We start from the raw sequence: 72,089 nt of genomic DNA on the forward strand, positions 1-72,089 counted from the left end.
GGGTGTGGTTGGTCATCTCAAACTCATTGGTACCTGAATCCTTTGTTCTTGCCCACACAGGTCAGGCCCTGGTGTCCCTGTAAACCTCCAGCAAGACAAATGTTATTCTCTGTTCTGTTTTAGCTCTACATGAATGGAAAAACATTATACCCATAAAGGTCAGAGCCTTGAAAATGGGCTGTCCTGTATGTTTCAGGCTGTAGGCAGCATTTTTTTTACAAAAGGTGCAGAACCAGCAGGACTAAGCCCCGGAAACAGAGCACAGGGTTAGAGCCAAAGGAACAGATCTAATATGGAGTCAGGTCTGTTCTTCCCTATTACATCTGGGCCTTAAATGCAACCACCTTCCAGTATCTTTCCTACCTTTTCTGCTTCTTTTAAGTTTCCTACATTTCTTTACCACCAAGAGCTATCAATTTGCTCGTGTCATATGAACCTGACCGCTGGTGGAAATCTAAAAGAGAGAGAAAGCTTTTCTGATTTCCACGGCTCAAGGTCACAATCCTTGCACTCTCGTACGTTAAAAAAAATGGGGAGGAGAATTTCAACATGATTTTGCTTGTATTTCCTCACTGAAAAAGCTGAGAAACGAAAGAATCTTATGTGGCTTTTCTTCTTTCATGGTTGTTTTATTGATCAAAGTTTAGCTCCTATTCCACTAAAAATAAAGTCAACTGTCCCAAAATCTTTATCACTCGCAGGTTCTGCAAGTGACCCACAGTGAACTAGTTAGTAAGTACAGATGGGAACTGGAAGAGGAGGAGTGTGGGTTTATAAGAGTGTCTCTTGGACTTTAATAGCCTCAGGCTGCAATAAAATGTTAATGGAAATGCATTAGAAGAAACAGGACAATAATAACTAACCACATGAAGCAAGACTGAATTATTTAAAACCATGCCCACCCTTCCTCCATCATTACACCTGCACAGGGAGAAGAAGTCAGATGGAAAAAAGATCTCAAAGCATCACCTGAAGGTCAAGGTCCTAGGTCAAACCACAGAGGGCAGAGAATTCCTGAGGACAGGATGGAACATCTGCCTGAGGTCAGATTTGGGGAGGTTACAGGAACATATCCCACTGGTTCCTGCCTTCAAATCCATGTTCAGATCCCTCCCGAACAAGAAATGTTTTGAGGATGGCTGGAGCAATGCAGCTTCTGCTGAAGATGTAGAGGATCTACTTGTTAGTAAACTTCACCAAAATAATAGGAGTCAGGGGACAATTCTTCTTTTCCCTGTAAACACGCATTTCTGTGTTTATTCTCTACCCACCACCATACTGAACACAATATGAATTTGTCATATGTTGAGAAATGGATTTTTGAAATAGTCTCCTTTGAAATGAAGGAATGAAATGAAGTGAAATGTGTCTGTAGTGCAGAGGAGAAGAGTCAGAAGCTCTTTCGAAGGCACTCACGCCCTGGCCTGTCACTTTCACGGGCTTTCAACCCCACAGAACTCTTCCCACAACAGCGGAACTTGTTTTCCTAAAGATGAGAAATGGTCCCCAAGGACGCAATGTACCGGTAAAACAACATGGCTACGTGCATCATGCAAAAAAACAAAACAAAACAAAAACAGGTTAAATTTAATGATGGATGAACATCAAACGATTTCTAGCTCTATTTCAATTTAGATACTCAAAGCATGTCGAAATGATATAAACGTCGTGAGCCTACATAATTGAGCTAAAATTTTTTTTTCCTTGAGCAGTGTTTCCTCACAGCGTTCTCTCTCTGCCTCTCTCTCTCCTTCTCCTTTTCTTGTCTTTCTTTGCTTCTCTGTACATAATCTGGAATGCAAACCTCAAGGACTACACAAATATGAAAACAAACATTACAAAGTTTACAAATAAGGTTCTGTTTGTTAGGCTAAAGTGGGATTCAGTTTTCATTCAGCCACTTTTTCCTCATATTAAACCCGTCTCTCCTCATGCCATACGATGGGGAACCAACATGCCGGAAAAGCCCCGATTGTCTGCCAAGGATATTTAGTAGATGTTGAGGATACATGTCACCATCTCTGACTTAATACCTTTCTTTCAAATTTTGCAAATTCTGATTTGTTTATTTTTTTCTGATTCTACAATAACATATGTAAAAATACATATTTGTGTTCCCCGCTAAGAGTAACGCAAAGGACAGAAGGTGTGGAATCAGTAGGTCTCCCTGAATCCCAGATTCCCACTTCATCTCTTTAGAGCAGAGTGTTCCCTTCAGGAGCTTTGGAAGAATATTAACCATCTGATGCCCTTGAAGATAAGGAAGTAGAAATAGTCACACCTGAAAGTTCTAAAGAACGCTGTCATGCCAACTTCAAATGTGACGAGAAGGAAGAGCAGGTCTCAAGGATTTGCTCTAGAATAACAGTCCCTGGAAGCCCTGGACAAAAGCCTCCAAACTTTTGAAGTTCTGATTCTGTGCTTTCACTCGATGCCTGCTGCCGATATTCTGAAATGGGTTGCATGAAAAAGTTACTCCATATACTTCACTTACCAGAAAATCTGCCTCTCAAGAACAGAATCAGAACCAGAAGGAAGGCAAGGAAAGGAAAACCAAAACCCAAGTTTCTAAACAATTTGAAACCACGAATCTAATCTCATGCTCATTTCTTAAAAGAGAACCCCTTACGATTTCTTTAAGACTATTTACTCTTACTTTACTCAGAAGTCTAACAATATTAATAATACGGAATAAACTAGAAAAGAAAAAGGGAACTGCTAGACACAAGACGTTCACTGTTGGATGCATGTTATTGACGGCTGGGGCAAAACCGAGGCTCAGGTATGCCTCATATGAATTTAGGTGATGTCATCACTGGTATCCAACAGAATTCCAAGATTTTAATTGTGCAAAAATATTTCACGGAGAACAGGGCTCTGTACATAATCTCCAATTATGTACAGCCACATGAGACAGAACGAGAGGGATGGCCACAGGATTCAAGTTGCTTGGGACCCTGGCATGATAAAAATCACCATTATTTTAAAAGGAGGTTTAGAAACAGGACACAATGTGTCGATAAGAAGCAGTTGTTCTGGGGTGGAGCACGGGGGCTGCACCTAACTCCTCCCACTCCGTTCCTGAAAGGTTATACGTTCAGGAGACCTAACAGCTCTGCTATAGGAACACCAAGGCAGATGCTAGTCAAAGAAAGTTAAGAGCCTGGAGATGCAGAGGTCCACGGACCTGCAAGGTGCTTATAGCAGTAGCAGCAGAGAGAGCACCCCAAGGAGATTTATATTGCTTATTGTCTGTCTCCCCTGACTTGAATACTCCGGGAGAGCAGGGATTTTTTTTCTGTTTTATTTACTGATCAAGCCCGCGTCTATAGAAGAGTACCTGGCAAATAGTAGGTGTTTAATAAATGAATGAATCGATCAACAGACCTATGGAGAAAGCACTGGCAATGAGTAGATCCACAGCAGACAGTCACTGGAAGAGACAGTGAGCAGCTTGTGCAGAGGGATGAGAAGCTGGGAGGGGTGTGAATGATGTGTAAGGCAACCCCCCCACCCCTTGAGGGAAAGAGCTGACATCCTGTCACTTGACAAGTGGGGGCTATGGCTTCAGCAGACTTGGCATATATGGTTAAGATGATCTTATTTAAGATTCACTAACTTGTGGGACCTGGGGTGCTTTCTGGTTATGAGTGTAAACAGCCTATGCATATAAAAAGTTCTTGAGGCCATTACTTCATAAAAATGGAATTAAAAAAAAAGTTCTTGATACTACCTTGAGGTATATAAAAAAATGTATTGTGTTCATTTTGCTTTGGAAAATCCATGATCAGTTTTGGAACAATTTTCATCAAAAGTATCTAAAATGTAAAGATAATGAGGCTAGGTGTCTGTTATCTGGGAAACTATCTTCTGTAATTATCTCAACTGTGGACAATGGAGCAACTACAGAATCAGTTTTCTGCCTCATTCACGTTGGGGATGGTGCCTCTTGATTCAGGATGAACAGGGGTCCAGCACCAGACCTGAGCATCAGACCACAATTAAGCATATTCAGGCCAGAGAGACCTAGAATGAAGTTCCCAGGGGTAAAAAAAAAAAAGAAAAAACATGCTTAACAATCAGAATCAGTGGATCCAGGAATGATGAGAGGAAGAGAAAAGAACAGTCAACTTAAAATATTGTCAGGAAACTCTGATAGTAAAGACAAAAAGAAACTGTATATAAAAAAAATTGTATTCTAGGAGCTCCCCGTGGCCAAAGCTAGAACAATCTGAGCAACAGATGGTATTGGTTAATAAGCCAGATACCCATTAAGCCCATACTGATATAAATGAGGGAGTGTTTCGATAAATAAAAGGAGACAAATATTTGTTAAAGAAGAATTCAAAATAATAGTGTAAAAGGAATGAGAGAAAGAGAAAACCACCATTAGAACACCACCGTGTGCTGCAGGCAAGATCCAAGGATGAATGCTAAAATTAGTGGGTGAAACTTTTAGGAAAAACAGGATGCTTGAATCGCCTCAATGTCACTCCCCCAAACTATGTATTAATTACTGTGGTGGTTTTAACATATGTCCACAAATTCTTTGATACTCCTCTCTCCAGATGTGAAGCTTAATTTCTCTCCCCTTGAGTGTGGGCTGAACTTAGCGACTTGTTTCCAAAGAATACAGTATGGAAAGGGGAGAGGGGGGAATAGAAACTTCACAGTGGAGAAAATTGGCAGATGTAATTTTCCCGATGCGTAGACGAGGTGAACTTCCCCGGTGACGCGCCACGTTGTTCTCATGCACCCCCTGCTGTGGGAAGGGCGCTTCATCCCTGGTATTCTTCCCCAAAATGCATTACCCAGTCTGATCATGAGAAAACATCGGTCAGATCCAAACTGACGGATTTTTTAAAATTTACAGAATATTTATTTATAGAATATTCTTCAAAAGTGTCAAAGTCATAAAAAGCAAGCAAAGACTGAGCAATTGACACAGATTAGAAGAGATAAGGGAGGCATGAATAGTAAGGGCGATGTGATATCCTGGTTGGATCCCAGAACAGAAAGAGGACATTAGTGGAAAAACTGGTGAAATCCCAATAAAGTCGAAGGTTTAGTGAATAGTTTAATACCAATGTTAGTTTTTCAGTTTTGATACGTGGATCATGGTTACATAAGATGTTGACTTTAGAGGAAGCCAGGTAGAGGATATATAAGAACTCTTTCTACTATTTACACCTTTCCTTAAACCTAAAAGTATTCCAAAATTAAATGTGTGTATGCATAATACCAAAAAAGAATAAGAATAAATGCCATGAGCCAGGATAAAAAATAAAAATCATTCACTTAGAAAAAAGTAAGTTAAACAGACTCAACTCTAACATTGGAGAACTGAGGTTGAGAAAGCAAGATGGATTCAAGGCTTCTTGCTGCCAAATAGTTGATCACCGCTTTGCACAAAGGCTAGGACAGGTTAGGGAGTGCGTCATGAGCCTACTAAATCCTTATTATATGCGAAATCAACCTCTAGTTGATCTAAAACTAGAATATTCTCTTACTTAGCTCATTTGTCATTCAAAAGAACGGCAAAGTGAAAAAATCACATGATTTAGAAATAGAAAAATTGGGCTCAGATCCTAACTCTCAGCAAACTAGTTAGTTAAGTCAGTAGCCTCACGGAAGTGTAGTTTCTTCATCTGCAAAACGTAGATAACAGTAATATCCAACTTATCCACTTCTCAAGGTTTGGGGAGACTTAAAAGAGATCAGGTGAGTCAAAGGACTTGGCAAAATACACCAAATGTGGTCCTACAGGGCTTTCTGCATTCTCTAAAAAAGATGAAATTATAAGCTGCATACTTTTAATATTTAACATATTCCAATGACTGGCATACTATGGGATATGGGAAACTTTCTCGTAATAAAGGTATTTAATTAACTACAAAGTCTTCCTCCTCCATGACGCCTGAAAACAGAGCTTTCTACAGTGGATTTTAAGTAGACTAGAAGAACACACAGTTACAAGTAAATTCACTTTCTTTCCTGGGACTTCATTATTTCAAGATGTAACAGGCAAAATGGTGAACACTCTTCGCTTCCTTGCCTGTAAAATGTAGAGACTGGGAGGTGATCGCCAAAAATCTTTCCAGTTCTAAAGTTTTTAGGATGCCTATATTCTTCCAAAGCAGCGATAATTCAAGGCAACGCTTTCCAGGATGGCCGCTGAGAGAGAGGAAAAGAAATCTATACCATCTGTAAGCTTACTGTAGTTTTCAACACGTTACATGAAAAAAAAAAGTCTTTGTAGTGGACATCCTAACAATGAACACACCCTGAGGAGACCCTGAGCCCAACAATCTTCTCATAAATTGCAGTTTCCTGCTCAGATTCTTTGGGATCTATCGTCCACAACGGTCAAACACCAACTGTCAATCATCTAACCAACCAATGAGCCATCGTAAAAAAAATGTCACTGCGTTTGTTCCTGTCTCAGATAATTGTAACTGAACTCAGAAAGTTCAAAATTTCCGTTCATGTAATTGAGTGGGTGGGGGTGTTTTCTTCATATTGTGGCCTCTGAATTAAGGTGAAAATAAAACTCATTAATTGTTTTCAGGCATATAAAATTGCCTAACTTACTCCAAATAGGCAAAATCAAAGCAATCAACTCGTTTTTTTCCCCCAACTTTGATCACTTCATAGGAAAGGAACTTATAAATCTAGTCCAAACAAATCTGTTACACATCAGTCCAGAATAATTACCCAAGCCCAGCTCAAACCCAGTTCAACTGACTAATTCTTTTATCTCTGTGATGTTTACATAAATCTTATCACAATCATCACTTGGGGTTTGGCTTGAAGGCTGCCAAAGGGGTAATTTTATTTCTAAAGGTAAAAACTTCATGTTAGACGCCACCTTCACCAGCCCTCGAGTGCTAAAAAGAACCTTCAGGTTACATTACTAGATGTTGCCTCCTACGTTGTGAATTAAGAACCATTTAACACGTGAGTCTTCCTATTCTCTGCTCAGACCGCTTCAGAGGTGTGTTTCCCTGGAAATAGCCATAGCTACTGCCTTATTTTGACATGATAAAAATAAAAGCACCTGGTGTGGCATCGCTGATTCACCAACCCTTATGAGCATTATTTTTCTTTCTCTGTCTTTTTTTTAACTGAAGTATAGTCAATCTACAATGTTGTGCTAGTTTCTGCTGTACAGCATAGTGATTCAGTTATATATGTGTATATACATATATATATATGTATACATACACTCTTTTTCATATCATTTTGCATTATAGGCTATTACAAGATATTGAATATAGTTCCCTGTGCTATACAGTAGGATCTTGTTGTCTATTTTATACATAGTAGTTAGTATCTGCAAATCCGAAACTTCCCATTTACCCCTCCCCACCCTCCTCTTCCCCCTGGTAACCATAAGTTTGTTTCTAATGAGCCTTTTAATTCACACAAATTCACAAGTTTGGGCATATTCCTAATGTAAGCCAGATCTACTTTGGGATTCGTAATTTCCAGATTCTGGGAAGGTAATAAGGCTCATAGACTGCATACAGGGAAGCATCCCCAGGGAAGTCTGAGGAAAGAGCCAATTAGTCATATGATTACGACTTCAGGGAAGCATGAATACTCACACTCAGTAGAATACATAAAGATTATTAATAACTTCACATCAATTCAGGACAAGTTTTGTCCTCAAATGAATTATAAAAACAAAAACTCACTTTCAAGAACATTTTGGATTTGGAAACTGAGGCTAATGAACTGTGGACCTATGGTGGAACTGGTATTTGAGTGTGAGAAGGGAACAGGGAAAGAAAATTCATGTCATTTGAATGCCTTCCTGTCTCGAAAAGAGATGGTTTCTCCATTTTCAATAGTTAAAAGATGCTTCTGAGGGCTGATCCTCCCTAATTGAGACCTCAGCGTCCCACCTTCAAAAGCGTCCTTGCAAGCAGATAGTACGTGTATGTGCTTCCAATAGACTCTACCGCCATTTACTGCTCCCACACTCCATCCGGCTTCCTTGGTGATGTTCACACAAGCCTGAAGGAGCACCCACCTGGCTCCATTTATCCCCCTTTCATGTTAAGGACAACGTAACCCAAAACCTTTATCTTCAATCTTTACAGATTTCACACAGGCCATTTGGGAAATTTATTGTCATCTTAAAGAGACTTGTCTTTTTCATTCAGCGTACCCCACTACAAAAACCAGCTCCGTACCTGTCGGCCATCTGGTCTCCGTGCATACACCAGGCCAAAAGTTCCAGATTTCCTCCTTTGAGTTTGCTCTGTAGAAGACAAATCCGATTAGGTGAAAAATAATGCTGGAAGAGTTACAAGCCATTATTCTGAGCACAAATGACACTTTCTTTAATAAGTGTTCCCAGTCTAAAGAAGCTTTGAACTTCAGCTCTGCCTGGGTGCTGGGGTTTGCTTGCAACAGTCATGTAGCCAACATGACGACACCTTTGGCTGAGACCCAGATATTTTTAATCAGCAAAACTGTAGTGTATGAAACAGATTCAAATGGCCCTTCCTTTCCCATGTCAGAAATTTCCGGGAAACTAACCTAGTGATTCTAGCACAAACAAAATTAAACCAAGCTTTATTGTGGCTTAACAGCCAGTGTCTACTAGTAATTTGAAATCTAACAGGATCTCGTAACAATAAATAGAGAAACATTTATTTTTTGAGACTATATAGGATTGGATGACAGTGACAGGATACGATGGTGATAGTTCAGGGTTCTGAGCAAGCCACGTTAGTATTTTACTAACGATTAGCCTTTCCTCCAGCTCTGTTTCTCAACCCTCTCAGCACATTAGAATCATCCAAGAAGCTCTTTAAAACTACCAATGTCCACCCCACCATAGCAGGAATTAAAGCAGAAATTCTAGGTGTCAGTTTCAGATGTTTTATGTTTCAAAGTTTTCTAGGAGATTCAAACATACAGCCAGGTTTGATAAGAGCTTCTCTGAGCCATGCATGCTTTCAGTTATTCAAGGAGCATACACTGAGTACCAGCTGTGTTCTGGGACTATGTTAGGCAGTGGGGATTCAGAGAAAAATTGTCCAGAGTGGCTGGAGAGGTGACAGTCAGCAGAGGTCACAGCTGATGTTGGACAGAGTGCAATAGTCTGGCCACATAGAACCTTGAAGGACTTCGGATTTTATTTCAGGAGCAATGGAAAGCCAATGGGTGGGAGGGGAGGGGGTTAAACAGAGGAGTGACATGATCTGATTTCTATTTTTAAAAGAACATTTTGGCTGCCCTTTGGAGAATATCATTAAAATGAAATCAAGTTCAAGGACAGAGCAAACCACAAGATTTGGGGATCAAGACAATGGAAACTACTGGACACTTGCTTTTATTATTGCCTTTGTCTCAGACCAACAGAGTGGTACACCTGCTGTTTCAGAGTCATCATTCCTCCGGGCGATGCTTGGATGAATTACTACGGCACCAGCCTACTTAGTGAGCTTCCAGTGTTCAGGGGAGACGGCGTGTGACTTCCTCAGCTACCAGACAGGACTCACTTTCAGGGCCCAGGGCTTATTTCTCAGCTAGATGGTGCATGGATTACTGCTTCCCAGCCTAGGCAGTCACTTAGTAATCAGAGGATTAAAAAAAAAATCTAAGCGAGGACTCTTCCCAGCTGAGACACGCATGCACCTTGTGTAAATCCTAACTCCGCTATTGGCTGTCAAAACAGCGCTGGTATTCACAACCAGCCATGGTCTCTAACTAAGGTCCTATTTGGGTGCTATGTCTTTCTCCCTGAAGTGTGGGTTCATGAGTGAGTCATAACACAGTAGGATAAGCCACGACTGATGAATGAAGGCACTCAGTTTGTGTTGTGTTTGTAAGCAGATCACAACAGAGTCAGGAGCATCACCTAGGGAAAAATCAGAGACAATAAAATCTAAGAAACACGGCCTGCACCCTTAACATCTTTTACGTACCACTGCACTACTGTTCCTTTAGTTGAGACTGTTCTGAAGTGGGCTGCGAGCTAAATTGCGAAATCGAGGCCAAGAGTGATGATAGACTCCACGAGGCTCCTGCACTTATGGGCAGAGAGACAAGTCATACAGCGGTTAGGTTTGGTTTTTGCTATTTCAATCCACCAATACATACATTTTAGCCAGTAGCTATAAAACAGGCAAAGAGATTTTTGTCAGCTGATGTCACTGGGATACATGCACAGAAATAATTTATTTTATTAGAATTAGAAACACACTAACTGCCAAGCCCCCTTTTCCATTGTAATCACTGTTTTGTTTTGTTTTCGAAATCATTGTTTTTCTAAAGCACTGTTTGGTGACAAATTTTCTTGGGAAGGCAATTAATTTTCTCTTAGAGCAAAATATAAAGAAAATGAAAAAACCACTTGAGATGAGGCAAACTCTTGCAAAGTTCTACTACATTTAAGCATATTTTTTCTAGAAAATTCATACATTGCCATCTACTGATGGACAATAAGAACTTTGGTTAGAAATTTACTTACATGTGAAACAATAATTCCAGTTGATAACGTCAATCAATCAATTATGCAACAAAGATTCGTTAGGCACCTATTTTATTTAATGCCTACAATAGATAAGACAGAAGTATTTCTGATCACCTACAGCTTGTTGAGTGCGGAGGGCCTGCCTTGATCTCTGTCGCCTCACTCCGTTTCGTGGCTCTTGTCACCACCCAGTACTATGCCTTTTGTTTATTGTCACGCACCTCTAACAGACTCGTAGAGAAACTGACTTATTTAATGCTGTTCCACCATCTCCAAGTCAGCCCCTGGTTCATAGCTGGCTTTCCATAAATATCTGCTGAATAAATGAATGAATCAATGAATGAACTCAAGATCATATAATTTATAAATGGCAGCACTCAAACTCAAGCCCACAGCTGCCCAACTCCAGATCTCACAGTCTTCTCTTACCCTCCTCCGTAATACTCACGAATTCTTTCATTATGGTACCTCCGCATTAGGAACAGCCTACATGAAATTCCACAGAAGGCGTGCCTATTCAGTAGAGTGAGAAAACCAATAAAAGTTGTAAAGTTACCTTAAATGATGCTGGAAATTGCTGGTAGCATTATTTTTAGAAGGAAAAAAACCCCAGGATACGAAATCATATACATAGCATGAGAAAATTTACTGAAAGATAGAAGTAGAAACAAAGACTAGAGGAAAATGCATGAACACGTTTAGAGCACGTTAATTCTGGATGATGAGATTGTGATAACTTCTGCCTTTTTCCTTTCACTTTTCTCTATTTTTCAAATATTCTGTTCAGGACATGTAACCACTTACATAGCCATTAAAAGTCATTTTTCAACACCCAAGTAGAATTTTTTTAGTGGAAAATGAGTGCAAAAAGGACCTACTAGGTAGGGAGAGTTTCAATGGCAAAGAAACAGTGGAACTGATTTCCAGAAAATTCCTTCTGCTGGTCTTGAGATGCTGTGCAGAGGAAGTAGTGGGGGACCTTCTCCAAAGGCAGTTTTGGAGCTAGATTATAGAAAACCATTCAGGCTGACTAAGTTCAGACTTTAACTCAGAGTAATAGGGAGCTATTGAGGGCATGTGACTTGATGTGAAAGTGATATTGGATGCTCAAAGCCTGAGTAATTGTGAGAAAATTGGCACACCTGGGTCACTAATCAGCCACTAGACTAATTATTATCCTTTGCTGACATGTCTTTAGCTTTAGCATTCCATATTTATATCTTTTGATTCACACAAAAGCACATTTACTTGCCAAAAATTATTTGCTAACAAATATTTACCTCTGCAAATAATGATAGCATCCTATGTGCCAATATCCTTCAGCAGAAGACTCTAACCCTATTAAAAATGACCCTATTAAACCCTATTAAAACAACAATAGGAAGATTGTGCTCACATTTAGGAGTTCAGTTAGGCAGTAGTTATCTCTATTTCTATATATATTCCCTGTGAAATAAATTTATGATAGGGAATTAAGATACAATATAGAAATATACTTATTGTTCTTATATTTCTTATGAAATTTTAGTTTCGTTAGATTTTCAGGGCTGGATATTTTCCATTTTGTTTTTTTGTTTTTTTGTTTTTTTTTTGGCTTGGGGGGGAGGTATTAAGTTTTGGTATAGTTTGGTTTGGAAGCCAAACAGCCAGAAGTATCCCAGGAGGCAAAAGAAATAGACATGCTCCCATAAATATAGATTGTTATAAAATCACCAATCTAACCAAACTTTTACTTTTTTGCAGAGATAAATATCCATAGGAATTTAAAAAGTCAAGCATATAATAATTCCCCTTTCTAACAGAGATTCGGAAGTCTAATGAAAATATTTCTACGTTTTTTCACTCTGCAAAGGAAATACATTATATATGTGTCGACCTATGTAGAAACCACTTTTCCACCTATTCTCCCATGAACATTCATACTTGTTTTTCTCTGTCTAGTTTCAGTGTCAACTTTTTGTGAGACATATTGTACTACAGTTCTTTTGGCTTCAAGGGAAAGAAATCCAACTCAAACTGGCTTAAGGAAAAAAAGTGGCTCGTCTAATTAAGAGGTCAGAAAGAGTTTTGACTTAGCCGATAGGCAGCAGAAAAAGTGTGCCTCTTTCTTGTCAATTCCATCAGGAAGCCTAGATTTCCCTTTCACAGGGCTGGCTTAGGTACTGGGTCCATCTCTGATCCCATCGCTGAGACGAGACATGTCATGCTCTAATTGGTCAGAGAGGATCCTCTCTCAGTTAACCAGGTGGGAGATTAGCTTTCAGGCTGAGAAAATAACAGGGAGGAAGGACAAGGCTTCCAATCCAAGGAGTGTGGAGCATTGAGGGAATTACAAAGCATAACATTCAGGAAAACATTGGAAAGGGAGAAAATGTCAAGAGACAAGGTAACAGAGTTAGGCAAGGACTGGGCGATGAAGGACCTTGAATGTCACCCTCAGGAGTTTTCAGTTCATCCTGAAATCTGGAGGGCAGCAATGGAAGGATTAAGGTAAGGACTAGTGTGGTCAGACATGCAGCATTAGTTAGATCATCCTGAAAGCCAGGAGAAAGATGAATTGGAAGAGGGAAAATCTCTATATATTAGAGCACTATTCCATGGAACTGTTAAGCCATTGTGTATACGCTTTCCCCACTGGACTGTCAGCTCAAGGGCAGGGCCAAATTTGTGTTCATCTTTATAGCTTATAGCTCTCGTCTGTGACTGTAGACCCTTAATGAAACTAATTAAAAGGAAAGTTACTTTTCAATGAAATGACTGTTTTCCATATAAATCAAATCTGAAGGGAGAAGACATTTCTGCAAATTCTATGCCTTTGACAAAAAACAAAAAAACATAAAACCATAAGAATATTAATCTTGGATTAGTTTCCAGACATTAAAATGTTCTGAACCTAAGCCTTACAGAAACATATTTTGCTGGATTGAAAAGTTTGCCTTTGCTCTAGAAGGAGTGCTGAAATTTGGTAGCTCTTGCTCTGGTTTAGCTTCTTCATTTTACTCTCCACACCAGGACTTGGCAAAATTTTTCTGTAAAAGATCAGGGAGTAATTAGTTTAGCCTTTACGAGCCAGATGGTCTCTGCTGCAGCTACTTAAATCTACCGTTTAGCACAAAAGCAGTCATGGACAATTCATAACAACTGGATGGGTTGTGTTCCAATAAAACTTTATTACGGACACTGAAATTTAAATGTCATATAATGTCACGTGTCAAAACATATTATTAGTCTTTGTTTTTTACCAACCATTTAGAAGATAAAAACCATTCTCAGCTCATAGGCTATACAAAAAAGAGTAATATGAGGGTGGGGTCTGACCTGAAAGTTATAGTTTGTCTATGCCTGCTCTATATTAAATACGGAGAAACTGATTTTGCTCACATTAACACCATCAACAAGTGTATTGCATGTCTATTAAATGCTCATAGCCAAACCTCTTCTCTTTGCCAAATATTGTTCAGATTGTATGTTCATTTAATGATATCACAACACTATCATCTTCCTAATCTTTGCCAGAGGAGTTGAATATTTACTCCATTATATCCTAAAAAGCACTTTATTTATTTAAAATAAACATTTAAAATATATATTATTGTGGTCACAAGAAGAGTAACCAGGCTAGCTTGATTCTATTTTTATCCTAACTATACTTTCGAATGATAATCAAGCAAGATGTCCAGGCAAATAAATTTTAACTGGCTGCCCAGTGACTATACATTTACTTACATTTATTCACTATGTTTACTAGCCATCAACTTACGATTTAACTTATGAATAAGTAAGTAGGAAGCTATTGACTATGAACTTATGAATAAGGATGTAGGAAGCTATTTCGGACTTCACAATCATGTCCAAGGTGATCCCTGTAGTCCTGGATTTCCGTTGGGAGTCAGAGCATAATGTTTCAATTCTCAAAAATATTAGCTCTTCTTTTCATCTGACACCACCCATTGATAAGATTACTAAGGGAATAAATGGAATTATTCCTATTTCCTGAACCTTTTATCCCCTCTCAAAGGGTCAAGTTCCAAGAGGATGGTAATAAATGAACCATAGTGGAGCAGTTCGTGGAAATTTCTACTTGACCTGTAACTTAGCTTTCTAAATAATTCTGAACAGTCATAAAATGAGTATGCTTGAAAGGTAATTGCTCATTGAGGTAGCAAATACACTCTTTCCATGCAATTCAGCAAGACTATGATATCCCCCCCCCAAAAAGACTTTCATTGAAAATTACGGTTTCTAGCTATCATTTTTTGTTTACATGGGTAATTATATAACTTTATATTTTAGGAAGTGCCTGTTTTACATATTTCCAAGGAAGAAATATCCTTAGTGTTCTACGAGTTTTTAATTTTATTTCTTATGAGACAACATAGGGAGAAGGCATAGGGAGGAGGCGGAGTTGGAGAAGCCACAATTAATGTAACTCAGGGAAACAAACTGTAAGGGAAAAAGATACATGTACTACAGTCCCAAAGTGACTGAATAATACTTTGCTGTATGGCAGCAAAGGGAAGGAATGAAAGACACAATACACTATAGGGACAGAGGGTTTTATTTTTGCTTTCCCGTGAGATAGGCTTCTTATCGTCTCTTTTTTATTCATGTGTTCCAAAATATTTATTGAATTTATTGACTACTAATAATTTGTTATGTATTACACCAGATGGTTTAAATACTAGGATAAATAAGATACAATTCCTGACCCCACAGTCCTGAACATCTCACTAGTCAGAGACACAGACATTTAAACAAATAATTTTTTTTTTTACATTTTACATTAGAATGAGGTAAATACAAATACAGGTCTACCTAGAGCAGGAAAGGTAAGATCTACAAAAATGAACAAGGGATGAGGAAAGAGCTCACGAAGGATTCATAAAAGAGGCCTCTTTGGAGTTGAATTTTACCCATAAAACCAGAAAGCAAGTGTTTGGTCTGATTCTGCTAATGCCCTGAAGGTGTTACTGGTTTTTTGGCACTTGGGACATGGGATTAAAGGTGATGCCAGGGACCGATGGAGTGGGAGGGTGAAGCTGAAACTCCCGCATGAAACCGTGACCCTCCACGTGCTGCACTCTGAGTAGAAAGGAAGAAAGACAGAGAAGGGCTGGTCCAAATTCACCCAGAGAGATATGGCTGGGGAGCTGGTTGTCCCCTTTTAGGATCTGGGAGTCCAAAGTGTCCCTTGAGAATTTGGAACTGCATTTATTACGGAATGTTAAAATTTGAAATGTATGCCACCAAAATCATCTAAAAACACCCAAGCCCCAAGATTAATATAGCAATTTGTCTCAGATGGATGCGCTCCCTGAAAAGCTCCCACAATCCAAAGCCCAAAGAGATGTTCACAGGGAAAAAACAAACAAACAAACAAACAATGAGGAAAGAGTTGAGTAAGGGCCAACACACAAACAGAGGCCCAAGAAATGGCAAGAACTATCTGAAAGATAATGAAAAATATATTACACCAAACTATGTTCAATAGCTTGTAATAACCTTTAATGAAAAAGAATATGAAAACAAACATATGTACGTATATGCATGACTGGGACATTGTGCAATACACCAGAAATTGACACACTGTCACTGACTGTACTTCAATTTAAAACAGAAGAAAAAATGAAAAAAATTTATTACTAATGGTTAAAGATACAAGAAAAGGAATTACAATTTTAAAGAAAAAACAAAACTACTGTCAAAGAAAAGTTGCACAGGGATTATAGGGTACATAGGTCTGGGGCCAAGCAGTTCAGAATTCAAATTCGAGCTCTCACAATGTCTTTGTTGTATGTGCTTAAGTAAGCAACAGTATAGCTCAGACTCTGGCTGATTCAGCTGACATTGTGCTCACTGTGTGCTGTTTCTAGGCTCTTGGCCAACTGAAAGGAGGCCCATATGACTGGGGGCAGGTGAGTGAGGGGAGAGAAGGTCAGAGAGCTAAGCCATGTAGTGTCCTGAAACCATAACAGCCTTCAGCCTTCAGCCTTCCTGGACAAGAACCCTTGGAGGGACTCCATCAGAGGAGGGACACGCCCCGTGTGAGTGTTTCAGAAGGACTGCTCTACAGAAGGGCAGGGAAACCAGGTGGGAGGCTCTTGTAACCATGTAGGTGAGTGGTAATGTTGCCGCGAACCAGGGAGCGTGACCACTGGATATATTTTGTAGACAGAACCAGTGTGGTTTGCTGGTGGAGTCAATCATGGGTGCGAGAGAAAAAGAGAAGGCAAAGATAACTCCAAGACATTTGGCCTGAGCAAGTGGAAAAATAAAGTAGTCATGAACTGGGACTGCAGGAGGACCAGGTTAGTCTCAGGAAAAAGGTGAAATTAAAATTAAAAATTTGGAGCCAGGAATTGGAGAAAGGCTTAGCTGGGGAGTTCTGGCTCAGGGTCTCTCATCAAGAGAGTCAGGCTGTTGAAGGAGACTGCAGTCACCTGGAGGCCTGACTGGAGCTGGGGCATTTGCTTCCCCAGAAGACTGAAGATGGTTCACTCACAGGCTGTTGGCCGGAGGCCTTAGTTCCTCACCACTTAGATCTCCCCATAGGCCTGCCTGAGTGTCCTCACCACCTGGTATCTGGCTTCCCCCAGAGAGCCGTTCAAGGGCAAGGAGGAAGACACAATGCTTTTTACAACCTCCGTTCACAAGTCACACACGGTCATTTCCATCACTTCCTATTCATTAGAAGTGAGTCACTGAGTCCCCACAATCAAGGGGAGCAGAACTGGGCTTTCCCTTTGGAGGAAGGAGTAGCAGAGAATCTGTGGACACATTTTAAAAACCTCACACTTGTAGGTTATTTTCTTTTTTTTTAAATATATACCATTCTTCAAGTAGGAGCTTAAAACAATACAGTTTTAAAATAAATATTTTTTCGACGTCTACACTGCCGTTTGTCAATTTTATCTCGGTAACACTGCAAGAAAAGAATCTAAGCCAAAAAATAAATAAAATTTTAAAAATATATTCTTTCAAATGAGCCTTGTTAGAGAAAAGTGCTTCTTCCTCATTTCTGATATTTCTTCCTTATTCAGGGAGCTGTTGATTTAACTCTTAAAGGCCCTCAGCATGCCCTCCCCGGCCCCTCCTCAACACCAAGCTGTCCCGTGGCCTCCCCTCCCCGCGGAGGGTAGAGTGATTCATCTGACAGTACACTGGAGATGAATAAACTGGGCCTGCTTGGCTTCATTCCTCCTTTCCCCACTTTGGAAGCCAGCATGTGTCTTGGATACCTCACCCCAGGGCTGGATTTTACGGTTTGGAGAATATGTTCTCAAACCCAGCTTCTGGTGTATGTGCTTTCAGCGCAGAGAAATAAAACTGGGAGTAGAATTTATAAACTCAAATAACATGTCAAGAGGATTCTTGCAGGCCCTGGATTCATGGACGGTGGACTTGAATGTGTGGGGAGGGAATGCTTCTTTGGCAACTCATAAAAGCCTTATGCATAGAATGCCAAGAGGGTTTTAACCATGGTGTGACTGCAATTTAACTGCTGCAGCCTGACCTTGGCGGGTGGTGGCTGCTTCTGGTCATTTTGTCCACAGGCTAGTGGCTGTGCATGTGGCAACTTCACACAAATCTTTGGACCATGGAAGCCTCATCAGAGGCATGGGGATGGGAGGACCTGGGCTGGGGTGAGGCAGTATGGTTCAAATCTCAGGAAAGACGTGGGCCATTAGCCCATCCTAAGCCAAACGCTGGAGGCTTTATAACACAGGCTGCAGCATCTTACTCCACGGGCATCCTGAGGCCAAGATTCAAGTCTTTAAAAAAAAAAAAAGACACCCATTCCACATGGAACAGCAGGAGATAGAATGTTCCCTGCTTTCGATGCAAGACTGTTAGAGTCTCTCCTACCAGACATGGGGGAGATGATCTATGAATTGCTAGAGCCAGTCTCTAGGAAGGCAGAACTGATCAGCCAGCCCAAATTCCACTCTGAATTAAGAGCTGAGATGGAACCCATGGAAGGCCTACTGTTAAATTTATGAGGTTTGTCCACCGGCTCAAGAGCGGAAAATCTTTCAGAATTACTGGGTGAGTTTCTTGCTTGATCCTGTTATTGTAGGTGGCACACAGGTGCTCTGAGGGACGCGCCTGAGGAATTTTATGGAATTCAACAGCGCACACACACACACACACACACAAAAGGTAATTCAAAATCTCTAGGGATAGGATCCAAGCGTTGCTACTGAGATCAACTTATAAGGTATGTAAAGAGCCTAGCCTTGAACTTGACAAATAGCTGGCATCTACTAAATAAATGTTGGTGCCTCCCCCAGTTTCCTCCTCTGCATGATATGGTCTTTCCTCTTCCTAGGATGACTGGGTAAGGAGCCTAAGGAATTTTAATTATCTTGCCAAGATTTTTTTTTTAACCACAGGTAATGCAACATTGCAATTTAATCCAGCCATCTCAGACAAGCTTATTCGAACAGCCATTTTTCTTTGGAGACTTAGTAGGTCTCCTAATCCCAACAGTGTTCCTTCCGTGTTCCCTTTCCTGGAACTAAAAACGTACAAGCTTTTTTTTGATGTTGTTATTCTTTAACCAGGACATACGTTACTACCATTTAACCATTAAAGATAAAGGATAATTATACATAAGAGTATTCTGGGCAGTAGGGAAAAAAGAATTTGTTTTATATTTCTCAAATATATGTTGTTTCCAAGATATTTTTAGACTTTTTGGCTGGATGCTTCACAGGAAAGTTGGTTCTTCCATCAGAAATTTGCTTTCTATCTAAGGATTTTCAGATCTTTAGATCTTTGCAAAGTACTTCCCAAAGTCCAGGATTTTAAACCACCGAGGGATAATTAACAAGGATGAAAAAGGTTTTGGGGGTTTAGCCAGCGTTGCACAGAGCAGCTTCCAGACCCATGAGATTCTGCTTTTTCCAGGTCAACAAGTACTCACCACATCCCAATGCTCATGATACACATTTGATACTCATTTTATTTCTAAGTATTTATTGGGTTTAGTTTTCTCGACTTTCCTGTCTCTAGACTAAGCTTTTTTTTTTTTTTTTGGCTTATTACAAAAAAAAAAAAAAAAAAGGAGGTCCAATTGCCAGTTATTACGGCTTCCAGTTACAAACTTCTTAATGACTTCTTGCATGTTTATAACATTCCTAACCATTTCCATCTCAAATTTTGCCATGGCCCCTAACCTGTTTCCCCAAATCACAATTTCTGCAGAGAACAAGTTGTTCTATTGGAATCACTTGAAATAGTGTCACAAATTACTCTTGGAGATTTCGTGAGCCAGGTGCAATGTCATCTTCGCCTCCGTTAGTTATTGCTCTTGGCTTTGCCACAACTGATGCTCAGATTGCATTAAATAGACATGACTTATTCAGGTCTCACCTCACCTTACCGGGAAAGCTGACTGAGCTGTCTCTCCCTTTAACACATACTGTTTAGCATCACAGTGATTCCCGGATTACACTCCTTTTCATTTACTGTCTGTCATTCCTTGGGGTTCAGTTCCTGGCCCATTATCCCTCCCTGTCTTTTTGGTTCCATTGCTTAACATGATCGCTGGAGAGCAGTCTTGGAAAGAGATTCTGAGCAGATTTATCATTCCGTGAAGGAACTGGTGTCAAAGTCCATTTCAGAAATTCAGATCTTTGAAGATGAATTCCCTGATGGCCCCAAACTTTCTTCAATGTGTAAAGAAGCTTCATAATTGGAACTAAAACTTGATACGTGAGTAATTAAATGCTAATGTCAGGTCTATTTATTCTTATAATAATAATGATATTATAGCTACTAAAACTTATTGAGTACTAACTGTTCTATATGTTCCAAATGTTTTACATGCATTGGTCAGCTCACTTAATCTCACAACAGCCCTACAGAGATTTCTTTCTATCCTTGTTTTTCAGCTGAAGCACAGAGAGTGGAAGTAACACGCCGAAGGTCACTCAACTACTAGACAGTGAATCCATGAAGGGAACTGGGACAAATCTGACTCCAGGCTCTGTAGCTCTTAATCATTGCTCCTTGTAATAAAAGAGGAGGTCAAAGTGGTAACTAGACAAACTCTTTTCTCAGGAAAAAGGACAGGCTATTCTAACCTCCAGGTATTTTTGGAGTCAAGCTAACTGATTGTAAGTCACAGGACTTGTCAACTTCCATTTACAGATGTGGCCATGCTAATGTCTTTTAAAATGCAAGCACTATTTCTTATTCTTTCATTTACTAAACATGGGCTGGGTAAGCATTTGTCAGGAGGTATCATGCTATGTGTGGGTAGGACATAAAGTTAAAAAAGACACATTTCTTGCCTTAATTGTTCCTGATCAGATAAAGCCAGGAGGCATGGAAACAAAGTCTGGAGACAGAGAGAGAGATAAACGTTACGATGGGGGTGTGCAAAAAGCATAAGGCTGATGGGAAGGGCACCACTCCATTTGGGTTCACGGCAATACATCAGCCTACTCTGATGTTCTGGTATTACCCTCTGCAATTTAGCTACTCTGGGAAGAACCTAAAACCCTGTTTCTTAAACAAATCAGCTTTTCCCCAAGAGATATATACAATGGTGTTGTGGCTTAAGGATATAGGCTATGGACCCAGGGTAGCTGGATTTGAATCCTGGCTCCAATAATTTTGGGGAACTCAACCTCCCTGTGACTCAGTTTCCTTATCTATAAAAGGAAGATAGTAATTTTTAACAATGGACTTCTGAGAATTAAATGAGTTCATATATGTGAATTCCTTAGAGCAGTACCTAACATCTAATAAGCACTATATACATTACTTTTATTATAATTATAAATAAAAATATTGACAATCTATGAAAGATCTTTATAAAGTAAGAATGGATCATTTTCTTCAAACGGATATTAATGACAATATGTACTTCACGGAGCCTCTGACATATTCTAGGTACTTCGCCAGGGTCTGGGGAACAAAAGCAACTCAGGAGCTCAGGAATACTCAAGAAGCTGATAACATGGAGGCGACAAAAAACTAGGCAAAATACATTAGAATAAGTGATATTTAGATACAATGTGCGAGGGGAAAATGCAGATGAATGGGAAAATTAATTCAGTCCTGATGGATCCAGAAAAACTTCACTGACATTTGAGCCAGACCTTGAAGGAATCCAACCAGATCAGTACCAAGGTCATCTGCAGCCTAGGGAGTGGGCACAGCAAAGACGTGAAGGGATAACAGAAGAGTTGAAGGCTCATGGGGCAGCTAACGGGGCAGTGTCTGCAGATGAGCAGAGGAGATGGAAATTAGTTCTTACTAAGAGCCTTGTAGTCAGTTCTGAACTTGGGGGAGAGTAAAGTTACATCATAACATCTGCATTTTAGAAATATCGTTCCTGTGGCCCAATGAGAAATGGACTTGAAAACAGTACAAACAAAGGTAGAAAAACCCATCAAGAGATTTTTGCATTGATCTTAAGAGAGAAATGACGAGGACCTGAATCAGGGTTGCGACAGGGAGGAGGAAGAGAGAAGATACAATGGAAGTCTCAAGAAGACGGAGAGACCAGTTAGACGTGGTAGATAAAGAGACGCTCTGTAGATGTTTAGCAACATCCCTGGCTTCTGCCCACTGGATGCCAGTAACACTCCCCTTTTCCCTGTTGTGACAACCAAAAATGTCTTCCAGACGTTGTCAAATAGCCCCTGAGGGGCCAATGGCCCCCAGTTAAGAACAATTGCTCTAAAGTCCTCTGTATCTCTGGAATGTTTTGAATTTTTATCAAAACTGAAAGCATCCAGGAAACTGCATAACTTCCCTTGAAAATTTTAAATTTGTTCTATTTTCTATAATTTTCATACCTTTTAATCAAAATGTTCAGCCGCTGTGTGCTGGCTCTCTTAATTTGCCGTTCTGTGGCAGTCTTCACAGTCTGCTTAGTTCAATCCTTGCATTTCTCAGCCTTCCTTTGCATCAGAGGAAACTACATTTCCCAGGCTCTCTTGATTTCCGGCTTCTAGGTGAGGTCAGTCAATGGGAGGCACTGGAAAAAGATTGGAGAGGGTGAGAGTGAAGAAGTCAGGACACTTCTCCTTTTGTCTGTTTTGACAGTAGCCACTGAGTCCCCTTCCTGTCTCCTACTCCTGGAAGAGAGTCCTTCTTCTGGGTCCCCACCATGGTTCCATCTTTCACCAGGTGGCCCCTGGATCCTGGGACATTTTCTTTGTCCCACCCATCCTCCTAAGGGTGGTAGCAACATCCTACTGTTGCTAATCCCTGGCTTACCCTGCCATCCCATTTGTCTTTTTACCTTTTCCCATCATCTGTGCAAGCAGTTGCTGTGAACTGAATTGTGTCTCCCCTCTGCCTCCGACCCCAAATTCATATATTTGGGCCTTAACCCTCAGGGTGGCTGTATTTGGAATAAGTAATTAAGGTTAAAGGAGGTCATAAAGGTGGAGCGCAGGTCTGATAGGATTTGTGTCCTCATAAGAGGAGACACTAGAGAGCTCTCTGTCATGTGAGAACACAGCAAGCAGGTGGCCGTCTGCAAGCTAAGAAGAGAGCCCTCACCAGGAACTGAATCTGCTGGCACCTTGATCTTGGACTTCCAGCCTTCAGAAGCGTGAGAAAATTAATTTCTGTTGTTTAACACATCCAGTGTATGGTAGTTTGTTATGAGCCTGAATGAACTAATACAGCAATTCTTTGTATTGTATTTCCATTGTTTGAAATAGCTTTAAAAGAGTTTTTGTTTTCCTGCCTTTCTTGACTGACACAGTTCTTTGCACAATTGATACCATAAAATATTTACCATAAAACATCCTAATATGTGCCTGACTATGCAAAAGGCACATTCATGTTCATTTCCTAATCGATTTCTCCCAACAACATTCTAAGGTAGAGCAAGATGATATGACATAAGGGACACAGGTTTTGAGTCACTTAAGCCTAAATCTGTCTCCACTTACCAGCTACTTGACCTGAGAAGAGGTAGTTAATTTCATTAGACCCTGATTTCTTCCTCTATAAAAATGGGTCTAATAATAGTACTAACCTAAGAGGGTTGTTCTGGATTAAATGAGTTACTCTATACAAAGTATTTAGAATATTTTTAGGCATATAGTAAGCTCTTGATAAATCTGAGTATTATTTTTAGTTACAGTTTAGTGAGTGCCTATTATGTACCAAACACTGTGACAGGCACTGGGGACATAAAGGCAATAAGAAACAATCGATGCCTTTAAGGAGCTGCAGTACATTCACAGAGGCAAACACATGAACAAAATATGGTACGTGTATTAATAGACATACCACAGGAAAGCCAAATAAAGCAAGATCCACAGCCAGGGTTTGAGAGGCAACTGTCAAGGTTTGAATCCCAGTTCTGCCGAATACCAATGGTCTGCCTCTGGGCAAATTACCAAACCTCTAAACTTCTATTTTCTTACCTGCAAAATGAGGATAATAATAGTATCTACCTCATACGGATGTGGGGAGAAGAAAAAAGAGAAATGATGAGGTAGTTTCTGGTAATAGTTCCAAGGAGATGACACGTGCTCAGAGAAGGACAGTTATCCACATCATCAATGGGGGAGCACAGATCTGGGTCGGTCGCCCGACCTAGCCCAGGGGCCCCCAAGTGCCTACTCCTTGCTGGTTACTCTGATCCACTCGATCTGCCTCCTCTTACTCATCCTCAGAAGAGGAAATTGAATCTATCATACTTTTCTACCATGAGTATAGATTAGTATAACCACTCATAAAATTTCCCAACAGACTCTATGAAATCTAATGTCAGTTTATGTAGACAAAGCAATTCTACTGGTGAATGTCTACCCAGAAATGAGTATGTACATGTGCCAAAAGATGTTTTTCCTGTTTCTTTTTTAAAAATGCATTTTATTTATTATTGTATTATTTAATTATTTGATTTTAGTGGGTGGGGGTAGGTAATAAGGTTTATTTAATTTTAGAAGAGGTACTGGGGATTGAACCCAGGGCCTTCTGCATGCTAAGCAATAACAATAAGGTGACATGCAGCAATACAGATGACTCTCACAGAAAACGCTAGTAAAAGAAGCTAGAGTACATACTTTACTTTCTATTTATAGAAAGTTCAGGAAGGAGCAAAATTAATTTATGGTCATAGAAATCAGAAAAATGGTTACCTTTCTTTGGGGAGGTATTGCTGAAAAGGTTACTGGTATACTGGTAAATGTTTAACCACCAGTGGAAGAAAGGAAGAAAGGAAGGAAGGAAGGGAAGGAAGGAAGGAAGGAAGGAAGAAAAAAGAAAAGAAAAGAGAAAAGAAAAGAAAAGAAAGAAAGAAGGAGGGAGGGAGAGAGGAAGGAAGGAAGGAAGAAGGGAGGGAGGAAGGAAAGAAAGAGAAAGAAAGAAAGAAAGAAAGGAGGGAGGAAGGAAAAGAAGGGAGGGAAGGAGGGAGAAGGAAGGAAGAAGGAAGGAAGGAAGGAAGGAAGGAAGGAAGAGCCTTGATTTTACAGCATTTGCCAGTTTCTATGATGTAAATACTTAAACACTCCCACCACGGTGGATTTCAAGTTACCAACGTAACGTCACTGAGCACAAAGTTGGGTGGGGTTTTACCTGTATGCAGTCTGCTCTGGCAAGTCGGGGAGAGGCAGCTCTAGCCGCTGACAGGTAACATGAAGGGGTGTTCCGATGTGCCGGAAATGTTCTGTATCTTGATCTGGTTCACACAGTGTTCACGCAGGTGAATACTTATGATTTGTTCACTCTATTATGTGTATATTATACCTCAATAAAGAGTGAAATGTCAAAATGTCTGTGAGAACTAGACAGATAGAGGCACTTAGAAGAGTTTCCAGAGGAAGACCCAGAGAGATACCAGAGATTCAATGGCTGGACAGACAGTAATCAGATCTTCTTGTCCCCACATTAAGGAGAAAAATGAGATGCCATTAGTAGACATTGGCATAAACAGACACGAGGTGGCGACTCTTTTAGTTGGGTCACTCTCAATCTTCCAACATGAGGCGTAATTCAACCTCATCACCAATGGCTGAGGCATCACACAACAGAGAATACGGCTTCTGCAAAGCTGAGGTGTGCCACCTTAGCTAACCACGGCCACGTTAGAGATGAAGATCATCATTCCACCAGGTGGCTCCAGATGAACGTTTTAAGCACAGCACCACCTGAACACAATGATCAGACATGGAAAAGCACCAATGTAAACAATGTTATTTTGCAGAAAAAAAGGCACATGCATATAATTTTGTGTCCCCCAAATCTTCAATACGTTCAGTCTGTCTGGGAGATATCTGTGATCTTGCTAAATGACACTTTTTCAGAGGACAGCTGCTCCTAACACATGCAGCGCTCAGATATCTAAAGTTACAAAGCCAAAGTAAGGTTTTAAAGGGGTTTAAACGATGATGGCTTGATACATCCACAGATTTATTTCTTCCTTGTGTTGCCATATAGGACAATAGAAAATATCACAGCAAGTATCTAGAAAATAAAATAAGAAGGTTAATGTGGAATCTAAGGGAAAGCTCTGGAGACATCATAAATAGAAAATGTTGCATGTGAAACATTCTGGCGACTGACAGTTCTAATGTTATTTATCTAAGTTACCTCTGCTACTGGGAAATTAGAGACTTTGATGGGACAAAAGAACTTTGAGCAAGTTCTCTGAGTATTTTTGTGAATTAATCAGGGTTTTCTAGTCAATCCGCTTCTAACCAGCCCTCTTTGGTTGTGCAACAGCGGCTGCCACCAAAGCATCTCACCTTCCATGAACACACACGTCCTTCTGTAGGGCATGGCCCTGGAACTCTGGGGAACTCGGGTCTCTGGGGCCAAAGGTACCTACTGTGTCTTTAAAGGCTTATGATCATCTGGTTTAGATCATCTGCATAAAAATCAAGGAGTGTAGAATTTCTCTTGCCATATTTTTAGGCATAGCCAAGAGGAATGAAAAACAAGGTAACTTTATTTTTCTAAAAAAGCTTCTAAATCCAAGGGGGATGGCTTAATTCAGGAACTTCCTTTGAAGTGAAAATATACAGCTGAAAATCTGAGGCATGATTTCCATCTCATTAAGTGGCTCTCCCAAGAACAAGTGACCCCAAAACCTGCCCTAATTGGTTCTGAAGTTGGTGAGTGGCATGCTGTGGTTTGATGTAGAAATGACAGAAAGGACCTGCGTGTATTCCAGATTGAAAGCTGCCTCTCCACCCCTCTGAGGGGGTGCCGGGGAGAGGGTGAGGTGCCATTTATGCTGAGTCACCTCAAGTGCTCCTACTGGACAGAGACATCCAACTTCAGAATCCTTTCCTGGGAATGCATCTCAAATGAGAACTACTGCCCAATGTTTTTCCTTCAAAAAAAAAAGACCAATTTTCTGCAAAAATAATGATTTTTATTCAGAACGTTCTAAACGTCATTCTCTGAGCATGACTTAGAAAAAATCCTTAAAATTTAGTCTTTTGCCTTGGTCCCAAGCCTCAAGTCTGGGAGACGAGTATCAGGAAAGAAGGAAGAAAATGATCAAAACGGTAGATGAGGCAGCTCTGGTCCTTCCCTGTCCCAGACTTGAAACAGAAGCCCCACCCTTCACCAGCAGACTAGACAGTGAATAGCACACTTTCTCGTATTTCACTGCCTCTGAAAAGAAAATATACCACTCTTCAGACAAATTGGGAATAATTAAACAAGATTCATCACATAGTAATATATGCAAAGACTCAGGATAAGCTTGCTGAGTAATGTGCACAAGTTCTCATATACTGAAGCCACCTAAAAAAGTGTAAATTATCATTTTTTTCTCTTTTTTAATTGTTTCATTCCTAGGACCTGCTGCCAGGACAATTTATTATCCTACAAAGTGGTGGCTATCAATGTCAATGGGTTTTTTTTTTTTCCTTAATTAAAGTGAGGAGAGAAAGTGCTGATCACTTTTTGTGCTTGTAAGGTAGTTGCTATAGTCAGATAAGGAGGGAGATGATAATCTGGTTATTTAACTTAAAATAATGAGAATTTCAATGTCTAGAGATAAAAGTTTCTTACAAAACAAAGCATTTTGCATGTAGATTTCTAGCATCCTATCTCAGCAGAATCCCTCAGGTATATGTCTTTAAAAGAGCCATGAAATTAACTATGGGCCCTGTCCATCAGAGCCTTTGCCTAAACAGACTAACACCAAAGATGTAAATGTCAAATGGTAGGTTTCTTCATATGATTTTTTTCTATGGAACTAGTTTGAATGTGTTTTCTGCAGGGAGATATTTACTTCTGTTTCCTTCTTAAAAGTATGTATTAGGATTTTTCTGTTTACATATCTTTGTGTTTTCTTGAATTTGAACTTGGGAAACAGTAGATGGGCCTTTGCGTGAGGCAACTAGTGTTATTAAGACGGTAAGACAAACTAATGTACATCTTTTGGGAAACATTTTTATAAACTGACTATCAAGACTATTTTCAAAGCTCTTTTTTGAATAAAAAAGGGAAGTAAAATATTTTTTTTTCTTCAAATCCAGGAAGGCAAGTTCTAGATTGAGGGAGTGAGCAAAAAAAAAAAAAAAAATTTCAAACAGTTCTTTGAATCAACTATTTACCATATCTACATATAGTCTAGAAATCACACTTAATTTAACTGGCATAACTCAAAACTGGTTATATTTTTTGTGATATTGCCATGTTCATTCTATACCTATAAACTGCTCTATGAAAGGTTTTTAGTTAGATATTTCCCTATGTATATCTTTAGAACAACCAAGAGAATATCTGATATGTAACAAACAGATAGGTTATGCCAATTTCATAAAATACTGAAATACTATTCCTCTTGTAATCTTATTTTCCATTAGGTGTCTTTACATTCCTGGCAATGCCTTTGGCTACGATATGAGAGACATCAGTCTTCCCAGTTGATTAGGTCCTTATTTTCTCTGGCTTTGCTTTTGAAAAGCTTCTTAAAAGCATCTGTGGGTTGTAGCCAAAGTCAGTTGTCTGAATTTCAGTCTAAGATGGAATCCAACACTTATATGGACACTTACATTGAATGCCTCATTGAAAGCTTGCCCATTTACAATCTACTCTACCAACATATGTGTGTTTTATGTTTATAGATATATGAGTATATATGGTGATTGCTCACTCACCTCCACCACCATTAACTCATATTTCTAAATTAGCATAAACCTCAAATGCAAAGCAGAGAAACAAAGGACATTTTACAACAGGCAGAATGGAGAGAAATGGACCTGTAGCACAGCACCGTTTAACTTAGATCAGATATCAGACATAAAAAAGACAGCCCTATGTACCAACAGAGAATGCTTCATATTTGGACCTATTCATTTAGACTACAAGGAAGTCATGCTTAACAGCCCAATTTGCTGTTCATAGTCCCTACGCTTTCACTTATGATTGGCTGGGAAATTCCACTAGAAACCTAAATGACCACGTAGAATACTAAATTGCTTTAATTTTAGGTCAGATTCCTCTCTGACAGTGATGTGGCACAAGTAAGAGGTAAAAGCTACCGGAAAACCCAAGGAGAACATTGTCAATACTTCCTGAGAGAGAATCAGAAGTCACTCAACTGAGCAAACCAGCCCTCAGAGGCACTATCTACGGAGCCACCTCATGTCTTTAGGATTCTTGCCAATGCCCCATTAGGGGTACACGTGAATTTGACTCACATGATATCTAAATTAACCAAGATCTGGGATGATTCCAAAAACACTTCTTTGAAACAGATTTTGTTTCATTTTGTTTTGTTTTTGGAAACAGTTTTATTATTTATTCTTTATTTTTGCAAAGAATTCCAGGCCACGTAAAAAAATATCCTTCAGGTTCTGAAAAAAAAAATCGTGCCAGGAGAGTCTCTCAAGATAAAAATCCCATACAGGATTTTTTTTTTTTTTTGCAACATCAATAATCAAATTGATGAGAATAACTAAGGAAACCTCAAGCAGAGCTTTAAAACGTCTCCAAGTGAGTCCACAGTCCTTACAGTGAGAAAATCAATTGTCTAGTTTCTGGAACTTGCTAGATTTCTCTAGAATGAAGTAGCAAGAAGAGAGCTCCTCACACCCTTGAGCTCAGTTTTTATTTTCTGTTTCAAAACTAGGAAGAGAGATAAGAAATTGTCATGTTGGTAATGCTTGTGTTTTTGTTTGGTTTAGTGCTTTTCCTTCTAACTTCAGGAAACATTAACCCTTGTGCTAGTTTCCAATGGGACTAAGAACTATGTAGATATTAATTCAATATTTTTCTCCTAAGAGGGAGATCATTCAGAAGTAATAGCTTCAGCCCTGCTGAATTCTTGAGACTCTAGTCCCCACCCCAGACCCAAGTCCCACAGAAGCCAATTTTGGGACGCGGGCACTGGGAACCCAGTGCTTTTCTGAAGTACCCAGTTTTCATTTGGCTCATCATAAGTAATTGTTAGAAAAATTAATGAACAAACAAGGGAAGAAATGAAGAGTTAATAATGCAAGATTGTACTGTACCTCAACAGCTGCCAGTCCAAACGCTAGTCCAGTAACTAAGGAAAAATGTCTAGAAACAAGGCCTCTTACCAAAGGAAGGCATGTCTGTTAAAAAAAAAAAAAGCATAAAAAGTTACCTTTAATCAAATTTTGACCTTACTTTAGTTGAGATTTTTATTCCTTGGGTTGACTTTTTACTTTGCTATCAAGGAACATACTTGACAAAAAGGAACTGAATTATTCTTGCCACTCCAAGCTCCTCCCCTTTCTGAAAGGTAACTGTTGTGGTTCGTTCATACATCAGGAAACATTGGAGGAACAAAGTTTTGCTTCAAATACCTAATTGCTGAATCTAGGGATTATTTAGCTAGAAATAGTCATTTTATCCTAACTTCTGGTTGTTCATTTTATAAGCTGTTTTCACCTTGACTGTGTTATTTTTTAGGTTTGTGATCTGCAGCAGAGAGTTCCCTCGTTGAGGTTTCAGCTAATTATTGTGCAGATTTTCATTTTTAAAACAAGGTTTTAAGTTTTTTTTTCTCCAAAAATCCCTTAATAATATGTGCCAGGGTTGTTTTACCTTAAAAAGGAAAAAAATCGTTACATCCACCATTGTGCCCTTAACTTTAGACAAAACAGAGAATTTAGAAAGTTGTCTCTCTGCCACATTTTTAAACATTTATTCAAACCAGCATGGAATTCCAAGCTTAAAATAGTTTAGACCAGACCTAAAAATTTCAACAATTGTTAATTACATGGATAATTTTGAAGATGGAAAAATAATATAGTGCTATCCTCTATATTGCCAGAAAATATGTCATCCTATGATAGTCTTATATGTGCAAAGGGCTAAGAAAATATTGCTATTTGTTAAATCAAAGTTCTCCACGAGGTTGAGTAAGACAGTCTTTCCCCCTTCATTCCTGAATGTAATGGGTTTCTCCATTCTCATCTGATCCAAAGTGGTAAACATTAGAGGAAATTATTACATCATTTAAGATTAATGATGAGATGAATGAGATCTGTGAATCACATTCATTATATTTGAGGGGTTTTCTGCCCCCTTCCTCTTTAGATAACCAGGTTACCTTGGCAAAAGGCAAGGGGGGAAACAAATGTGAATTATGGCCATTCCAGATTTCTTATTTTTCCGGACTTCTTGCAAACGACACTGGACAGATGGAAGCATTTTATGAATTTATGATCTTCCTTTTGAGAAACTGGTGCAGCTATCAGCCTATCTTCGGCTGAATTATGTGTGAATTTGGAGCGAATATCTATTATTTTTCAGGATAATGCTAGAGCTTTTTAAAATCTATCCTGAGAAAAAAATCTTGGGGTTGAATCTTGGACAGCAGACACAGTAAGTGCAGTTGAATTTACTAATTTCCTCGTTATCCTAAACGGAAAACCTTGTTTACACCATATGTATTTCCCCTCTTCTTTGTGGATACTGTGTCACTAAAATTATGTAGGAAGGAGGAACATAAAAAGTAAGAATAAAATTTAGTGATATTATTTTGATGCGTAAAAGACACAGGTAGTCCTATAACCTGGTAGATAACTTCTCCCCAATACGTTACTTTATATACTAGTATCAGCAATTTCCCTTCAGAACAGAGTCTTCTTAATTTTGATAAAATTAGTAAAAGAGATGTGGTCACAGGTAAGAAGTTTCCCTCGAGATACTTTCTATTTCCTAATATATATTTAACTTCAGTAGCTGTTACTAAGCCAATGCTAGATCGAAAAAAATCTTTCTGATGTAACAGAAATTAATTCCTTGAACTGTAAAAGCTTTCATGTCTCTCTCTCAACTAGACTATCATCTCCTAGAGAGTCCAGAAGCATGTGTGATTCCAGGAAGTGTCTGTCTGACACGTAGTAGGCACTGAAGAATAATAGCAAATAAATATTAATATCCATTGTCGGTTTTGTACACATTCCTTCCAGGCCAAAGGAGCAAATTATGTAAAGCCCTGTGGTAAGAGACAGATATGTCCTTTAGGAAGCTGTATCTTGAAACCCAAAGACTGAGTTAGATGGGGGTCCCATCACATAGTGTTCCTTCCCTTACCCAAGAAATAACGATAGTTCATTGGACTGAAGTTGCCTAATTATCTTTCTCTCTTCCTTACTACGGCATTCACGCCACAAGCGCAGACATCATGCCCTATTCAGGAGTGGCTCTCCAGCAGCTGATAAAAGGCCAGCACAGAGGAAGTGGTCAATGAATATTTGATGGGTTAAGCAATCATAGCAAATACGACACCCGCATGTTGACAGCTGCAACTGACATAAACATGTCATCTACAACACGTAAAAGATAAACTCAGCTTTTCCAATGGACCTCAAATATATGAGACAGCTTCTCAGTTGGAGCAATCATTAGGCAAACTGACAGGTACACTTAACTTCCAGAGCTGAAACTTCTAAAGACCAAGCCACTCCTTTATACCAAATACAATTATTTGAGAAAAGGAAACTGCGATTAGAAAAAGAAAGCTTTCCTTTGAAAATTAAGGTGAAAATATAGATTTCTAAAACTTATGTCAAAATAGAAAAAAATAGAGAAAAATCATGGTTAAAGTCACCAAAGAGAGGACAAAATTAACTTCTATAAAACTCTTAGTTTGTACTTTGCAGTAGAATGTTTCTGTGATCTATTAAAGTTGAGTTTAAATGATGCCAGACTCCTAGAAGAAATAAAATACTTTTAGTTTTTATATCTGCTTTTATCTTTAAATATGGATTTCTTTCTTATTTAGGAAATCCCTGGAACTTTGACATCATGATTCCCTTTGAAAATGCTGCAATTTAATTTTTTGTAGAGACTTTCGTTGTGAGAAAATTAAGAGAACCACTTACTGTGCCAAAGTTGATTTGTTCTCACCTGTTTGTAAATAGTTTTTCCACTATAACTTGTACAAGAAGAGTCTGATGCATCTGGACATTCACATGACTTGTAATAGTACTGAAAATTATTTCCCCAATCAGAAGCTCCATTGACCAAACCACAGCATTTATACTGTTTGATGAAAAGTAGATATGAAAGTCACTAGAGAGGATAAAAACAATGTCAAAACACTGAATCACATTCTTCTGAAACCACTATTAAGATGTTTCTTATACTAAAATACCGTGTAACTCACTTCACTTACCTCTCTGAACGTGGAAGCAAAAATGAAGGAATCTTCCATGTTGGCCTTAATATTAATGAAGGAAAAACAGGGTTCCAGATGCAAAAGTCTGAGGAACTTGGAAAGAAGATAAAAAACTCACCTTCTAGTTTTTAATAGCCAAAGAGAGGGGCAGAATCAGATTTACGCTTCCTAGATCTTAGGAAAGAAGCTTCCAGAGAGTTCATGGAAGAGTCAATGTCTCTTTAAAGAACTTCTGCTTAAAAAAGATGAGCGGTCTTAAAAATGAAATTTCTATCTCATGATCTTTGCTCACTTTTGGAGGAGATGGGGGAACAGGTGAGAGGCATCTCAAAGGCCAAAGAAAATGCTTAGTGGGCCTTCCAAGGGATTGAATTTTACATGGACATCTGTAAAACAGGAAAGGGGTACAAATGAAGAGTGAAAGTCTTAGAATGATGTCAAGAAGGTTAAGGCTCAGAATAAACCAAAACATGGGGAGACACTAAGGAAAGTTGTGGTCAAGTTTGGGCGAAGGAAAACAAGGAAGCGGTAAGCCCAATGACTCAGGCTAATGGCACATAACATTATCAGATGAAAGAAAGTACTCATCTCTCCTTGTCTTATTTGCTCTAATTAGGAGGAAAAATTTTCATGCAGAAAAGTTAAAAAAAATGCTGAAGGAAATAGAACAAAGACTAGCTGGTTTTCTAGGCTCGAATGCTTTGTGATGCCAGGATATTGAAAGAATTTTCACTTACTGGCTGGGTGACCGCGTTACCCATGTTACTTAAACCTCTCTGTGCCACAGTTCCTTCATCTGTAAAATACAGATAATAGTTGCTAATAATCATCTCTAATTCATAGATTTGTTGTAAAGATAAAAATAGAAGACCCACGTGAAGATATGAAGTGTTTAGCCCAATGTCTGGCTTATAGAAAGTACTCAACATGTGTTTACTGTTTTTGTTTCGCGGTTGTTGCTGTTTCCATTATGCTCTCACGTGAACGTGATCTGTTCAATACTAGTATCAATAATTTAGATAAAGATATGGAAAGTATCCTTCCAAGGGAAGGATCCTATATCTGTAGTTGATATAGAGCTGGGAGTGATGGTTACTACATTGGAGAACAGAGCCCAAGTGCCAAAGATAGTTCAAACAATGGGCTTAAGCCAACAAGTTCAACTGAGGCGGATATGAAATCTTGGGCTTTGGCTCGAAGAGTTAATTGCACAAATATATGACTCAGTAGATATTTATATGACAAAGAGCTGGAGATTTCAGTTGGTCCCAAGGTCAATCCAGCTAGCAAAGAGGGCGATCTTCAAACAACCTCCTTTCTGGTTTCCACGGTAGATGATTAATGGCTGACTCTTTCTGATTTAATAATCTCGAATAATATTAATTGACACAGCCACTCCAGATCAAAAAGAAGGTAAGCCCCACCAGATACATTCACAGATCAGTCCACTTTTGGAATACGATATTCCTTAGGGAGGCACAGAGACACGCAGGAGACAGGGCAGGAGGTGGAAAGGCCAAACTTAGCAGAATATCTAGTCATCAGATCAGATGTGGGAGTGGCTGAGGTACAAGCTGGTCAGGATGTGTTGAAAGCATTACAATGGTTAGATAAACAAGGATGTGCAGTAAATGACACAACAATCTCTAGAAAAATAGTCATCTCTAAGAATCCAAGAGGGGCATGTTTCACTAGCATGTTACCAGAGAATTTGGGTGGGAATTCCCTGAAAATCAAAAAGAAAACCACTTCGTATCTACAAATTATCTACGTATGGTGGAGCCTCAGGCCACCCAGCCAGAGTTTGGGGTAAGATTCTTTTTCCAAGGAAGCATTACTTTAAAAAGGTAAAGTCGGGGAGGCTATATAACTCAGTGGTAGAGCGCATGCTTAGCACGCACAAGGCCCTGGGTTCAATCCCCAGTACCTCCATTAATAAAGGAATAAACAAACCTAATTACCTGCCCCTCAAATAAATAAATAAATAAATAAATAAAATTTCTAAAATAACTTTTTAAAAAGGTTTTTTAAAAAAAAGGGAAAGAAAACCCTGGTAGGCTGAAAAAAAGCAACTCAGAATAGACATTAAGAGAGAATCATGGCTCTATAAACACAAGGAGCTTCAGGTACAGGAATTATGCACAAGAACAGAAGTAATTACAAATAATGATAAACAGAACAGAGTTGATAAACAGCCCCCTGGTAGTCACTAAGACCTTGGATACCAGGGACAACGTGCACAAGTGACTCATTACCTGACCCAGAGACCTGGGGGTTACCTGTAGTACATTTTGTCTTAGATCAACAAACAGGGAAGATGAAAGATACTCAGCCCCACCCAGCGGAGAAACTGAGCTGCCTAAATTCTCCCTGCTTCAAACCTGGGTTAATCTGGACTCTAGAGTGGGAATGATCCGGAGGAGAGAGGATTGGGGAAAGCAGTTCCGGGGGAGCTGGGAAAAGCACAGAACAGAGGAAGTTAAACAGGGACTGCCATATCAGGTTTCAGCTCCTGGAAATGATGCCTTAAGCAGAATTTTTACAAGCTGGAGTCTATCCAGATAGGAACTGGGGAATGCTCTGGAAAAAAAAAAAAAAAATTCAACCTGATAAAGAGCTCAAAAAACCAAGGATGTTTCAACTTGAAAATGAAATCTTTTAAAAGTCATATGAGAAGTCATTTTCAAAGAAAAATTTGCAATATTTAAAAGTAGATTTTCTTTTTCCTCGGAAACTCCAGAAGGAAGAACTGGGACTAAATGATACGAATTCTAGGGAGGAATTTTGTTTCAAATTAAGAAAGAAAACATTACTCATTAGACTTGGATGTAAGGGGGACGGGATGGGCAAAAAAGGGAAACCTTCAGCTCTTCAGTATTTAATTAGAGGGTGGATGAACAGAAATATAAAATACTTCAATTAATGAGAAGTCAGGTTAAATGTTCTGTACATCCAGCTCTCCTCTAACATTCTGAGAATTTCTATGACATATGCAAAAGAAATGCTACTTGTAGTTAATATGATGGGAATTCTGAGTTAAGAAGATGTGGTTGTAGGGGGCAGGGTATAATAGCTCAGTGGTAGAGTGCATGCTTAGCATGCATGAAGTCCTGGGTTCAATCCCCAATACCTCCATTTAAAAAAAAAAAAAAATATATATATATATACACACACATACACATACACATACACACACACACACACATATATATGTATACACATACACATAATTACCTCTTCCCCCCCAAAAATTAAAAGAAAATAAAACAACAAAAAAAAGGTGTGGTTGGGAGTTTGACAGACCAATATTTTAGTCAAGCTTCAAAGTACATGTAGTATTTGTAAAGAAAGAAAATGAGAAAGTCCACTCCGAGGATGAGGAATCATGCAGAGGCAGGAAGGCAGAACTGTGTAAGAGATCCTGAGCACACAGACCTGGCTGGACTGGAGTGCTTTCTTCATGGGGTAGTGTTTAGTAATGTTAAATTATTAGGCAGGAACCAGATAGTAGAATATCTTCATTACCTGCCCAAATTTTGACTTTTTACCCTAAAGACAGTGAAGTGGCCAAAGTAAATAAGTAAGAACATAAGAGAGGGGCTAGCATACTGATTAAAAAGAATTAATGAGTCAGACAGATCTGCATTCAAATTCCAACCCCATCACTTGTTAGCTGTCAGATCTCTCTCAGTCATAATCCTTTCATCTGTCTAACAAGATAGTGAGGATAATGGTATTATTCATCTTACAGAGTTGTGAGAGTTAAAGGAGCTACTGAATGTAAATCCTGGAACATACTAAGTAGCAATAAATGATAGCTATAATTATCTTTTACAAGAGAAAGGAGGGCAGGGAGGCAGAAAAAGAGAGATTCTCCAAGCATCCCAAACACACTGTCCTTCTAAGCAGTAAATATTAAAACAATGATTGATTTGGCTCAGTCAAGGCTTAATCTGTCATAAACATATCTTCTTCATCTCTGTCCTTCTAAACTGTTTCAGAACTTCGTAAGAAGCTGGAGAAAAATTAGAAACATTCCTGGATTTTTCTTATTGCGTGGTGACAGAATAATCAGCCAAAATCTGCAAAAGGGAGTGATCTTTCAATCTTTAAGGAATACACCTATTAAAAATTAAGTAAATCTATAACTATGTCCAACTCCCCCCAAACCTACAAATTCTAATTACCTTTTCTTGAATTTCAGAAAAGGCTTTCTGGAACATTTTTCTATCTTCATTTTTTAAGCTCAAAAGAGACATGTTAGCATGGGAACCGTCATTCAGAACATGGTCAGTCTGAAAATTGAAAAGCATTGTGAAATTATTCATGCCAGAAGGCGGCATGTTAATTTTTTAAAGTTTTCCAAAATTTCCAAGTATCGTATGTGGACACACCTTAGTTTTGAGAGTAAATGCTAGGATACCTGCCGACACCTGCAGCAGTAGGATCAGAAGCAATCCTATAAGAAACTGGGAAAAAAAAAAAAAAAAAAGAAAAGTAATATATATGTTATCCCCAGTACATTCAGGAACACCTGGGGACATTTTGGGACGGTGCGTCTTTCTGCATCCAGGATCATATTCTATTTGGAGTAATAACCATGCTCTTCACTTATTTCGCCCTTTGCCTCAAGAATCAAATTTGGGGCCATATTCTCCAAAGGCTGACCAAGGAAAATAGTCTACATCAAAATTGATTAATAGGATTACAGGCAATGGTATGACATTGAATCGAGGGAAGTTTGAAAACTTAGATGAAGTTATTTGAATATTATCTTCCTCTTTCTTCATCAAACACAACTCAAACTTCAAAACAAATTTCAGAACTGACTTCAGAACATTTCTACTGGACTTACTGTGTAGCACAGGGAACTATATTCAATACCTTGGAATAACCTATAAATGGAAAAGAATCTGGAAAAGAATATATATGCATAACCCAATCACTTTGCTGTACACCTGAAACGTTGTAAATCAACTATACTTCAGTAAAAAATTAAAATTAAAAAGAAACAAAAACTACATTTCTACCACTATCAGAATCACCCGGGGTCTTGTTATAAATGTCGAGTCCTGAAATCTGCCCCAGATCTACTGAATCCTAAATTTGGAGGATCCCACAAATTATTTTTTAAAAGAAGCTCCTCATGTAATTAAATTCTCCAAATTGCAAATGAGGCATATTAATCAAAAAGCAACTACCAGGGTGCTATTAGAGTTCTGTTCAAACTCTGTCTCTGGGGGGAGGTACAGCCCAGCAGTAGACTGTGTTCTTAGCATGCACATGGTTTCAGGTTCAATCCCCAGTACCTTCATAAAAACAAAATAAAACAAAACAAAAACTTCTGTCTCTACCTTCCCTCATAACAAACCATCAGTTAAAATATATTTGTTCTGGGGCTGACACAATACTCATTTTATTAGAGAAACATATTTAGATGAGATCCTAACCCAATCTATTCTCCATGAAGTTTTCTAAGCGACGGATCTGATTACCTCGTGCCCATACAGTTTTCCTAGCATGGACTGTGATTTGACCGTAGCCCACACTCAGACCCATCCTCCATCATTTACTGAAAAACCTCTGACATCCTCCAGCCGTATCCAAGGCCTTGCAGTTCCCTAAACACTGTACCTCCAGGCTTTCTCCCTGGAAATCTCATCACCCCCACCCCCCAGTAAACACCTTATTCACTTCTGCTTCTAGTTTGAAAGTTCCCTCCTCTACCCTTCACCTTCTCTTCTGGGGCCACTTCCACTGCAGCTAATAGTTTACTCATCAGTCTCCCCTTATGGATTCTAATTGTCTTCGTATCCACGTATCTTACAGTATCTGGCATGGAGCAGCTACTCTGTAATTGAATGAATGAAAGGCTAAAATTTTTCTTCTAATCTGAGCTAAATATATTAGCTTCCACAACCAACCCTCTAAACAAAAGGGAGAGCGTTTCATCAATCTTGGCAAGTCTTTTAGATAGACAACGGGGATGGGAGATAAGCCTCAGAAGTCTGAAGGATGGGTACTGGGATTTGTTGGGAAGACTCACCAAAACAAGTATGAAGCGGTTTTCTTTCATGGCACCACAGCATCCCAGGAAACCCAGCATCATGATGATGCTACCCACAGCGATCAAGATATTTGCAGCAATATTGGGGTTAGTGCCTAAGCCCTCAGGACTGAGAATCTGAAAATAAAAAAGAGATTAATGACAGAAAATCCCTTTTGTTGATGTTTGTTATTCAACAAATAACCATTGAGTACCTACTATGTGCCAGGCCCTGCTCTAGGACCTTGAGATACCTCAGTAATCTAAATAAGCAAAAATTCCTGCTTTCAAGGAGCTTACATTCATTCCATTGCTGTCTAGACAGTGTTTCCAATTTTGTATTTTTCTAAGATGATACATTGGGTGTTGGGTGGAAGAAATGCAATGGGACTTTAAAACACCAATTTAAAAAAAAAAAAGCTTAGAGGGACCTGTAGTTTCACCCATGATATGATCTTCGGTTTGCATATTTTGGGTTTTATACCTAAGAGTAGCATCAAAAAGCATGTTTTAATGGTGGTTTAAGCCAAAGCTCCTCAAACTACTGATAGACTCCACAATATGAGTGAATCTCGAAAACAGTTTGTTGAGATAAATAAGCCATATTCAAAAGAGTGATTGCCGCTGTATGATTCCATTTCTATGGCCCTCAAGAATAGGTAAATTTAAGCTACAGTGATGGAAGTCAGAGTAGTTTTGGACTTTAAGCAGAGTAGGAAGGAAAGAAGGAAATGACTGCAAAGGGGTATGAGAGAACTTTCATGAGTTAACAAAAATGCTTTGCACTTTGATTGCAATAGTGATTACACAGGTCATTACATTTGCCAAAATAAACAATAGAAATTTAAACTCAGAAAATAAAATGTCTAGTTCCTGATATTCCATATCAAGTCTAACTCCTTGTTCCCAGGAAGCATAGCCTGTAGAGTCTTCCAGAAATTCTCTATTTCGCCTGGGATATTGAGGAAAGTATTCTAGGGCCCTTTATGATGGGTTGGGCTACTCACTCTGAATAATTCAGTCCTTCTCCCCCACAGGCATGTACTCTTTATCACTCTCATAACACCTAGCTTCAATCTACTGCTTGCCCTCCAGATATGTCCAGAAATAAATCACAATTACAAAGTGAGACCCAGGGCCTGTGTTATGTATGAGAGCTACATGTAGCCCATCTATCTCTTTAAGATCTCGAGCTACTGGACCATTTCTAGGTAGACCAGATAGACCACTAGTTCTTACACTAACTCAGTGCAAGAATCAACTGCAGTGTGCAGTCAGCTCCTTGAACAAGAAATACCCAAATAAAAACAACAAACAAACAAACAAACAAAAAACCCTACTACTAAAGCTCTTTACTTCTTAAAAGACTTTTTAAACCAACCCCTTAGCCTGGAGGAAACCTTTATTTTTGACAGTAAATAGTAAGGAATATGCTGAAGTTGTAAGAGCACTAAAAAACCAAAATCTATATTCCAGTCAGGGTCTTTATAAACAACTAAGTTTCTAACCCGAGAACTGTTAACGAACCCTACCGGGCTCCAGTTTCCCACTTATACAGGAAATGAGGTCAGCCTCTCTTATACCTAAGGTTTCCCTTGTCTCTAAGAGTCCATGCTTACAAATCATGCTTCAGTCTACATATTTAGAAGGCTTGCTCATGTCCTAAAGATTTTTTGTCTGTTTTTTCAGGGGTCTTGTTCGGTGTTTGTTTGTTTGCTTAATAAGATTGGAGCTAAGAAATCAGGTTTGTTGATAAATAGGCTGGGCATCTGAGTCAAAATAGATAATGACAAAAAAAGCAGCAATAGGAAATCCGTTCCATCCATTCACCGTTAAACGCTGCTTCACTAGGACACGGTAGCCAGTGTAGGAAAACCCGAAAGTATCCGAGACTATTAATGACTCACTAGCTGAGTTATCAGGACTTTGCTTAGACAGCCCCCATATAGAAATAGCAGGTCACGCATCTACCGCTGAGACCTGGGTAATACAGCCCGCATATGCAGGCAGAAAATGAAGCACTTCTATGAGGCTGGTCTGGGCAGAGTGACCCACGGCCAGAGGGGCCAGAAAGCTGTGTGTTGGCCACCTGAGGATCACTGTTTCAAGTCCAGCCCAACAAGTGGCTATTGTCACTCAGAACAGAAGAGGAAATCTGAATCCAGGTGTTTATTTCAGGAGAGAGCGGAGTTTAAGAAGCTGTCTTGGATGAACGCTGTCTTGTGTGTGTCTTAGGACAAGGGGAGAATTTCTGCAGGAAGGGAAATGGCTGAAGCTGAGGAAGGGGGCTCAGGGTCCTCTGGATTCTAAAGGATCGCCTGGCCCAGGATGGCTGCCCATGTGCTTAGTGTCACGTGGTGCCGCGTTCATCCTGAGGGAGAACGAGGCGTCCCTAGGAGGCACTTTTGCACAAAGAGCTTTGCTAAAAGATGTGCACAAAGACATCCCTGACAGCCTTCTTTTCTGTGTTTGTGCTCAGGTTTCTCCTAAAACTTCTCCCTCTGTTTTTCTACTAGTAAAACTCAGTTCTCTGCACAGTCTTGATTCTTTGTCACTGACTTCGACTAAATATAAATCAAGTCAATTTCACGTAAGTCAAGCTGGTTAAAGTTGTCCTGGCAGATGTTAACTTTTGTTCAGGGTTAGAGGCTGACAGAGCACCAGAGTCACAATGTAACTAAAGATGCTGTCTAGCTCTATTAATTCATTCTTGCCCCCAAATTTGGAGTAACACCCTCTCAAGGACAACAGTTCTTTAATACGTTCAATTTGTGTGATTTCTTAGACCAAACACCAAATTTGTTTACCAGAAGCACTAGGGGAAAAGAAAAAGTGTTCCCCTATCAACCAGAAATAAAATTTTCAAATAAAAAAATAAAATAAAACACAGACATCTGTGCATACACATCTTAAAAAGGCCAAAACACCCTGTAAATCAGTGGCTGCTAATCTCTGTGCTTAATGATAAGTCCCAAAGTCAGACGTCAGCTTCTAAATGATTCTGTACATCTTCAAATACTCAGGCTCAAATTGCAGAGCTGGAGGACTTCGAGAAGTTACATTGATTAGTATAAAACAATAAATGTAATCCTGACGGACTAGGTTGTTACCAGCTAGTTGCCACATCTGTCCCCCATTCAGCACAAAGAAGCCGCTCATTCACCAGTGTGATTCTCTTAGATTCTTCCATAGTAGAAAGCAAAGTTTAAAAGAAGAGAAGAGAAAAGGAAAAGAAAGAGAGGAAAGAGGGAGGAAGGAGGGAAGCAAAGCAGGAAGGATGGAGGATGGAGGAAAAGAAAGAGAGAGAGAGAGAGAGAGAGAAGGAAGGTTCAGAAAAGCCACCCATTTTAGGAAAGGAACCAGAACAGATGTCAGTTAGTTTTTAGTCATTGTTTCAACTAGGCTATGTCCAGCACCATTTAACTGCGCCGTCATAGAGTAAGTTTTAATAGAAAATGCATTAACTTAATTTCTGGTTTAATAGTATCTTAATAATTATTAAATAGGAATTGACATTCCTCTTTGAGAGGGAAACCTTATTTGGGCAAACACCCTGAAAAAGCCCTAGCAATAGAAGGTGGGATCTGAATAGTGGCAAGAGCCCAGACACCAAAGAACAAGGTAACTGCCCTGCGTGAGGGAAAAATAAGAACCTGGGGGGAGGGGGGTGGAGCACTGCCCCAAGAAGAAGGGAGCCAGGAAATGGTGCCAGGCACCGGGCTGAGTAAAAGTAACAGAACAACCCTCCCACACCCTCACCCTTTCACCCACCACACGCTCTTTCCACATTTGTGACACTGCGAACAGAAACAGCGTGTGTGGAATCCAAAGACTGAAGCCAGAACTAAGTAGGTAAGCTGAACTTGCTCCAGTCCTGCAGAAATCTGGGTGAGAGCTTTGCCGCGCCGCGCGTGGAACGGTGTGCACTGGGGGAGAGGCGCTCGTGCTCATCTGACCTTGACAGCACAAAGCAGGACACCGCAGGTCCACTGCTGAGTGACACCACCAGCCTCCTACTGTTACAAGGGGTCACCCTCAGTACTTGTTACCCCAAGTAATTACCAACTATCTTCATCCCTTGTTGTCCTTTAAACACGGATTCAAATTCTTCTCTAAGAGAACGTCTCACTTCTCTCCCTTCTGGAGCACCATCCCACCTTGGGAATCGGCCAAATTATTGTCAATACCTTGCACTACAAAAATTGCTCTCGGTGGGGAGGCAAGGTGGGCTATAGCATCTACACACACTTCAGGCTGCACTTAGGCAAATAGCGAAGGAGGCTGATTTCTGCTTTGGCCCCTTCCCATCTCCATTTTCACTGCAATCTTCCCGTTTTTGAGAATGACACCTTCTCCATCTTCCAGAAGAACCAATCGATGCCTAGCACAATGCCAGGCACATCATGAGTAATTTTGATTACTTAAATTGAATTAAATTAGAAAATCACATAGCAGCACAAATGATTACATGAGGCAGTTAAGGAAACAGCTATAGAAATATTATTATTATTGTCATTAATTACTTCATCATTATAAGAGACATAGACTACTTTGGGAGCAGAGAAACTTGTATTTACTCATTTACCTCTCGACCATCTTTGCTTACTCGTAGCCAAATTGCCGTTGCCAGGATGACGACACCACACAGCTGAAGAAAAAAGAAAAAATGCTGGAGTGGACCTGGGATAAACTGCAGCTCTAATTCCATTCCCCCCAGCCATCTGATTACAATGGCTTGGCATTAGTTATACCACTGCGACCTAAAAGACATAAATGACGCACATTCATGTGCAGAGAAGGACTAAAATGGTCTATTGGTAAACTCGACAAGAATCATCTGTTTCCCACCCACAGGCCATTCACAGGCCTAGGATAAGAAGTCGTCTCTACAAAAGAGGGGAGAGAAAAGATGATTTTCCATATTTTAACTCTTACTCTGCCTGTGTTTTTGCTGGATTTTAAAATACAAAAGATAAGTCACAACAGTTTAAAGACAAAAGTACCCTTCATAGGCCCCTGGGTTTGTCTCTGAGAAGTTGTCTTAGACCAAAAAAAGGAAAGGAATAACTAATTAATCACCAAATATTCCTTCACGATTCAAGAAAACAAGAAGTTAGGATGTACAGAAAACGGCAGAACACTTGACAAAATTTGCAGTTAAGCAGCAAGGGTTTACGATGCTTTTTGTACCCAAATAAACTCTTGTAAAAGTTAGCTCTTTTAGGTAGTAAAGTTCTCCCAGAGAAGAGGAACAATGAGGAACAGTATTTAAAGTCTTAAATTCCTTTAATGACTTTACCAGATTATTTAATTTGGACCCAGGCCAACACGTAAAATGTGAAACACCCTTTACTCTAATATAAAGAAAACTCTTCGTCTTTCAGGGTTTTCTTTTCTTTTCTTTTTTTTTTTTTTTTAAGGTATAGATGTTGTGGCCTCAAAAAAAAAAAAAAAAAATCAAAGATCTATTATTTGTTAGAGATGTTGACGACAAACTTGGTAACATACCAGACACAGCAGGCCTTGGAGGCCCTTCTAGACTATTCTGGCCTTAAGGTGATCTGACAGAGAAATGTCCGAGTCTTCCAAAACGCCATGACCTTGTAGCACCATTGCTTTCATTCATGGTTGGGCCATATGCCTGAAACCCCAAAATAACAGTTTCCCTTAATGGTTTCCATTAGGTCTATGGTGGAAGAAGAGTCAAGGGCTTTGTGAGAGGAATAGGGAGCTGAATAACCAGCGAATCTAGGCTGCCTCAAAGATGCCCCACATCATCTAGGTTCAAACCCTTCATTTCAGATAAAGAAACCGGACCCCTGAAAGATACCAACAGTCACGTGGTGTAAATCCAGCCCCACTCCCAACCCAGCCCCGCCCTCACTGCTTTCTCCGACTCCTACAAGATGACAGATGCAATGGAAAACCAAAGCTTTTTAGCCAATCACCAAATAACCTACATAATTTCATTATCTTCTAAGTGTTCACACACGCATACAATAAAACACAAACCATTGAAAAAACAGCTTTAGAGCCTGAAGACCCTCATCTCTTTTCCTCCTTCCTCTAAATCCTAATTTCATTTGCAGATGGAGATACACGCTCATGTCAGTGGGTCTTTGTTAATAAATAAACCTGCGAGAATTTATGTCCAATGATAATGAGACCCTCTGGGATTTTCAGTAATTTTACAGCAGTCGGAGTTTTGTTATTCTGATTTGCTCACTGAGATTTTTTCCTTTCTTTTTCTTCTCCTTTCACAAGTAGATTTACATTCATTGTCTTAACAGTCACTCTAGCTTTTAGCTGTAACTGAAAATAACATTAATTATCTGAATAGCTATTACGATTGTCACCCTTATCTGACTTTTCTTATGAAACTATTAATGAGAAAACTTTAAGGACTGCTTCTTAATTGACTCATTAAATTAATTAAAAGTACTTGATTTTCTATCAAGAACAATCCATTCAAGAGCCATGATTGATACTAACCTATTTTATCCCAACTGTTACAAGACTGACCATCATAATGGTTCCTGGAGCCCTTTCTCTAGGTTGGCTAAGGGTTTGTTGCGAATCTTTTTATAGTGTTTTAAACAGTTTGGAGTGTGAGTTGCGCAATGTGTCTCTCTCTGCCCTACTTCCTGATAATAAGGTTGTAAAAGGAAATGGGCTGACATGTTGGGCTCCCAGGTCAGCCGGCAGTGGACCCTGCAGAACCGCCCAGGCCTACTCCCCCCTCACCCATTTCTGGTTCTCTTTGAAGAGAGTCATTGCCGTTGCCACTCAGCTCTCACGGAACATCTTTCTTTTTATGAAACTAGGATGCTGTTGGTCTGAGCCAGCAGTCTAAGGAATTAGGTAACTGATGTCTGCGATGGACCAAATTATGTGCCCCCTAAATTCATCTGTTGAAGCCCAAATCCTCAATGCGACTGTATTTGAGATAGAACTTTCAGGGTGTAATTAAGGTTAAACGAGATCATAAAGATGGAGTTCTAATATGATGTGACTGGTGGCCTCATAAGAAGAGGAAGGGAGATCTGTCTCTCCATACTTGCAGTCATGGGGGAGGGGCCACGCGAGGACACAGCAAGAAGGCAGCCGTCTGCAAGCCAAGGATGAGAGCCCTCACCAGGAGCCAAACTGGCTGGCACTTTGATCTTGGGTTTCCAGCCCCCAGCACTGTGAGAAAATAAATTCCCGTTGTTTCAACCAACCAGTCTACGGTACTTCATGATGGCAGCCCGAGCAGACTGAACAGGGCAGAAGCTGAAACTACATTGAGCTTTTTCATTGAAGTATAATTGATTTATAATGTTGTGTTAGTTTCTGGTGCATAGCATAGTGATTCAGTTATACACATGTGTATGTGTTTTTTTCAGATACAAGATATTGAATATAGTCCCCTGTGCTATACAGCAGGACCTCGTTGTTTATCTATTTTCTATATAGTAGTTTGTATCTGCTAATCCCACACTCCTAAGTTATCCCTCCCCACTGGTAACCATAAGTTTGTTCTCTATGTCTGTGAGTCTATTTCTGTTTTGTAAATAAGTTCATTTGTATCATTTTTTAGATTCCACATATAAGTGGCACCATTTGGTACTTGTCTTTCCCTGACTTAACTTCACTCGTATGTCCATCCATGTTGCTGCAAATGGCACTATTTCATTCTTTTTTGGGTGAGCAGTATTCTATTGTGCATTTATAGATCACAACTTCTTTAACCAATCACTTGTCGATGGACATTTAGGTTGCAGAAGCTGAAAACTATAAAATGCCAGGAAGAAAATGGGAAGCACCCTCCAGGACGAAGATAAATGGTAAAGAACAAGGTGACTTTGCCTCTTCTCTGACGGTGTGTACCCCAATCCTCCGTACTCCTTCCCTCTCAATTCTATCTTTTGATTTGGGCGTTTATGAAAATGTGTTTGAGGAGTGTTGAAAATGGAGGAAGGCACATGGTGCCCTGCTAGGAGGAGGCATGGTTTGTGGGCTCTACCATTATTGGTCCAAAATGAGCACTCTTCAGAGTAGCTTAAGGGAAGCCTTCCTGTGCCACTCCAGATAGAAAACCTGGATAACTACAAGATTTGCTTTTACAGTGACCCCAGAACACTGGAGGCCATCACGACTGGAAGCAAGGATCCTGACAGCCCTGACATTTTAGGTCAGTGCTGCTGCTGTCACTGTTGTTGTTAATTAATCTTCAAGTTTCTTCTTTTATAAAACATCTATTTAAAAGTCTAGTTTAATTGCATTGTGCTAAGAGAATGGAGACTGTATAGTCACATGTGAGAATTTTTTATATTAATTTAATTATTTTTTGTCCCATTTATTTTGTTCTCTTCTTCAGGAGTATGAATTTTTGAATTTCCATTCTCTGTTCTCTGTCTCTATCATCTTTATCTAGTCACCTGTCAATGGAATTTAAGTTACTTCCATGTCTTGGCTATTGTAAATAGTGCTGCTATGAACATTGGGGTGGCTGTATACTTTTGAATTAGTTTCCTCCAGTTATATGCCCAGGAGTGGGATTGCTGGATCACAGGGTGAGTCTATTTTTAGTGTTTTAAGGAATCTTCATACTGTTTTCCATAAATGGTTGCACCAAACTACATTCCCACCAACAGTGAAGGAGGGTTCCCTTTCCTCCATACCCTCTCCAGCATTTGTTATTTGTAGACTTTTTGATAATGGCCATTTTCACCTATTTTCCTAATTTCAACCATCGTGATTACTTTGAACCTATGATACACCTATTAACTACTGTACCTCCAGATCACACTAACTTGCATCAAACTCTAGCATGAGTGATTAGCAATGATTTTTACTTTCCCATGTTTTTCTTCAATTACTAATTCTAACAGATGGAAATCACTGCATATGTATGTGGCATATCTCAAATTCTCTCACAAAAGAAATTGCTGTGTTTAGCTTAAATAACCATATGCATGTCTTAGAGATATTCCAACATCTGGCTCTACTTTGCAAAAGCTTGTTTTCTCACAAGTTACACCAGAAAGAATGCATTTGAAAACATAAAGTCATGGATATCTACAAGAAAACCACATCAGTGGGACTGTAAAATACTTGCTTAAGTAAACATTAGGAATGTGACAAATTGCAAATTTCCTATGAAGGACTGTAAAATTCCAACCGCGAACTCTGGTTCGGGAGTAGAGAGGAGAGTGGAGATAGGAGTGGTTCCTGAACCTGAGAGACGACTCCTGTTTTCTAACTTTTGATGAAAGTATTGATGCTCTACCTGTTGGCTGAGATGTTATCATTGGTCTTTACAACTGTTGCTCTTGACAACTCCACCTTAAGATATCTCATATAAAGTCTGTAGGTCCCACCACGATGCTGATGGGAAGAACAAAGCCTTTTAAGGGAAGTTAGAAATATCTCACTGAAACCCGTAGCATCAGAAAGACTTCATTATCAGAAAAACAGAGATAATGGTAACCATAAAATAATCAGAACTCTCCAGGAAAGCAGGGACAATGTCTGAGGACAGCATGGTACAGATCTCTACAGTTCATCTTGTTCTCTGATCTTAAATATATAATCCTGAACCTATAACCAGTGGCTTTTTCATTTGTTTTAAATTCTGATCTATTTCAAATTCCTGATTAGCTACTCAGTGAAACACTGACCTCTAATGTATTTACAGTAGCCATTAACACTTTATATGCTGTTTTTATACAACAGAGATATATTGGACTATTTCATCATTTGAGGATTGCTACTAGTTTGAACACTTTGAGATACATTATTATAAAGGAAGCCATGCATTTATTGGCATATTTATATTTTGGTTTATTAAAATGGCCCATATATATTGTGTGTCACAGAAAGACAATGGTTGTAGCTTTTTAAAAATAGGTATCAGGACTTGGAGAAATAGCTGATTCCACATCTGGGGTCAAGAAATAGGGAAGTGAGCCTGGAACATTTTATCATCCCCAAAAGTGAAGAAGTTATCAAAGTTATTAGGATCATGTCAAAAGGACTCAGGAACCAACCTGAAGATGCTCCCATTGGCCAAAAATGGAATTAAAATGCACATCAGCAAAGATAAGAACTGTGACGGCATTTAAATCTATTATTTCATAGGGATACTTGAAGAAATACTTATCACTATCGTATGATACTAGAAAACTAACTCATCATTTTGAAATTTGTTAAGAAAAGAGTGAGAAACAATTATGCTGCATTTTTAAAAAAAAAATAAAAACTAGGAACTAACGGTTATCAATTAGCAAATGCTAAATTTCTCTTCAAAGAATTCCAGCTAATAGATGAAAAACAAAATAATAGAAATAGAATATCACCAATTTGAAACTCTTAGTAAACTGACGGGTTTAAGTTCTTCAGCATCAGTAGCTACTAACATCACAAAAAGAGAGACAGTCAGACAGTATATGACTTTTGATGAAAGAACAAAATATCTCTTATAAACTGGTTGTGCCCCAACCTCAAAATAATAACCCGAATCTTATCAAGCGGCCAAATGCAACTACAAAATTGGAGATCATACAGAAGACAGGGGAACATATTAAACTATACCATGGGTATGCAAATAGCAAAATCCAGATTGTGGGAAATGTGATAAGACAAACTAAAACACACCAGTACATAAAATTTCCAGGGTGGGGAAAGAAGAAGATGGAGGGAGAACCTAAAGATGAAAGTTGACATAAAAGATACCATCCACTGCTCATGTTGGGTGGACCTTACATGCATTCGGATTCAAAGGGCAATTGGAAAAATGCACCCTGGATGGAGGTCTGATAACTGATTTTAAAACTCTTCTTAAGTTTTTAGTGTGATAAAGACATTGTGGTTACGTGTGTTTTCTTTTTTTAAAGAATTATTTGTCTTTCAGAGATCTATACTAAAATATTCACAGGTGAGATGTTAAATCCAGAATTTTCATCAAAATAATAGGGGTTGGGGAAAGTGGATGAGAACATGGACAAGGAGAGACTGGCCGTGGTTCCATGGGCCCTGGTGTCATGGCTCCTGGGGCTGGACGAGGGGGTTGATTACCCTTTTCTGTTTCGTGAATGTTTGAAGTTCTCCATAATAAAAAGCTAAAAGCAAAACCAAGCAAAGTACATAGGCATTTCTTTGTTTATATCCTACTCTCAATGTTTAACCAATTTTAAATGTTTCAAGGGAAGAAATTTATCAGAACAAATTTTTAAAATCTGGCCTATTCATCAGCTTCATTTAGTTTTTGCCAAAGCAGCCCATTTTTCTAAGGAAAAAAGGAGGTACAAAGAACAAACCTTTACTTTACTTCATTCATTTATATTCTCACCTACTTAATTTACTTCACCAATATATCACTTGTACTCAGTGGGGTTACTGACACTGAATGGAAAGTCATTCTAGGAAATCAGACTGTATTCATCTACTTAAGCTTAATTAGATACATCACGATTTTAATAGAACAGAAGTTTACCAACATAGAGATACCAGTTGTCTATTTACCAAAGATAACCAGGTAGAAAATGAAACTGGACTCTCTCCTGCTTACACTGCATAAGCCACCTTCTAATCCAGTAGACGAAATAATTCTTTCATTTAAGTACTTGGGGCTATTTCTATTGATTTACTTTTGACCAATCTTTCATTGCACTAAAAATAACATCAATTTTCCAACGACCCAGTGTGTCCTTTACTTTTTGGCCTTTCCATCTCTCACCTTTCCATTTTTTCAACATTAGATGCTACTTCCCCATTTACTTGCTGTTTCTTATATTAGCAGACTTTCAAGAGAAACAGAAGAACTTGCTGAAACACAAACCCTGTTAATTAAAAGGTGGGGTGATGACACATCAAAATACTAACTTTAAATTGCTGACACAAAACGAGTGGCTTAGTTTAATCTTTCCGTGGTTAAATGATTTGTTTCTCTCCCAAGTTGATTATAACTCCTTGTTTCTTCTTTGGGTCTCTGAAAACGATCCTTTTCACGTGTCTTTCTCATGACACCCCAGCGTTCACCTGTTTCAAGCCCAGATGTAAAGGTTAGAATTTAGGGGTTGTGCTCCAAGTAGGATCAGATCAGATTTTTTCCACAAGGTCCTTAAACTAGGGAGGACTGCATGATCTACAACTAAGAATAACTGTCCTTTAATTAAGGGGCAATTTTACGTCTGTGATTGGTTTGCAACAGTATCAAAACGTTTATGAAACGTTTATCCCCACAGATCCTGAAATGCACTTTTTTCAAGTCACTGGCTCATTTTCAGTTACTGAGACAACCAAGGAAAGAACAAACGCATCCAAACAAGTGAATGGAAAATACATTCGCCTCCTCCTCCTATTTCTCCCGTGCAGAGTCTGTTCTCATTTACGATATTTATATCAAGATCCCCTTTCTTGCATAAAATTGATAATTACAAGAAAAAACACTTACCCAGAACATAAAGTTGAAGATAAATATAGAACATTTTACACAGGCATTCACACCTGCCATGTCGGAAAAGGATCAGGAATCCAGATGCTGAGAGTTTCACTGTTCCTTACAGGACCGTCCCGCGAATACTCTGGAGTAATTTGCCTGCCGAGATTTCTCCCCTCACAGCTTCAGAGCAGAAATAGAAAAGGAAGAAGTTTGTGGGGTGGGGGTAAATCCAGTCATTACAGTGGACTAACAAAACGAAAGTACCCCACACATTTAAGAACCACAAGAGCTATCTCTAGGCAGGTGTGTCCTTTTGCTTGTCATGGCTCCTGGAGTACTGGGACGGAATATTTATGATCCTTTTGAGACAGGAGGGGGGCAGGCACAGCCATTCAAGGAATGCTGCAGCAATTAACATCAAAATGGTGAAAGATTCAACCCCCAGTAGGCCTTGAAGCTCAAGATGGTGGGAGATCAAACTTCTAGTAGACCTTGAGCTTCATTATACGCCCACTGTAATACATTAACATGGTGAATAACACGCCCACAGTCACCATGGCTGTCCCCAGGCGAGCCACAAAAGGTCAAAGAGTGGGAAATGGCCAACTTCCTGGGAATCCCAGCCCCTCCCCCAGGCTAGCTAGACTTGTTCTTACACTTATTAGCACATGAAGCCACTGAGCCCATAAAAACTGGCAACACTATGCCTCACAACCTCTCTCCGCCCCACCCCCACCCCACTTGGAGACGGGCCCGCATTCTGTCTGTGGAGCGTGTACCTACTTTTACTCCAATCTGAGCACCCAAGCCCCATACCTCGTGGACTTTCTGTTGCCTTTCTATGTATCTCCCTAAATAAATCTACCTTTACTCAACTGTGGCTCGCTCTTGAATTCTTTCCTGCGCAAAGCCAAGGACCCACACTTGGCGGGGCACGTCCCAGGGGCTCAGCTGAAGCCTGGGACACGGCCCTCCTCACGCCCCACATCCGTTTTTCCTGCATCACTTTCTCCGAAACGGCCACCTCTAAAGCAAACTGATGTCAAGTGAAGGGAATGGCGCTGGATCGGGGAGAGAATGCTAAACCATTCTACGTCGATGGATTTCAGATATCATAACCCGACTTTCCTACCCTCTGTTTCAACTGCAGGGAAATAGGTTGTTTGGCCCTGAGATAAAGGGTCATTGTGTCTCAATTCACTTTTGCCCTGCATTTTCTCAAGAATGCAAAATTTCTTCTACACGCAACAAAATGCATTTAGAAATCTGCAGAATCTGAAGGCTTAGACACAGCAACTTTTTATCCTTAACTCCAGAATAGTGGGAACAACCATTACATGTACATGACTTCCAAAGTTTCTAAATTTCAAGACAATTCCATGGAGTGGCCTTAAATACAGTGCACCTGGGGAAAATGGGGAGGGAGAGGCTGCCGTGTCCATCATAAGACCATTCAGCTTTTATCTTTATTTCTTTATGATGTAAAAGGAAAAAAATTCTCTGGAGTTACTTTCTGACTGTCCCTATTGTATTCGTTTTCTAACATGTAGCCATTTTGATAGCTCAAGTGTTTAAGGTGAACACTACACTTCTTTCCTCTGATAAATTAGGTTTAATCCTCCCCACCAGTGAGGTTTCTGGATTTCCCTGGCCTTCTTGGACAAAAAAAAAAAATTCAAAGTGAGGAGGCAGTCATAGTTCAGTGACCACAGATTGTACAATTTGTTACTAGTGCTAATAGAAGGCAGATGTCACAGGTAAAGGCAAAATTCTCTGACCTAATCAGGGAGGCATAGACTGCTTTTATGTAAATAATCTGGATCATGTTAATTTCCACATCCTGCCTCTACAAGGGAGTTCTTTCTTCCCCAAATAAAAGGACTCCATACTTCCAAAGATTGTTGGGGAAAATAATTCTTTAAAATCTTTGTGAAGGTCTATACAATAAGCACGTATGGACTTCTTAAAATTCTGATTAAGTAAAAGAATACTTTTCTAACTTTCTTTGATGCCTTTGAAACAACCTCATTCCCTGACTATTAAAAACAATACATTTTAATGTAACAGTGGCAATAATATTTAGTGTTAAGACCAAATTTAGGATTAGTTCCAATATAATGGCTTCCTATTTAAATAGTCACTTACACTGTTGGTGTTCTATGCTGTTCCCTCCTATAAAACGGAAATAATTTCACAATCTTCTACTGAGATATTAGTGTATACCGGATTATCCATGGCTAAAAGATGAGTTTTTGATTGAATGAAATAGCAAATGGATTTAAGGTCCTAGAAATTATTATCATTCAGAGGTAAAGTCAAAAGAAATATATAGGTTTAAATGCTGTTTTGTTGACAAGAATGTATCGAATACTTACCAAATTTCAGTGTGAAATGAATTTTTTTTTTGTAGATATTGAATCTCCTTACTAAGAATATAGTCTTCAGTTAAATCATTTTTGGACCCTGAAACATAAAAAATCAGTGGATACGTTTTTACAGGAAAATTCCTCTATGGAATAGAATCTCCAGTCCAACTCAAAATCTGTACGAAACAATTCAATCCTCTGAGCTTCCATCTCAGTAAACTTTATAGTCACACAACATTTGCTCAAGCTACATGCCATAGAGACTTTTTCTATTCCTCTTTCTTTCTTGCCTCATATGTAACCACTCCTGGTAGTCTGCTGAGCTCCCAAATTTCCTTCAAACTTGCTTTTTCCATTCCATCCTTTGGCAAAGGTCATCATTCAGCTTTTTATCATCTCTTACTTGAGCCATTTCAATAGAGTCAGCATTAGTTTTCCTGCTGGTCTCTTGCCCCTCCCACCTGTCTTAACACTCCAGAATTTTCATTTTTCTTTCATAATTCTCTTTATAAAATACTCATTGATCATGTAATTCCCTGGAGTAAAAACCAACCTGAGGATGGTTTCCTGTTACCTACAGGAATAATTTCAGACTCCATAGAATGACACTTACAGCACGGGGCAAGCAAGCCTCTACTCATCTCCCAGAATTTCCTCTGGCTCCTCTCTCCATACATAGTCTCTGCTCTTAGACTCCATAACCACAAAATTATTTCGCAGGCCTGGAACATACCTTGGGATTTTATGCCTCTGTGCCATGTTGTTCCTTCTGCCTGGAATATCCTTCCCCACCTACTCTACTTGGCGAATTATTGCCAACAGCCCTCGGTGCTCAGCTCAAATGACATTTCCCCTGTGGAACCTTTCCCTTCTTCACCCACAGCACCAACTCTGGGCAGACCTACTTGCTTCTCAAATCTTATGCCCGTTATAATTTGAACAAAGCTTTCGTCTCAAATTGCCATCCTTTACAACATTGATCTTTTACTTCTTCCCTGTTGGATGTTTTATGCCTGCAAGGCCAACATCCTGTCTTACGTTTCTCTATAACCACCGCAGCTGGCACTGGAGATCCAGGGACGTGCAATTAGAGCCAAAATTCCTATAAAGTTCAACTAGGGCTTCCCTCGTGGATTTCTAGGGAACTCGCAACGTGTTTCCTCTCCCCTCAATAAAAGTCAATTGTCAGGTAAAGAAAAATAGTTCCTTTGTTTCAGGACTTGGCGATACCTTAACCTGCCAATATTCAAGAAGGTGACATAACACATAGCAATTCCCAAATGAATATGATCCCAGAACATATTTTTTGAAAGACATACATGGATTAGTGTTATTCATAGAAAACTGCTCTAGACAAACCCCCACAGGTTACACACACGGGAGAAAAGGGAATCCCAGAGAGACCTAGAATCTCTAACTCACAAAACTGGTTAGTGGCAGAGCTCTTTCTAGAAATGAGGTCTCAGCATGACCAGGTCCGTAGTCTGTCCACTTGCACCAACTATCCCTTGAATTATGTAGTATGGTTATGAAGCAGTTACCGCCTTACATCTTGAGAAATTGTCATATAACATATTTAACAGGGGAAGCTTGGGTGGTGGCGTGGGGTGGGAGAATCAGTAATAAATCTTAGACCCAGAGATAAAGCAGGTCAGGAAGGAGAGGCCAAGGAGGGCAGGATATCATGAGAAATGACAGCTGAAGGCGAGGGCAGAAGGAAAGGCTCCATACACTTAGATAAAGCTTCCCTAATGCTGCGATCAGGTCGGTTATTACCACGCACGTGAGAGCACAGAGTAGAGCAGGATGAGGGTTCAAATCTGATTAATCGTGAAAACTCTCCACGAAGCGGTCATATTAAACTAGGTCTTGGTAACAGTATGGCGACGCTGCACAGGGAAAAAAAAAAGAGAGAGAGAGTCCCCGTGCTCAGAGTAGAGGAGAGCGCGTGAGCAGAACCATCAGAGACCTTACGCAAAATATGGCATTTTCTCTAGGTCATCAGACAAATCAGGCTTATTATGTTTGGGACTTGAACCAGGAGGCAGGTGTTAATAGGAGGTTCATTTTTTTTTCATGATGTCATGCTTCCCTCTTCAAGATATGCCCAATAACTCATTCAACAAATGTTTTGAACACCTACTATACTCCATGCATGACACAAGGTGCTAGAAATACTGAAGTTTACAAAACAAGATAAAAGATCCCTGCCTTCATGGGGGATTTTATTTTATATATATTTTATTTTATATACATATATATATATGTGTGTGTATATATACATATATACACACATACACACGCACACAAATATATTGAGTAAGTAGATTTTGGAAACAAAAATATAAAAAGGAAGCTATCTTTTCACTATAATGTGAACACAAACAGATCCTCTGTTACTATTTAAAAACTAAATTAGCATATTCAGATAACTGGCTACTTGGTCGTTTTTCCAACAAGTATTTATTGAGCCCCTACTGTATTCTAAGCCCTGGGGACGCGGCGGTGAACAACACAGAAGTGTTCCTGGTGTTTTGAAGTCTACATTCAGGGAAGGAAGGTAACTTCCTCTTTGTATTTTTGCTTCAAAAATCCAGCTACCCAATATATTTGTCAGTGGAGTAGGTACTGAAAAACCAAATCACGTATTTTAGAGAAAAGATGACATTCCCTTTCATCTTATCAATTCTCCCATTGTCACTTCCACGCTGCACCCTGTGGGCTTTTTTATGGCATTGTGAATGTTCGATTCCTTTTCTCAAAGGCTGGTAGCAGCAGCAAGAAAAGCGATGCTGAAGTTTCTCTTCCTTGCGTCTAGACTTAGGTGTGGGTGTGTAAGTGCGGGAGGTCATGAGGTCATGCATCCTAAACAGAGGGAAGAGAAAATTCTGGGACTCTAGCATTTCTCATTTTGAAAAACCCTTTTCCTTTTTTTTGGAAAATTGAGGCTGCTCGCTGACGGGTTTTATGATTCCTTCTTCAGGACCAGAAACTTGGCTCTTGTCCTCCGGTCCAACTCCTGGAGTCGTGACACCAACATTCTTCTTACGCTTTCATTGAACACGATCCTCTAAGCTTCCTATCCTGTGTGCTTACGGGGCCCGGCTCATAAAAAAAAAAACCTTTGCATATTCCCACTGGGAACGGGAAGCATCCGGGATGAGCATGATCCCTCTCCTTCCTTAGCAGGACATTTTGAAACAATAATATCTACTTGTGGTATTAATTCCAGTTCAAAAAAAAAAACTGTGGCTTGGAACTGTCATTGTGAAGTAGCAATATGATGTTTGTGAAGAATGGGTACCCAACATTCTTCCTCTTTTGTAGATATTTTTATCCAGAATAGTCATGATTTGCACCTGGACAGAAAAGTTAATAACCATACAGGTCACATAAGAAAAAATACGAAAGTATGTTTAAGAAAATAGACTTCGGATCACCAACATCTATTGTTAAGTATTTATGAGCAAAGATTGAAGCAAAATGGTGCAGTGATTAAAAACGTGTTTTCTGACCACGACGAATTAGAGATGTCCGTAAATTCTTATTAGGCCTCGCTGCGGTGTTTGTACCCTTTTTATATTTGCAACAATTTCAGCAAGATGAGAAAGAGGCCAGCTGCTGGGTGGGGTCCAGGGTCCGGTCCTTGGCTTGGCAGCCCCTAAACTCAGCTTTGCCAGCCTTTCCTCAAGTGCTCTGCTTCTTAGGACACATTCACCTTAAGTGACCTCACAGGAACCAGCATGTCAGTTTCTTACTTTATCATGAGAAGTGCACCCATCAAGCCATCCGGCGTAAGACAGAGGCTGATCAGAAAATCCGCTCCCATAAAGACGCAGATACACAGATCTAGAGAACAAACTAGTGGTTACCAGTGGGGAGCAGGAAGCGGAGGAGCAAGGTAGGGGTAGGGGATTAAGAGACACAAGCTACAGGGATATACGGCACAACACAGGGAATATAGCCAGCATTTTATAGTAACTATAAATGGAATGTATCTTTGCAAATTGTGAATCTCTGTTGTACGCCTGAAACTTATTATATTGTACATCAACACTACCTCAGTAAAAAAAAAAAAATTTTTTTAAATAATAAAAAGGAAGGAAGGAAGGAAATTCTCTCTCTATAAGAAAGTAGAACAGAGTGGGGAGGGTATAGTTCAGAGTGGTAGAGCGCATGCTTAGCATGCACGAGGTCCTGGGTTCAATCCCCAGTATCTCCTCTAACAATAAATGATTACCTAATTACCCCCACCCCTGCCAAAATAAAATAATTAAACAATACAATAATAAGGCAGCACGAAAGTCAGAGCATACACAGACGGTTTCCTGGGGGAAGCTGAGGGTAAATTCAGTAGAGGAGTCAGTGGATGCGCTGTCAAGATCTGATAGACCGACAGCGAGTCTAGAACCAGCCCAGGGATCCAACATCAAAACCCTGCAGAAGACACCCACCCTCACTGTTCCTCAGTAGCGAGTGCTGCGACACGCCGCCAAATTCTTCCCCCTCCAGGTTAGTTTCTCTCTACCCTCCGCAGTCCATGCCCCTCTTGTGATCAGTCTATGCCCCAGTAAGGGGACATCAAAACTGACTAGGTATCCATTTACCAAACTATAATTACAATTCAGCCCTGCTTCCAAGATCGCATTTTCAGTGCATTTTAGACATTTCTAAAATTCTTCACTTAAACGTGATTGCCTTCTTGGTCCATTCCCATAGATTTTACTCACTCATTTCTCAGAGATCGACTTTATTTTCTTTCTCTCCAAACTGGGATGTGTGCCCACGTACAGACTACGATACTCAACAAGAGAATGAAGAATACATTACAAAACAGAGCTTTGTAATCACCAGCCCAGGAGCACTGGATACTCCATTTTTGTGCTGAATATTCACCTGGTTGTTTGCTTTTTAAGTTTAAAGTTTAAATGCCAACCTGCTTTTCCGTGAATTTTTTCTGAATTGGTCTTTGTTCAGTTTACAAGGTACACACTGGCTGCCAGGCATTGTTAGGCTCTGGGCTAAGAGTGATTAAGAAGCAGGGAAGTGAATGGAGGCCACCAACATAGAATTAAAAAAAAAAAATAGGGTGGGGATGTTTAATGCTTGTATCAGACACCAGATTCTCAACCTGAAGGAGCCAAGAAAATGTGACACACAATTTAACATAAGCTTAGCCCATGACTGGTTCAAAGTAAACAGACATTTTACTCATAACACTAATTAGGATCTGACGGGTGACTAATTCTAAATTATTCAACCTCACACAGTGGGAATAAATGACATGGCTCTTCTGGTTCCCAGGAGAAAACAAAATAACAGGAAGTCCACTCTAAAAGGTCATTTACCAGGAAAATCCAAACTTCCATTTCACACCTTTACAAGAAGCAACAAAATGTGTCCCATATAAGCTCAGATGGAAAAGAACTCAGACTCTGGTTTGAATTTTTTTTTTTAACCACAGAGAGTCCTATTTAGATTTTCCTCAAGCACTTGGAAGACCTGAGTCTCTCTTAACGTGAGAAGGCAAAAGAAACAGATATCCCAGGAAGCCCGTGGCCCAACACCTAGACCATCATTCCTGAAGCAAGAGGCTGCATTTTCCTCAGTCATCCCATATGAATGGATCACCCTAATTTCAATCCATAGCAAATAAAAGTACACGTCTTTAAGGATTCACTATCCAAATGCGATCTTTCAAGAAACCAGGCATGCAATACATCATTCCTCCTAGAAATTTCTTCTGCTTCCTTTCCTCAATTATACTCAAGCATGAATGTGTCCTTCCCTGAAAGTCCCAGTAATTTTGTTACTTATTAACAACCTGATTGATTCAGGAGATGCTTCATCCATAGTCCAACCATGTGAGGAGGTCAAAACCTTGTCAGTCAGATAAGCTACTCTTGGGGCCATTCAAGTGCCTACGGGTGAAACAGAACCAAGGAGTTGTTTGACTTTCCACAGAGTCATCCTGCCTCTAATTTTGCCTACATTACTCATGAAACCTTCTCAGAAAATATTTCGGAAGAAAACTTACTGACTTTTTTTTAACTGTGGAAAGGACCCAAACTTTTTCTGCATCCTAATTTATTTATGTCATGTCTATAGTTGAGGCTTCAGAGAGCCAGAGATTTCCCGTAAGTTCTCTGCGCTCTTCCCTCTCCCTTTTCATGCTTTCTTGAATACATGAGTGTATGAAGAGGTATTGTTAAGCCAGAAAGACTGGCCTGGCCAAGGCCCCTCCAAAAAGAATGTGCAAATCTGGGAACATACTCCGGGATTTGTAGCTACCAATACAGGGCCCTGATGTATAAGAAGTATCAGCCAGAAATATCAAGTTTCTGGAGAATCACTGAGTCTCAGCCAATCCCCTAAAGAGCTTCCTGAGGAGGAAACAGTTCATAAAGCAATTCTCTGTGCAGTAAAAGATTACGTCCCTCCCAGGCTTTGAACCCTCATAATGGATTCCCTTCACAATTAGAATGAAACCCAAAGCCACACATGATGGGCCCTTGGGCTCCTCACCGACCTCATTTCCTCCTTCTTTCTCCCTCACTCCTGCTGCTCCAGCCACAGCGGACTCCACTGGTCCTCGGACTTGCCAAGTGTACTCCCAACTCAGGGCCGTCCCATTTCCTCCTCCCTCTCTGGCATCTTCTTCATCTGCAGAGCTATTCAGCTCATCCTCTCCACTCACTGTATTCCGTAAGTATTTCTTTGTTTGTTTGTTTTCTTGTCAGTTTCCTTTCTGGCATGCAAACTTCAGAAGATCAGGTGCATTTTCTGTATTGTTCACTGCCATATCCCCGGGGCTCAGACTACAGTAGGTGTTCAGTAAATACTCATTGAATGAATGACTAGGCAAGTTACCTGCCTATACAAATTTATTTTTTAATAATAACAAAGATCATCTGCTGTGTTCACCATTACATTCCTACTGCCTAGCACAGTGACTGGCAGATTACTAGCTCCCTATGTGCTGGGATCCAGTGCTGCAGAAGGAAAATGAAGCTGCTCTTGTGGACCTTGTAATCCACCGACATGTGGCAGCAAATAAACAAATACAGAAATTAATATGCAAGAGGCACCTTGATCTTAGACTTCTAAACTCCAGAATTGCAGGATTAATTCCTGTTGTAAGTCACCCGGTCTGTGGGTGCTTTGGTAGAGCAGCCCTAGTAAATTAATACAGGGGTTTTAAGCAATTAAAATGACATGATGCGGTGATCCAGGCAGAAGATGACAGTGGCTAGTCTAGGATGAGAGCAGCGTAGAGGAAAAAAAGAAATTAGAGTCAGATAAGCTTTAGAGGTGCAATCAAGGTTGAGGGAGAGAGAAAGAGAGGATCATGGATGCCACTCAGATTTTAATGCGAATAACTTGGTGGACACATTTTCACCAAGATGGAGAAAAATGGGAGAAAACCCCTGACCCCGCCAGTTTCCTCTATTAATAGCATCTTGTTTTAGTGTGGTATGTTTATTATAATTGGTATGTTAATAGTAATACATTATTAATAACTATAGTCCATAGTTCACTTTAGGGTTCACTCTTTGTGTCGTACATTCTATGGGTATAATGACATACATTCACCATTAAAGTGTCACGCTGAATAGTTTCATTGTCCTAAAATCCTGTCTCCACTGACTCATCCTTCTCCCCCTCCGACTCCTGACAACCACTGATTTTTTTTTTTACTGTCTCTATAGTTTTACCTTTATTTCAGAATGCTGTAGAGTTGGAAATGTACGGTTTTACCGGTGGCATAATAAAAAATATATATTTAGTCTCTGTCCCCAGTGCCTGGCAGACAGCTTCCAAAACTCTAGAATCTGCAGAAGGATAGTAGCGTCTTTTGTGTGGTAATGAATTGACTGGTGGTTGGGAGGCCCTAAATAATTTCAGGGTGGCAGCTGGTTGCCATAAAGACCAAAGCATGATTGCAACTTTCAGCCCCACCCTTTAACCTTTGCGAGGGAAGACAGGCTGGACATTGAGTTAACCACCAATAGCTAGGGATTTAATCAAGTGTGCCTATCTAATGAAACCTCCATAAAAATCCCTAAATGATGGTATTCAGATGGCCTCTGAGCTGGTGAATACACCAAGGTGCTGGGAGGGTGGCTTGCCCAGAAAGGCGTGGGACCTCCGTGAACAGCGCCACCACCTCCAACACCTTCTCCTATGCATCTCTTCCATTTGGCTGTTCTTGAGTTGTATCCTTTATAATAAACCAGTAATTGTAAATAAAGTGCTTTCCCGAGTTCTGTGAGCCACTCTTGCAAATTACAGAACCTTAGGAGGGAGTATGGGACCCCCTGAATTTATAGCCAGTCCACCAGAAGTACAGGTGACAACCTGGGACTTGTGGCTGGCATCTGAAGTGGAGAGGGGCACACACTCGTGGGACTGAGCCCTTAACCTGTGGGGTATGTGCTAATTTCGAGTAGTTAGTGTCAGAATTGAATTGACTGTAGGACATCTAGCTGGTGTCTGGAAAGTTGGAGAGTTGGTTGGTGTGTGTGTGGGGGGGGAACCCACACATTTGGTATCAGAAGTGCTGTGAGTAAAAAGTGCAGAGAACTCTTTTCAGAATGGCCTCGTTCACTTAGTAATGTGTATTTAGTTTCTTCCATGTATTTCCATGGCTCAGTAACTCCGACACTAAATAATATTGCCTTGTATGGATGCGCCAGTTTATTCATCCATTCACCTGTGGAAGGACATTTTGATTGATTCCAAGTTTTGGCAACATGAATAGAGCTGCTATAAACACTCATGTACAAGTTTTTCCATGGACATAAGTCTTCAGCTCATTTAGGTGGGTATCAAGGAGCATGCCTGCTGGATTACAAGGTCCAGCAATGGTCTCCAGACCACTTTATGTTCTCACTAGCATGAATGGGAGTTGCTGATTCTCCACATCCTTGTCAGTGTTTGGTGTTGTCAGTATTCTGGATTTTGGCCATTCTAATAGGTGTGTAGTGGTATCTCACTGTGTTTTAATGTGCAATTCTTTAATAACATACGATTTGAGTCTTTTTTCACATGATTATTTACCATCTGTGTATCTTCTTTTGTGAGATATTTTTCAGATCCTTTGCCCAGTTTTCAATTGGATTTGTGTGGTTCCTTATTGCTAAGTTTTTGGAGATAGTCTATTATCAGTTAATGTGTTTTGCAAATATTTTCTCCCATTCTGTGGCTTGTCTTTTCATTCTCTTAATCCCATCTGTTTTTAATGAGACAAGCATCATTCCATGGGAAACTGAGGCTCAAAGTCCATTATTCTTGACTAATTCTTTTTCCAATTTTCAGTCACATTTTGTTGATTTCTCCTCTGGAAAATTCTGGCCTCATGTCCACTGTCAATCCCTTATCGTACATTATCAAATTACCGCATTAACTGTCTCCTGGGACTTCAAGATTTCAGCCTGTCAAGAACTGTGAAGGCTCTGAGATTTTACCCTACTTCCAAACTAACAAGCTGGCCCACCACAGTTTAACGGCTGCTGTCAGAAGACGTTAAACTCCTGGATCAGAGACTAATGTCTTTATAACTCACAGCACAGCAAGCTCTATGAGTCCATTTGTATTAGTTCTTTTTGTGGATGCCGAGTACACAGTAAGTTTGTATCACACTGAGAAACTCTGAGGCTAGGAAACTCCAATCTGCTAAAGGAGCTCCTTTCCCCCTTTAAAATCTTCCCTCTGTCTTCCAAGGATATTCTTGAAAAGATATCTGAAACAAGTTGTCAATGTCTGCTCAGAAGATACACAGAAGTGTGAGAGACCCAGGGGAAAATTTCCCCCCAAATCATCTTCCATCTCTCCTATTCATGGTGGACAGTCAGAACAAGTATTCAATTAAAAACTCCTGTATTTAGCAGAAATACTTTAATAGTTCTCTGTTTCCTAAACAAAATATAAACTCCTTAGCAGAGCATGCAAGGCCCTTCAACACCAGTCTCCCAACCTCCCCATTTAATCTGAATTCCTAAGACTTCCCGACGTGTACCACCCATGCCAGCCAACATGGACTTTTTTGCCTGTACCAGCTCTACCCCTTTATCCCTTCCATTCTTCCCATCTCAAACATTCTCCCCATAGCAACAACTTCACTGATACAATGAGATCCGTTCAACTCTTAACTCAAATGATACCTCTCACATGACATGGTTTTTAAATAGATCTCTTCCTTCCCATCTCTTATAGCATTATTCCCTATAACTCAATTTAAGCTCTCTCTTTTAGAGTTAGTTATCTATTTGAATTTTCTTTCTACCAGCATGCACGCACCCAGGGTCTATAATTCTTCATCTTTGTGTTTCTTATACTGTGAACCGTATCTAATGACTATTGAGCGAATGAAAGCACAAAGAAATGTGATTTTTGTTTTTCCCTAGGGAATTTCTAGAGAGAGAAGAGGATATGATTTTGAAAACTATCATCTTTTATCAAGGAAACAACTGTTTCCCAGCTTACCAACTTTTTCTCATCCTCATCATAATTAGAGATACTTTTTAGACCTTCTGGTTGTTTTGTCACAAAACTCAGTGCTTCTTTCTATTAAACCTGCTGCAATATTTTAACCTAATGTGAGAGTAGCAAAGCAAAATCAAAAACTGCATTCTGCCTTGTCAACATGCCTCCTTTTCTCTCAACTAGAATCCTCTCCCACTTTCCTAACTATCCAACACACTTAGAGTGCTTTCACATTAGCACTGTTCATCAGGACGTCACCTTGCATGACCCAGCCCTCCCAGGAGGAGGGCTGGTTCCAATTAACCTAACGGATGGCAGGTTGAAAACAGTGTCCACTGACATCAGAATAACACAAGGTTTTCAAGAATGAAAGGTTCACAACTTCTTTTCCCAGAAACAGTAACATCCAAGGAAACTCAGCTTGCAGAGAAGACAAGATGTCTCCATCAGAGAGACTGTGAGGTAAAGGGGCAAAAGAAGGGAGACCATGAGCCACCCAGGGAGAGGGAGGTGTAAGCCACATGCTCTTGGCAAAAGCATGGGCTTTGTTCTCACAGAGTCCTGAGTTTGAAAGTAAGAATCTGCCTCTTACCAACTCCAAGAACTTTGTTCTTTTGTCTATTCAACAAAGATGTTTTAAGTGCCTCTAAAGTGCTAGATTCTGGGTATCTGATAGTCAACAGTGCAAACAGAGTCTCACCGCTGGTAGAGTTCATGATCTAGCAGGGCGTAGACACAACGCAAATACACCAACAGATCAGTCTGCACTTACAAGTGCTGACGAGTGCTATGAAGAAAAGGGCATGGTGCTGAGAATGCCGTTGATAGTAAGAAACTATTTTGAAGGTACCTCTTGGGTGGTAATGTTTTAGCTGATGTGAAAAATAAGGAGACAGTCATACAAAGAGTATAGGGGAAATAATTAATCAGGAAGAGGAAAGGTGTTTTACTTCATTCACAAGATGGATATTCTTGTGAGAGTTTACATATAAAGTGCTTGGCACAGGACTGCATCTTGTAAATTCTCAACAAGTGATCATTCTGGTAATTACTATGACTGTTGACCTTAATCACTTGGTAGCCAGTCTATAAAAGCCTACAGAACACTGAGTCATCTTCTAAACCTTACCAGATACTCAAATAATAAGTATTAGTAGTTATATCTTTAATCAAGACAGAAATATACAGAAAATTTTACAAAACATAGAGAAAATCTCATGAGAAATTCAGTGCCCTTTCTCTCTTCTTTCTTTGATGAGTCCTCTGGATTTCCGTATCATGATAAAATTTCACGAATTCACATGCTGATAATTAGGGATTTTACTTTTGTTCTGTGAAGCAAATGAATAATGCAATCAAAATGTAAGGAGGCAGAATGCTTAATTTAATTAAGGAAATCTGTTATTTCTGAGCATTTTTAACCACATATATTTGCATACAATGAATGTGTTGTTTACAAATGACTTGGATTTTCTCAAGAAAGCAAAACAAGTTAAGATCTTACTCTGTAACACCTTGACCCTCATAAACTTATATTTCTTGTCAAAGTTTGCCATAAATAAGGTATACCACATAGGCAGGGCACTCTCTAACATAGACTTAGCAATATTTTTTTGGATCTGTCTCTTAAGGCAAAGGAAACAAAAGCAGATACAAACCAACTGGACCTAATTAAGCTTAAAAGCTTTTGCATAGAAAAGGAAACCACTGACATAACAAAAAGACAGCCTACTGAGGGGGAGAAAATATTTGCAAATGATATATTCCATAAGGGGTTAATAACCAAAATACGTAAGCAGTTCATACAACTCAATATCAAAAAAACAAACAACTCAGTTAAAAAATGGGCAGAAGACCTGAATACACATTTTTCCAAAGAAGACACACAAATGGCCAACAGATACATGAAAAGATGCTCAAAATTGCTCAACATTGCTCAACATTCAATCATCAGGAGTATGAAAATCAAAACCAGCAATATCACCTCACACCTGTCAGAATGGCTAATGTCAAAAAAAACTACAAACAACAAATATTGGCAAGAATGTGTTGAAAAGGGAACCCTAGTACCTTTGGTGGGAATGTAAACTGATGCAACCACTGTGGAAAGCAGCATGGAGGCCTCTCAAAAAAAAAAAAACAAACTATAAATAGAACTATCATATGATCTAGGAATTCCACTGCTGGGTGCTTATCCAAAGAAAACAAAAACATTAATTTGAAAAGATTCATGCATCCCAATGTTCATAGCAGTATTATTTACCACATCTAAGATATGGAAGCAACCTAAGTGTCCAGAAACAGATGAATGGAATATATATATACACATATATACATACATACGTATGTGTTGGAATATTACTCAGCCACAAAAAGAATGAAATTTTGCCATTTGCAGCAAGATGAATGAACCTGGAGGATATTGGACTTAGTGAAATGTCAGACAGAGAAAAACAAATACTGTATGTTTTCACATGTATGTGGAATTGAAAAAATAAAACAAATGAATACAACAAAATAGAAACAGACTCACAGATAGAGAAAAAACTAGTGGTTACCAGTGAGGAGAGGGACTACGAAGAGGGGCAAGATAGGGGTAGGAGATTCAGAGATACACACTACTCTGTATAAAATAAATAAGATACAAGGATGTGATGTACAGCACAGGGAATATAGCCAAAACTTTATAATAACTTTAAATGGGGTAAAACCTGTAAAAACGTTGAAATACTGTGTTGCACACCAGAAACTCAAATTATAAGTCAATTATACTTTAACAAACTTAAATATGTAAAATTAAGTCACATACAAAAGATCAGGAATCAGAATGGCTTTGGATTTCTTAGCAACACAGGAACACTGGCAGAATGGCTTCAAAATTCTGATGGAAAGTGATTTCTGACTCAGAATTCTATATAGAGACACAGTACCGATTAAGTGTGATTCCCCCATACACCCTTTCTCCAGAAATTACTGAGAGTATTCTACCAAAATGAGGGTATGAAAACAGAAAAACCTACCTCAAGGGTGAGGCCGAGTAAATTCTGAGTGATGAGGAAAGATTATGGAAGGGCAGGTGCAGGTAACGACCAGCCCAACCTGGAGGGGGTCAGAAGGCTCTAGCCAAGGAACCTGCAAAAGGTGAAACGGACAGAATCCCTGGTGTGTTTGAACACGATGAGAGCAGATGTAGACAACTGAGGAGGGGTTAAAACAGTACATGGGAAAACTAAGCAAGTGAGAGAAAGATGAATTGTTAACTCCAGGGACTACAGATAGGTGTGCAGGAAAGGAAACATACCCACGTGATTCACTCGTGAACGACATTTAAAAGTCATAGTCACGTGACACCAAAGGCAATGAACAAGTATATCGGAAAGGGAGTTCTTGGAAGCACATGTGTGAGGGATGATGCTAGCAAGAGAGGAATCCTCAGCTTTTACAGAACAGAAATGGCCAGGTGATACTGTCTACCACGTAAAAATCAAGTAGAAGTATGTTATGCTGACATACGGAGAATGAAAAATAAAGGAAATAAAAGTGTATTGCCTATGGGCTGCTAGAGACGCAAAGTTTGGGTTTCTGTTAGCAGCTTTGGAAAACTATCTGACCCCTTAAGCTGACGTTTTTATCAAAATATAAATTTTGGTATATTTGGTATATTTTACCAAAATGTAAACTATTTTATTTTAAGTGAGTGGGAGTCTAGGATGCTGAGCTAAGCTCACATGAGTTTTGGGTGAACCTGGTGGGGAAGGGAAGGGAAGGGAAGGGGTAGGCACATAGGTAAAGAAAGACAAGGGAAGTTTTTAAATACGTAGATGAGATGCTTGAGCTTTGTACACATTGAGATGCCAGAGTCCGAAAATCAAGAGAGGTTGAAAATGTAGATGATGAGAGAGGAAATCATAAAGGAACAGGGTCCCCGCCTTGATGAAAGTGGGGACAACTGACCTGGTCAGCACCTCTTTGCATAGAAGAAGGGACACTTCTTCTGAAACTTGAAGAGGGGAGGGAAAGTGGATGTGGCTGCAGACAAAAATGAAGTGATCTTGGAAGGGAGGAGCAGGGAATAGCCAACATTCTAACGCTGAATTCTCCAAACCCAATGAACGATGGAGTTTGAATCTTCACAAGACATTTGAGATACTCTTCCCAGTTTCCAAAATCAGTCTCCACTCTTCATTTCTATGTTGTGAAGTCAACTCACACACTGATCCCTGACCTTTTCAAGTCACTCCTGCAACAGCAAATGTAGGCTTGTGCTCACACACACACACACGCATGTTTTACTCACTGGTAGGCACCCGCTTCCTGAGAGAAACTGTGTTGATAGCCCAGCAAAGAAGGCTTTGGTTTCTCTTATAATTAAAAGAAGTCTTTGCCTTTTGTCTCTCAAAGAGACAGGCAGCAGCAATATCTCGTGGAAGCTACCAGCTTGGCTCTTAGAGACCCTGCACTTAATCTAGGGGTGGCATTTCAACCACAGGTTCGTCAGCTACATTTTCTATGCGTTTCTAGGGCCACACTGATCTGGCATGCCACCAACAGTGTCCTGTAAGGTCACATCTTCCAAATGATCACTCATAGCCCTGGGGCAATACGTGAACCGTTGCCTCTGCCCTCTCTGATGGTGCTGAATTTTCAATTTCAATTTTCTCACATGAATGATCCTTGCATTGTAAGTTAGTTATATTATAGAGAATGTATCCTGTGCCCTGACGCTGTCTATGCTTTTTATATTCGTGTAAGTGTTTTACATTCATTAACTTACGTTATTCCCCTAACGGCCACCCTGGAGCAGAAGGACAATACGTACTGGCCCCACTTTAAGGAATGTGAAGCGTCCGAGCCAGGAATCACGCCCGGGTGTTTCTCCAGCCAGAGTGCTAGAAGAGCACGTGCTACTGCCTCTCCTGCTGCCAAGGTCTGGGGACAAAAGAATGAGGGCTTAAGCCTGGACACGGGCAAAGACACAGGGATGCCTTCTCCTTTTCCCTCCACGGCATGTTTGACGCAGGCCTTTCGCAGAGCTGACAGCCACTGCAAAGCTCATCTAAGCCCTCCCTCCTATCACTCACATCCCTCCTGAATTCTTCAGGGTTTGGAGCTGACTCTGTGTGTGTATATGTATGTGTGTGTGTGTGTGTGTGTGTGTGTGTACATGTGTGCTCATATCCTAGAAACTACATGCCATTTTATTTAATTTAACAATAACATTATGAGTTCATATTTTATTATAGATGTTTTATGGAAAAGAAAATTAGGGTTCAGAGTGGCTAAGTGACATGACCTGCATTAGACAGCTTGAGATTACCAGGCCTGAGAATTTGGGCGAAAGTGCAATAGCAGAACCATTTTGGGGGCCAAGCTCCGAACGCTACAGCTGCAAATATAACACTATGTAGAGCCGGATCCCCCTTATCTGTTGCTGCTCTCTACACGTCTCAAAGGTGATGGTGATATGCAAATATTTCTTATTAATTTTTTAAAAGACCCTTGATGACACCTACTTAGGAAATTATATATGTATAATATTATACGGAGACACACAAAGTGCTTCCTAATTCCCGTGTGATTTAAACGCAGGAAATGATGGGTTAAACTCAGCTCATTATTTTTTACGATAAGAACAGAACAGGGATGCTCATTGCACATAAATATCGGATCATACAACAGTGACTCCTTCATTGGTCTCACGTTGTACAGCACAAAGTTTAACAATCCCAAGTGGATGCTGCAAACAGATGTACCTGGTCCTTTGAAAAGACAAAAGCATTTCCCTGAACAACCTCATTTCTTTCCTGCTAAAGCCGTCATGCTAATCATGAGTTTCCCTGCCTTGCAAAAATTCAAAGGACAATATTTTCTCACAAAGAGCCAGGAAATAATATTCTGTTTTGTTTTTTTTTTTATGGAAAATGTGCCTCACAAAATTATCCTGCCCTTGAGATTTTTTGAAGTAGAATCAATGTGAAAGCTGTCCTCAGGCACCCCCTTTCCAAAAACAAAAAAAAGTTCTGTGAAAAATTTCCATCACCTGAACTGTTTCATCATGGTTTTTACTTTCCTCACATCTTATTCTTTGGCTGTTGATAGACCCCTTGTTTGTTTATTTCAGTTGGAGCAGACGGAGGACTAGCACAGCACGAGGTCATTTTACTAATGTCATACCCTCAGGAACTAGAAAAGGGTAATTCATTTCTTTTTAAAATCATATAAAACTATATTTTCCTTCTAAGGTTATCTTGCGGTATACTCCAAATCCAGATATATTAAGGACATCAAAAAACAGAGCATGTACACACCATCTTCAGAAAGCTCTGCCTCCTTTAACAGACCTTTTTCTTTCCATAAAGAAGATTCTAGAAACTTCCCAAGCTTATCTTGTTAGAAAAAAAGAAGAATGAATTTGCACACAGATGCCAGCTAAACCCACAAGAGCCTTTCAAATACAAAACAGTTCCACATCCGTAATTATGCAAAGCATCCCAAATATGAGGCTGTCACACCCAAGGGAAACACTCAGATTAAAAAAATCTCATCCCTGGTGTGACTTTCAGAGACTTGCACTCTTCTCCCATTTCAGACGACATCATGTGTTACAGTTTCATCAAAGCAAACAGTTTGTTTCATTTAAAATATCTTCAATGAGCCCACTGACAACAGCTGCAATGCAGGTCTCTGCTCTCGCATTAATACCTCTGAGTATTCCTTTTTGTTTTGTTTCCAAACTAGACTTGATTAAACAGATTTGCAGTGAAGTCTGCCCAGCCACCTGTCTCCATGTTCAGAGTTAATTGTTGTTTCTCCCAGTTGAGTATAAGGGTAGATGAACAACGTTAGCGTGCTTTCTATTGGGAGAACAAACAAGCTATTAACACCAAGGAAGGAAGGAAGGAAGAAGAGAAAGAGGGAGGGAGGAAGGAGGGGAGGGAAGATTTTCTATGTGTTTGCCCTGATTGCCTTTTTTTTTTTTTTTTGGCATGACTAATCAACCTAATAGCTGTATTATCGTTAGCATAAATCAGTTACCCTGGGACAGGAGTCAGTGCAGAGACAGGAAGTATCCATTTGCTCTGCTGGCTTCAGTATATGCAATATAGTGATATATCTTACACACATTATCTATTGTGACATCATTTGGCCAATGAGCAGATACCCTCCCAGTTGGAATCAGGAAAGCGCCACCGCGTGCCCCACCCCCACCCCTCTGCGGCCCCGCCCTGCCCCGCCCCACCATTATTTGAATAATCTTACGTCACTACGCTATGTTTCAAACTAGTTACAATCCAATAAACTATTTTCTGCAAGCAACGAAGACATACAGACAAAAGTCAAAGAACAAATTAAAGAAAACATTTTAGCTATTAAGAACATAAATACACTTTGCTTTAAGAAACTAATCAAACGTTCATCCATACGTTACACGTAGAATCACCATCAATAAAGCAGAACTGCCCAACTGCCAAGACTGAATCCTGGACGTCAATTAAATGAACTGCTGGCACTAAATTTACACACATTTTAGAGGTATATCCTCAATCCTTTAATTCTTCTTAATTTCACAGATCTGGTCCTCTTTTTTTCCTATGGATTTCCATACATAAAGAAATACTAGCTAAGGTCAGAAGCTTAGCATTGTTCCCTTGACTTACCTACGATGCAACTTTGCAAAC

At 39.7% G+C, this 72,089-nt stretch overlaps 1 protein-coding gene and 1 long non-coding RNA gene across 2 annotated transcripts in view; both read right to left on the minus strand.

Annotated features, from left to right (window-relative positions):
- The window catches only part of LOC135322467 (uncharacterized), a 12,627-nt gene extending 2,582 nt beyond the window's left edge, over positions 1-10,045 (minus strand). Inside the window, exons 1-2 of the long non-coding RNA XR_010383037.1 lie at positions 9,942-10,045; positions 8,199-8,266 (exon numbers count right to left, since the gene is read on the minus strand). This is a non-coding gene — a long non-coding RNA (uncharacterized LOC135322467). The remainder of the gene's footprint in view (positions 1-8,198; positions 8,267-9,941) is intronic.
- A 15,837-nt stretch (positions 10,046-25,882) lies between these two features.
- On the minus strand, positions 25,883-51,631 carry TSPAN8 (tetraspanin 8). The gene is made up of 8 exons (XM_010988229.3): positions 51,572-51,631; positions 43,721-43,783; positions 39,136-39,273; positions 37,484-37,558; positions 37,277-37,384; positions 32,819-32,953; positions 29,947-30,030; positions 25,883-25,936 (listed from the first exon to the last, which is right to left on the minus strand). Exons 1-8 carry the CDS (start codon positions 51,629-51,631, stop codon positions 25,883-25,885), a joined length of 717 nt encoding a protein of 238 aa, XP_010986531.3.
- Between the last annotated feature and the right edge of the window lie 20,458 nt (positions 51,632-72,089).

This window comes from Camelus dromedarius, chromosome 11 (genome assembly GCF_036321535.1).
Source record: "Camelus dromedarius isolate mCamDro1 chromosome 11, mCamDro1.pat, whole genome shotgun sequence".
Classification (NCBI taxonomy): domain Eukaryota; kingdom Metazoa; phylum Chordata; class Mammalia; order Artiodactyla; family Camelidae; genus Camelus; species Camelus dromedarius.

Excerpts from the sequence above, each read along its gene's own strand:
- TSPAN8 (XM_010988229.3), bottom strand. The coding sequence starts at position 51,631 with ATGGCAGGTGTGAATGCCTGTGTAAAATGTTCTATATTTATCTTCAAC. Across the intron at positions 39,274-43,720 it reads TAAGCAAAGATGGTCGAGAG|ATTCTCAGTCCTGAGGGCTT; the intron begins GTAAATGAGTAA and ends TTTTATTTTCAG. Across the intron at positions 32,954-37,276 it reads TTTCTGAAATTCAAGAAAAG|TATAAATGCTGTGGTTTGGT; the intron begins GTAATTAGAATT and ends TTCATCAAACAG.